The following is a 72,089-nucleotide window of genomic DNA, read 5'->3' as shown; positions in this document are numbered from 1 at the left end:
CATTTGAGTTTAAGACATATCATGTCCACATCATATCTCATTAAATCAACTCATTATGTCCTATTATGATTGAATTTACTCAACGTTTAATCACTTAAAACTTACCTCGGATGTGGTCGAACGATCTCGGCGGTTATTCAATCACTTTTTCCCTTTCCTTATCCAACTTTGGTCCTCTAAGCTCTTGAGCTAATTCAAACAAATTTAACTTATTAAAGTCTCATTATGCTAGCTTATGGCCGAATATGACAGGAGTTTGATATGTCATATGGTCACCTTTAGCTCAAACACAAAATGGTCATACGCATTTTTAATCACATTGAGCAATTTAATACAATTAATCGAACATTTCCTCATGTGCACCTTATTTAAGCATGTATATCCACAATCGAATTCATCATATAAATATCTATGATTTCACTCAAAAAAATCTCATTACAACACATGGTGCTCCAACCATTATTTAAATTCAAAGCTCGGCTAGTACACATATATACACTAGCAATCAAATACTAACATTTGCACTTCATCTTAATAGCTAGCTTAGCAAACCTTAATTTAACACATAATTCATACATATCACATTCCAAGCATTCACTCCATTCTATCACTTAAAACACACACATTACTCAATAACTTCATAGTTCAAATTCGGCAACTACACCACTAACATTCAAAATCATATTCGCCTTAGTACTCCCTTGTTAGCCGATTTTTCTTTATTTAGCAACTAGTGCACATATGTGTTCATTTGCTAGACTCTACTTCACCCAACTACCCTTTCTCATCCAATTAACATGAATAGTATTTTCTCATGACATCAAGCATTCTTTAATTCGGCTATTACTAGTATGAGCTTTAACCATTCATATTTTTAGAAAGACCAAGTTCTTTCCTCAATACATTCATCATCAAGATTCAAGTAAAGCAATCAAAATTTCTTCCCTTATAACCTTAGCCGAAGGCTCTATTCACCCATCATTAGTGGAAATTTTTGCATGGGCTAAGCAAGAACCATGATAATTTACCTAAAACAAGTAATTATTTCACAATTTCAACACAATGTACTAACCTCCCTAAGGATTCAAGTGACCGAAATTTCTTCCCCTCCTTTGCTTCTTCTATTCGGCTAAGTTGATCAACAAAGAAAGAACTTTGTTTTTCTCCTCTTTCACTAGTCACGGCAATGGGGAGTAAGGAGGAGACAACTTTGGTTTCTCCTCCCACTCACCTCATGTTTTTTCATTCTTAATTCATTCTTTCATTTTCTAAACTCATAGTGCTAATAAAAGAAATCATTTTATCATCAATGACCCATCCATGGCCACTACTCATTAATAATGGATATTTGACATGCAAACCCTTTATTCATATGACATGCATTAATTGATCCTTATAGATTAACTATCACATTTTAAAAGTGTTATACATAAGTCCTATTAACTAAATTCACATGCAATTAACTAAATCGAAGCTTAAAACTTTCACACATTCATATTCACATATTTTAGACAATAAATATCATATTCAAATAATTTGGTGACTCGGTTTAGCGGTCCCGAAACCGCTTTCCGACTAGGGTCAATTTAGGGGTGTCATATATATAAACACCCTTGAAGAGGATCAAAGGAGACACGCATAGAGCAAAAGGCAAAGAATACTCGAAGACAGCCATCAGAATTAGCTCGGAAGCAGGATCTACTTCAAGACTAAAGATCTCCATTCAATTTCCTTAGAAGTTCTTTGGGTTTCTTTATGTTTTGTTGTTTTCCCAATTTTGAGATGTTTTCCCCCATCGTTATGAACTAAACTCCCTAAATACCTAAGGGAGATGAAACCTAAGACAGATCTTATTACTATTTGAATTATATGATAAATACTTGTTCTTATTCTTAATCATGTGTTCTTAATTCTTACTTTAATATTTTAGGATATTAACTCAAGTCTGATATGCTTACTCAGTGGAGTAAAAGTCCTTGTTTAAGAGTAGATCTAGCATAATTAAGCGGAGTTGAATGCAATCCTAGACATAGGATGACGTAAATCTGTCGGATTAGAGTTAAATCTAATAAGAGAATCCATAGATCGAGTTAATGCGACAACAGGGGTTTTAATTAGAAAGAGATTTCAATTAATCAACCTAGAGTTAGTTGTTTTTAGTCTTGATAGAGATATTAACATAAATCAAGGATTTTTACGAATTAAGTCAAGTGAATAAATCGTCTAATTCAGAAGTAATAAGTAAAGTCTAGGTGGATTCTTCCTTGGGTATTGTCTTCTCCATTGGTTTTCCAAAAGTATTTTCTAACTTTTATCTCTGTCATGTTCTTAGTTAATTAAATAGTTAATCTTAATTTAAAAACATCCCTTTAATGTTTAGGCTACATAATAAAAAGATAGTAATTACTAGTACTTTTAGTCCTTGTGGATACGATATTTCCGATCTCACCACAACTATACTGCTGTTTGATAGGTGCGCTTGCCTTAGTCGAAAGTTTTAGTTAGTTTAGCGACCATCAAAAACAGTTAAAAACACACACAAAGTAAGCTTTCAAAAGCTTAGTAAGTCATATACAAATAAACTCATCACATAACACATTTTTAAACCATTTCTGTAACACCCTTTCCCCGTGCCCGATGCTGGAATAGGGTACGAGGCATTATCGAACTTAATTGTTCACAAACATGCAAAACCCGGGCTACAAAATTTCTTTTAATTCAAAACTTTTCATACACATGCATAATGACCCATACACGGGCCTATGAAGCCCTAAATATGCATTGAAAGTAGCTAGGGGCTAAACCAAGAAGCTTAGAAAGTTTTGGGAAAACTTAGAAAATTTCTTTCCATGAAATAGGATCACATGCCCGTGTGGACATAGGGACATGCCCGTGTGCCTTTGGCACGCCCGTGTCCTCAGGCCGTGTAACTCTCTGTTTATGATGTCAGTATGCAAATCAAACTACACGGCCAGGCCACACTCCCTTGTCTCCAGGCAGTGCCCCTCACACAGTTGAGACACACGACCGTGTCCCAGCCCGTGTAGTTAACACTTAGGCTATTTTCCAAGCCTTCATGTTACCCATAAACCCGTAAAACCTTATACATATTAAAACCACAAATCATGGCAAACATTCTTTATTAAGACATATCCGTAACATTAACATGTCCTCTTACATGTAATGCATCTGCTCATGCAATACCAAGTCTAGATTCCTTAATTCACATTCATAAGACTTGTCATTTTGATGATCACTTTTATCATTATACTATCATTACCATCTTATCCATCAAGCACTCATGTTCAACCATTATCACGTTGTTTTTATAATATGCAATTACTACATGGCTATGGCCACCTCAATTGGTCATAGAGCATACATCCAAAACACATGTCATATTACCAACCATGCATGGAAAACAAACATAATCACATCATAAACATTAGACATGACAAGAATAGCTAGGTTTACAAGCCATAATCAATATGAGCCATATTTAATGGTCATATACATACAACTTAATATAAGCCAATACATTTGGCCAAAGCATAATATCACATGTCAATAAACTAGATCCCTATACATGCCACTCACTTGAAATTTTTATTATATGCTTTATTATTCCAAAGGTAGTGACTTGATAGTGTGATGCTGCCTTTGACGATCTTCATCCCCGAGCTAACCTGACAAGCTAAAAGAAACAGAAATGAGGGAGTAAGCTTCACGCTTAGTAAGTCCATATAAAAATAATAAGCAATTTATCAATATGCTTCCACCAATTCTTACAACATGATCTCAAGGTAATACTATCATAATTGCCTTTTTTTTCCCTATGTTTAGGTCAAGTTATTTTCTCGAGTCACAGTCTCTAAATTATTTATATCTAGAGTTACAGAACTCCAAATTAAGATCCACTAATTTTCCCAGAAACTAGACTCACATATTTCTTACCATAAAATTTTCAGAATTTTTGGTTTAGCCAATTAGTACAGTTTATTCTTTAAAGTCACCCTTGTTCCGCTATTTGACAGCTTTAACCTTTCTTTACTAAAAATTAATTATCTCCTCACACGGGATTCGAATGATGTTTTCGTTTGTTTCTTCTAAAAATAGACTCATTAAGGATTATAATAATATAAATTGTAACCTATAATTATTTTTTTACAAGTTTTAATGATGTTCCCAAATCAGGACAGGGGATTTCAAAATCATTTTGACTCTGTCTCACAACAATTTAAATATTTCATAACATGAAACTCTTTTTCTTACACCGTTTCCTCTATGTGAAACATACTTGTTAAGATTTAATTTCATGTTTTATTCAGGCTCTAACTCAATTTCCATAATTTTTTGCGGATTTTCAAAGTCGGACTACAGCTGCTGTCTAAAACTGTTTTAGTGTAAATTAATGATACTAAGTTTATCACAACTTATTAATTTGTTTTCACCACATTGGTAAAGATACATATTTATACATCATAAGTATAGACCTATAATCACAAGGTCATCACAAATCATTCTCATAGGCATGAATTACCTATTTACATCTTCACCAAATGTGCATCATAAACCGAAATCAATTCTCATGAGCTTGGCATACATACCTGTGTTACTCAACATGTTCATATTCATTCCTTACTAATCATACAACATGAATTGAATTCACACCTCATCAATTTCATGTAAGTACCTGTACCACTCACAATATAGCCATAAGTTCATACAGCAAGAATTGAATTCACACATCATCAATTTCATGCAAGTACCTGTACCACTCACAACATAGCCATAAGTTCTATCATTTTGACTTAAACCTTAATTTTCTGTTGAACCACTTGGAATACCACAGGATAATCACTAAGCCTTAAACATAGGGTACGATTCCGATGCCATGTTCCAAACATGGTCTTACAATGGCTCACACATCTAAGTTGATGCCATGTCCCAAACAGGTCTTACACTGACTTCTATATATCGAGGCCAATGCAATATCCCAGATAAGTCTTACATTGGCTCTCATCTATCGGTGCCGATGCCATGTCCCAGACAGGTCTTACACTGGCTTGCATATCTCAGGGCCGATGCATATCCCAGACATGTCTTACACTGGCTCTCATAATATGGCCAATGCATGTCCCAGACATGTCTTACACTAGCACACATATCACCCAAATGTTATGGCATGATTATCCAATCTATTCCTAAGGTTCAACCGGGAGTTTATCATGATAAGTCTCATCATACTGACTCATAGATGCATTCAAGCCTTATATGCAAAATCAAACATTCAATGCATAATAACAATAAAGTTATAATATTTATGAACAACTTACTTTTTTCCATGGAATGTCATATTCCATCAAATTTCTAATGTATTTAATCATCACAAAAATGTTATTAACATTTGGCATCACTTTCTCAAACATAACTGATGGGCTTCGAAACCACCAAAAATAATTCCTACTAAAATAAATCTAAATAGTTATAAAGAGTGGCAGTAGGGTCGAGTCCACAAGGATTGGATGTCGTAATCAACTTTCGTGTTCACTTATGAACAGAGTATTCGTCATGTCAAGGGTCGTGGCAAGAGTCGTGCCCACAACTCCAAATGTACCTATAACAATAATAACCAAGTAAATTGGGGGAGTTTGAGAATGCTTAAGAAAGTAAAATAATCTAATCAGCTTAAATAAATGATTGAATACTATTGAAAATAAATGTAAAGTGGAAATAAATTCGGATTTGTGTAAACAGATAAAATAAGCCTTAGCCTTAGACTCGTTAAATTTCGTATCAAGAATCGATCCTCAAAACTTAATCTTCTCCTCCAATCGATAAGCTGGTTATAGCAATTAAGAATGTCCTAACCACAAATTCTTCCTCTATTAGCTAGTTCCGATACGACCTGCAAACCAACCCTTACCGATTATCTAACCAAGATACACGTGTTCCCGATTCAAGATTCCGGCAGAATTGCATTCTGAAGAACCCAACTCGAATTAACAGCCTCAACCGCATTGGTCATTTAAACCCAATCACTTCTTCCTCGATTTGTTCTTGGAAATCTGAATATAGCACGGTCGACTTGAATCTCCAACTGTAAGCAAACACAACTCCAACCCAATGTGCACTTTGACTTGAAATTGAATTTAACTTTAAGGGATGATTGGTCTATCCCGATACTTAGGAAAAAAATGAATACCGATGGGATGAATTTTTAACAAGAATTTGTATCTCACGATTCCCGACCGGAAAGAACACTGGCTTAAAGCTAACATGAAATTTAGTGGAGCGTGAATTTATTCAAGCTTGTGAGTTGTGGAAGGTGATTGAATTTTTATGATAATGGAAGAGATTAGGGAATAAAAGGGCTTGAAAAGCAATTGGACGAATCTAGAAAAAACAAAGAAATTGAAATGAAATGAACAAAATTCCCACGTCAAATTGAAAGAGAAAAGAAAATAATTCAATTCCAAATGTAAATAGGAAAAGAGAGAATAATGCAATTCTAAATTGAAGTAGGAATACAAAAGTAATGGATGATTTCCTAAGAACATAAATCCCCTATTTATATACATGAGGTTTACTAAATTTAGCCTAAACTAATTTAATGTAAAATAAAATAAAAATAAATAAAATAAGATTTTCCTATTTTTGGCTTTTACAAAGTCAAAATATTTGATGTGTCCTTAGCTTCCTCCACCTTTTTGATTTGGCCCCATTTCAATGATTGTCTTTCAAATTGGCCCTTTTAGCTTATTTTTTACTAATTGCATCCCTGACAAGATTAAATCATAAAAGCACTTAATTAGCAGGGTTTAGTTCAAAAATAACGTTTTATAAGACCTTTCTATCAGTGGTCCACTTTCATCCAGCTTGAAATAAACATCCCCGCCTCTCGTCTAACTCGAGTTGCTCCGCCCCTTTGGCAGTTAAAGTAGCTCGCTTCAAGAAGTAAGATCATATCATAAGGGAAGGTATGTTACGAGCAGAAGTTCTCTTTCTAGTGGAAGTAAGAGTAGCAAAGTTAGGACCGCATATAATAGGGGGTGCGAAAGAAATTAGATTCCCCAGAAGTTGTCCAGTTGGGAAAGCCAGAACTCTTGTAAACCCGCTTGATAAAAGGTAGTGGTAGGGACAGTCTCAGTACCACTAAAAGTGCGATAGTCCTTCAAGCAAGGGACTTGGGCAAACAAAGTCCTTACTCGTATTCCACCAACTACTCGTGTATCGTATAGAGCTTTTTCCTATCCTTTCTGCATAGACTTGCTTCGCACCTGTGTCCAAAGCCAATTTTGTGCAAATTAACATGCTAATCAAATCCCCCTACTTAGCACATGCTTGTCCTCAAGCATATTGTTCCTTCAAACACTAGAATTCATTCTATAATTTATTGAAAATCGAGCCTCTTTTTTGCATCCTCAATCAATGCAAACAACATAGGCAAAATATAAATGAATGTTCAGAATATATAGTTTGATCAACAAGTGCCACAAGACTGAAATATGTGGACTAAACAATTTCATCAAATTGAGTTTGAATCTAATAATTTGCAAGGCATTGTTAATTAACTACGCATTAGTAAAAAATTTTAGACATGGTCAAACCATTTTACACTAACTAGGATGACAACCCAAGCACCCTATCCCGGTTACTCAGTTCAAGCAGTCTTTATTATTATTTTTTTATCTATTTAACTTTTGAAGGCTCGGTTAGCAAAATGTTTGTAAGTTATTGACTTGTCACTCAAACCTTTTTACGCGAGATAAGATGACAACCCAAGCACCTTACCCCGGTTACTAAATTTAGTCACATTTTCGAAACTTCACTCATAACTTGAGCCTTAAATTTTTTATTTTATTAATTTATTTATGCACAAGCAAATATTTTTCCAAACAATCAATTTATACGAAAAATCGAGCTACATATTTCAAGCTCAAAACACAAATGTCGACTAATCTATACACTTGAACATTTAAAATAAAAAATTTTCCCAGTTGTCCAAATTGACTAAGTATGAGAGTAAAGGCTCAATGTCAAATAAACTATCGAATGAATTCAACATAAGATTGAACACATGCAAAAGAGAGACATGCAACAAAAACCATGCATATTTACTTACCAACTCAACCCCCTACTTAATCTATGCTTGTCCTCAAGCAAGTGCTATATGCAATAAAGTTTATTAACTCAAACAACAAGCAAAGAGAAAGGTTAAGAATTCTCCCCATGTGTTTCAATCGATGTTGTCGACATTAGGAAATAATTGTTAGCGTTTAGCACGACGTGCCCACGCCACAACCATTATCCACTTTTGCAAAAATTCATAACCTCTATTACATTCCTAAAAATAGCAAATTCACTAGATTAAATAAAAATTTGTTTATTTATAACCTAAATCCTATTAAAACTCAAAATTAAATAAATGAAAATAATTTTGGGTTGGCTCCCAAAAAGCACTTTTGTTTAACGTCGTTAGCTTGACGACCATAAATGTTATCCATTTGGCTCATTGAGAATTAATTTTTCCATCTCTTGCACTTGGATTTTCTTGCAAAAAAGTTTCGACCTTTGCCCACTATCCTTGAAGCCCTTCCCGGATTCCCCTATCATTAGTGGATTGAGGTGTCTTTGAGCTTCTCCGTTCAAGTTTGCATTATTCTCTATTGAAATCCTTGTACGTTCTGGAAATGGTCTCAGATCTAATTTTGAGGCTTTCATGACAGCTTCATGTATTGGTTTTTGGATAATTGATAATTTCTCTTACTTAACATCAAGATCTACATTCCTACAAGGCACGATTTGTAACTTATCATTGGGATATCTCATATCCTCATAAACATTAAACTTAACCATTTCACCGTTAAATTCCATGGTGAGTGTTCCACTCCAAACATCAATTTTCGTTCGCATGGTACTCAGGAATGGTCTCCCAAGAAGTATCTCAGACGAATTGGCCGAGTTTTCATCCTCCATGTCAATGATGTAGAAGTCTGCAGGAAATATTAGCTCGTTTACCTTAATAAGAACGTCCTCCAGCACTCCTTCCGGATGCATTACGGATCTATCTGCAAGCTGAATAGTTACACCTATTTCCTTCAAAGGACCCACATTAAGTAGTTTATAAATTGACAAAGGCATAACATTAATTGATGCGCCTAAGTCACACATGGCTTTTTTAATACTGACACTACCTATTTTGCAAGATATGGAAAACATACCTTGGTCCTTACATTTAGGTGGTATTTTCTTTGTAAAATAGCGGAGACATTTTCTCCGACACACACCTTTTCATTGCCCAGAAGCTTCCCCTTACTTGTGCATATTTTTTTAAGAATTTTGCATAACGTGGAATTTGTTTAATCTCATCAAGAAGAGGTATGTTGATTTCTACCTTTCAAAAGGTGTCGAGGATCTCCTTCTCTTCTTGCTTCTTCTTGCATTGGACTAGTCTTCCAGGAAATGGAGGTGGTATTGCAAATGATTTCTGTAGTACTGACTCCACTAGAGCCTTTGTGTCAAGTTTCTTCTTATCTCGACCAGCATCGTGGGCATGACTCGTGCGAGTTACAAGCTCCAAAACCTTCCCACTCCTTAATGTCATAGCACTTACATTGTCTTGGATTAGGCTCAGTTTGGGGCGACAGCTTACTTTAGGACTCCAAATGGCTAATCGTGAATGCTAGTTTGCTCACTTGCTTATCTAACTCCCGCAAATGCATTTCAGTTTTTAGCTGAAACTTCTCAATACTATTGACTAGCCTTTCCACTATGGCTTCCAAAGATGACTTTGGGGGAGGTAATTGTTTATTCAGAGGCAGCCTTTGTTGGTAAAGTTGGTTGAACTGAGGATTTGACCCATAACTTAAATTTGGGCGATCTTTCCACCCCACATTATATGAGTTTGAGTAGAGGTCATACCGCCTTTGGGACGGTCCTGGAAAGTTCCTAACAACATTCGCTTCTTATGTCTAATCCTCATGTAAAATTGGACAAGAGTCTATCAGGTGGTCTGGCTTAGCGCAAATTTCGCACAACCGTGCTGGGCTCGTTTTATCTGTAAGCAAAGTTTGAACAACGTTAGTCAGCTTATCAATTTTATCTTCTAGAGATAGAGAACTTAACCCATGAACTCGTCTAGTGGGTTCTGTAGTCAGTTGGAATTGTTGAGAGTTAGCCGCCATGGTTGAAATCAACTCTCTCTCTTAGAGGCGTCATATTAACGAGTTCCCCTTCACTTGCAGCATCTATCATTTTCATTTCCATCGAGAGCAATCCCTCATAAAAATACTGCAAGAGTGACTGTTCAGTCAGTCTATGTTGTAGGCAACTTGGACACAACTTTTTGTATCGCTCCCAGTAATCATAGAGCAATTTAGCATTTTTTTGACGGATTTCCACAATGTCCCTCCTTAGTTCAGCTGCTCAGGCTGCAGGGAAGAACCTATTAAGAAACAAACGAGACATGTCATACCATGTGTTGACAAATCCCGGAGGTAAATAAAATAGCCACTCTCTAGTAGAGTCAGCTAGTGAGAAAGGAAAACCACGAAGTTTGTTTTGGTCTTCGGTTACTTCTTGAGGCTTTATGCTTGTGCACACCATATGGAATTCCTTAAGGTGGGTGTGCGGGTTTTCGTTTCGTAGTCCACGGAAAGTGGGTAGAAAATGGATCAAACCAGATTTTAACTCGAACGACGTTCCTCCTATCGGATAGGTTATACATAAGAGCTTTTGTCCATCCGATGCTGCAATGAGTTGGCATATTGTTCCTTTCACCATCTCGTTTGGTTCATCAAACGAGAAAATCTCTTCGTGTATGATATGGTTTTGAATTCGGGATTTGGCCATTTACCCTGTCGAATGGCTTCTTTCCGCAGTTGTCGGACCAATTTTTCAATTTTTAGTTCAAACTCTAAAGTTCCTGGTTCTGATCTGGTCAATAAGGAAAAATAAATAGAAATTAGAAAAATTTCTCCAATCCCTGGCAACGGCGCCAAAATTTGATGGGCGTCAAAACCGCTAAAAATAATTTCTACTAAAATAACTCTAAATAATAGTAAAGAGTGGTAGTAGGGTCGAGTCCACAGGGATTGGATGTCATAATCAACTTCCGTGTTCACTTATGAACAGAGTATTTGTTGTGTCAAGGGTCGTGGCAAGAGTCGTGCCTACGAATCCAAATGTACTTGTAACAAAAATAAACAAGTAAATTGGGGGAGTTTGAGAATGTTTAAGAAAGTAAATAATCTAATCAGCTTAAATAAATGATTGAATACTACTGAAAATAAATGTAAACTGGAAATAAATTCAGATTTGTGTAAATAGATAAAATAAGCCTTAGCCTTAAACTCGATAAATTTCATATCAAGAATCGATCCTCAAAAATTAATCTTCTCCTCCAATCGATAAACTGGTTATAGCAATTAAGAATGTCCTAACCACCAATTCTTCCTCTAGTAGCTGGTTCCGATACGACTTACAAACCAACCCTTACCGATTATCTAACCAAGATACACGTGTTCCCGATTCAAGAATCCGACAACCTTGCATTCTAAAGAACCCAACTCGAATTAATAGCCTCAACTGCGTGGGTCATTTAAACCCAATCACTTCTTCCTTGATTTGTTCTTGGAAATCTGAATACAGCACGGTCAACTCGAATCTCCAACTGTAAGCAAACACAACTCCAACCAATGTGCATTTTGACTTGAAATTGAATTTAACTTTAAGGGATGATTGGTCTATCCCGATACTTAAGAAAAAATGAAACTGATGGGACTGATTTTTAACACGAATTCATATCTCATGATTCCTAACGGAAAGAACACCGGCCTAAAGCTAAGATGAAATTTAGTGAAGCGTGAATTTATTCAAGCTTGTAAGTTGTGGAAGGTGATTGAATTTGTATGATAATGGAAGAGATTGGGGAATAAAAGGGATTGGAAAGCAATTGGACAAATTTAGGAAGAACAAAGAAATTGAAATGAAATGAACAAAATTCCCTCGTCAAATTGAAAGAGAAAAGAAAATAATTCAATTCCAAATGGAAATAGGAAAGAGAGAATAATCCAATTTCAAATTGAAGTAGGAATACAAAAGTAATGGATGATTTCCTAAGAACATAAAGCCCTATTTTATATACATGGGGTTTACTAAATTTAGCCTAAACTAATTTAATATAAAATTAAAATTAAAATTAAATTAAAAAAATAAAATAAAATAATATTTTCCTATTTTTGGCTTTTACAAAGTCAAAATATTTGATGTGTCCTTGGCTTCCTCCACCTTTTTTATTTGGCCCCATTTCAATGATTGTCATTCAAATTGGCCCTTTTTACCTTGCTTTTGACTAATTGCATCCCTAACAAGATTAAATCATAAAAGTACTTAATTTGTAGGGTTTAGTTCAAAAATAAACCAAATTAAACACAAAAAATATGCAAATTTACATGTTTATCAATAACCCCATCAACATATAATTAAATACAAGCATAGCAAAATAGATTTCAAGTATATTAACAATAACATGGATAACATGTTTATTTAGTCACACGGACTTACCTCGAATGCAATTTCGGCTAATTACTCCATTTTAGTTCATAACATCATACTTTTTGATTTAACCTCAAATCTTGATTTTCTTGATGTAACATGATGAAATTCACTCATTTAATCATTATATTAATTAAAACATTTTATAATTCACAATTTGGCAAAATGATCATTTTGCCCTTAGACTTTACAAAAATTACGATTTTGCCCTTAAGCTCATAAATCGTTTTTTATCAAATTTCCTCCTTTACCAAGCCTAGCTGAATTCTTTTTATAACTATAGCAACTCACAATTTCAATTATTTCACACATTTACAACTTATTTTACAACTTTACAAAATAGCCATTTTTAGGTGTTTTCATGCAAACTTCTTTCACAAAAGTTGTTTATTACACAACCATAACTCATTTTCTTCCATAAAAATTCAGTAAACAATATGAGTATTCACATGGAAAAAACCTAGACATTCAACCATTTTGCAAAATAGTCCCCTAATTAGCTAGTTTAAGCTATAAGGGTTCCAAAAACACAAAAATTAACAAAAATGACTATCAAAGTCACTTACTTGCAAGGGTGAAGAGTGGCTGAAATTTTCAACTTCTAAAACCCCAAGTTTGCTAATATTTTCGATGGTGAAGAAGATGACCACTTAGTCTTCTTTTTCCTTATTTTATTTTTAGTCAAATTAAGTCACCAACTCACCTAACTTTGTCAATTTGTCAATTCTTGTCCCTATGGTGGCCAAGAACCTATTAAAGGTCTATTTGCACTTTAAACACCCCAATTATAGTTCTCTAGGAATTTGGTATATCTATCAAGTAAAATAAAATATTTTCCTTTATGCGATTTAGTCCTGTTTCGAAATTAAGCTCCCAAACGCTAAAATCAATTCATCAAATTTTTTATGCTCTTATAAAAACATGCTATAACACCAAAATAATAATAAAAAAAATTCTCCAGCCCGGGAAGAGTGGTTCTGAAACTACTGCTCGACTAGTCCCAAAATCAGTCATATAAATCTCCTTTAGGATTTTCATCCCTGAAAATCTTACCGAAAAAGTGGTTTTGGTATTCACATAAACTTCTCTTTCCCATAATCATCGCTAAAGAACTTTCATTCGACTATGCCTCTAATACTTATCTCTTTACTTTCTCATATCAGTGTCATAAGCGGTTTATTTGCTGTACCCCACATTGGCTAAATTTCAACCTCCATCTAGGAGTTCATATACACAATGATCCGATCTATGTAATCATGTCACATATATACACATACTTGAATCTTTTTGAATTCGAATAATAAAACTAGTCAGTTCATCTTGGCCTTACACTCTCTATAATTTCACACAGTCCAATTGATTACCAAATAAACTCTCAGTTACCTTTAAATTTCAAAGCCTCCTTTAGCTTTCCCAAGAAATCACAATATATAACTTGGATCTCAATCCGATTAGTGGAGACTAGTATTCTAAGAAATACAACAATCATATAGACACGAAACTTCATTAATCTAATGAGCGGTGATTCAGTACATCCCGGCATGATTCGCAGCTCTCGTTGAACATCTAGTAATAAACTACATCACATTATATTATTGTCTTAAAACACATCACAATTCATACAACAGTTCATCATGAAAATTAAGAAGTCTCGCCCAAGTGCAAACTAGACCAATTCAAATGCTTGGTTAATAATATTCTCATCGCCTAAGTTTTGCTAATCATAGAATAAGCCATTCGACTTTCATAAGATGGAAATTTTATCATACAATCATTCGAAATTCACTCATCATGCTAATCAAAGACCATTTCACTTGCATTAGCTCAAATAGCCAATATATCTCAATTGAAGACATTAGTTTTGATTAACTTACTTGAGAAAAGAGATCTTTCATACCAATTGAAATTCGAAATTTCACCACTTATGACTTTTCTGATGTCAAATCCTTACATGGAAATTAAAGAAATCCAAATACTAAAATCACCACATTACTATGATCAAATCAGGAGCATAGTCACACTTAACATGATTATCGCAAGCTAAAGAACACACTTTGAACATGAGTCATGATTGATAGATTATGGAATAAAGTTAACAAGAAAACCAAGTAAAGAAATCCATGATAGAGAAATCCCAAGATACGAGACTATATCGGAAGACCAAAAACAAACTCTTAAGAAAATATGAAAGACCTCGATAATTCCTCAGAGGGAAAAAGTCTAAAAGAAAGTATCATTTAATCCCACTGGAATCAAATACGACAATTAAGAGAAACAGAATCATAGCATCATATGCATTTTCTCATAAGTTCCCATCGGACGGAATATAACTGAATACCAGAGGGAAGTAGAGCAAAAAGGTTATAAACCGGTCAGGCTGACAACGTCTTCATCTGACATTTAGATCAGATAGCATTCTCATATAACAATAATTTCATCAAAAGATAGATAGCTATTATTACACTTTTGAGAACAATGATCTTTTAAAATATATCAAAAGAGGCAGTCATCATTTGTTCAATGTAATTTCCATACTCAGACATCTTATATTTCAAATATTATTTCTCCAACTATTTTTGTCACCACAAATCCCATATTATTATTGTCACTAAAGAAGATCAGTTCTAAGAATATCTTAATCCTTACATTTTTTCGATCTCGTACCTGAGTAATTTGATTTACCAAAATAAATTTCTTCTCTAACTATGACAGTGCGATACACAAATAATCTTTATGTCAAACTAATACTCTCTAGCTTTGGCGTACTTATCAACTCATTCTCAATCTTTAATCATGTTTATAGTTATTCCTCCACTGAACTCTTTGGTTTCATACTTGTGAGTTTATTCAGTGCAAGTCTCATGAAATTCCATTATAAAACACCACTCTGGTAAGGGGGTGAGGTCGAAGGGCTTCTGACTCGACTCTCATATACATATACATGTGACTCAACTTTCATCATCATAGCAATATCATCAAAACATATCATTCATTTCGCACAAACCGAAATTCATATTTGTTTTACGCCAACTTCTCATTTATCTCATTTAGACAAGTACACTTATACATGCACTTTATGAATTCTAAATAATTTTCTCGTCACATTCACTTAATTAAACATATCAAGCACATCATATCATATGAGGACCAACAAACATGGATGAATATACATTACAATTGAAACATTGATTTCGCACATCATCATATGCATGTCATTACAATCAAATAAATCTATCCGAACAATTTAACACATTTACTTAAGTTATACGAGCTTGCTAATCGTAATCATTCAAATAATTATACATGAACATTCTTTCTACTTGTATTTTTAGTAAGTTATCTAAACACATGCATTCACTTGAAAAAATATATCATATACACCATGGGATTGTCAATCAATCATAGATAGGCTCATTATGCCATGTACACATTCTATTTCATGTTTCTCATATCACAAATATGTACATATACATTTCATTTAATTCTTATTTGTAACTTTCCAAGTTTCAACTCCTCATAATCGCACTTTATTTGAATACTTTAATATTATTATCTACGTGATCGGGTGTAGCTCGATTGGAGAGTACCTTTATCTAAACAAGATAGTTCTCATTCGCGTCGGGAGACATCACATTATCACAAATTTGTGGCATGTATAGCTAAACTCTCATACGTGCTAGGTTAGTCAGAGAATCGACTAAACCATAGCTCGATACTACTAAATGTAACAACCTTTACCCGTGCTCGACATCGAATAGGGTACGAGGCATTACCGGACTTAATTATTCACAAACATGCAAAAACCGGGCTACAAAATTTCTTTTAATTCAAACTTTTCATGCACATGCATAATGTCTCATACACAGGCCTACGAAGCCCTAAACATGCATTGAAAGTAGTTAGAGACTAAACCGAGAAACTTAGAAAGTTTTGGGAAAACTTAGAAAATTTCTTTCCATAAAACAGGATCACACGCCCGTGTGGACATAAGGACATGCCCGTGTCCGCAGGCCGTGTAACTCTCTATTTATGACGTCAGCATGCAAATCGAACCACACGGCAGGGCCACACGCCCGTGTCTCTAGGCCATGCCCCTCACACGATTGAGACACACGACCGTGTCTCAGCCTATGTAATCAACACTTAGGCTATTTTCCAAGCCTTCATGTTACCCATAAACCCTTACAACCTGATACATATTAAAACCACAAATCATGGCATCATTTTAGTGATTAAACACTCTTTATTTAGAGATATCCATAACATTAACATGTCCTCTTACATAAGTCTAGATTCCTTAATTCACATTCATAAGACTTGTCATTTTGATGATCACTTGTATCATTATACTATCGTTACCAACTTATCCATCAAGGACTCATGTTCAACCATTATCACATTGTTTTTATAACATGCAATTATTACATGGCTATATAGCCACCTCAATTGGTCATAGATCATACATCCAACACGCATGTCATATTACCAACCATGCATGACAAACAAACATAATCACATCATAAACATTAGACATGATAAGAATAGCTAGGTTTACAAGCCATAATCAATATGAGCCACATTTCATGGCTATATACATATAACTCAATACAAGCCAATACATTTGGCCAAAGCATAATAACACATGTCAATAAACTAGATCCCTATACATGTCATTCACTTTAAATTTTTATTATATGCTTTATTATTCCAAAGGTAGTGACTTGATAGTGTGATGCTCCTCTAACGATCTCCAACCCTAAGCTAACTCGGCAAGGTAAAAGAAATGGAAAGAAGGGAGTAAGCTTCACGCTTAGTATGTCCATATGAAAATAACAAGCAATTTATCAATATGCTTCCACCGATTCTTTCAACATGATCTCAAGGTAATACTATCATAATTGCCTCTCTTTTTTATTATGTTTAGGTCAAGTTGTTTTCTCGAGTCACAGTCACTAAATTATTTATGTCTGGAGTTATAGAACTCCAAATTAAGATCCGTTAATTTTCCCAAAAACTAAACTCACATATATTCTTACCATAAAATTTTCAGAATTTTTGGTTTATCCAATTAGTAGATTTTAATCTTCAAAGTCACCCTTGTTCTGCTGTTTGAAAACTTCAACATTTCTTTACTAAAAATTAATTATCTCCTTACACAGGATTCGAATGATGTTCCTGTTTGTTTATTTTGAAAATGACTCATTAAGGATTCTAATAATATAAATTTTAACCTATAATTATTTTTTTAAAATTTTTAATGATTTTCCCAAATCAGGACAGGGGATTTCAAAATCATTCTGACTCTAACTCACAACAATTTAAGTATTTCATAATATGAAACTCTTTTGCTTACATTGTTTCTTCTATGTGAAACTAGACTCATTAAGCTTTAATTTCATATTTTATTCAGCCTTTAACTCAATTTCTAGAATTTTTGGTGAATTTTTAAAGTTGGACTACGGCTATTATCCAAAACTATTTTAGTGTAAATTAATGATACTAAGTTTATCACACCTTATTAATTCATTTTCACCACATTGGTAAAGATACATATATATACATCATAAGTATAGACCTATAATCACAAGGTCATCACAAATCATTCTCATAGGCATGAATTACCTGTAACACCCTGCACTGAGTCCGTTATCGAGTCGAATACAAGGTGCACAGACTTAACTTAATTGTTTTCACAATCCATAAAAAATTTTTCCAGACAAGCTGGTTACTGCATCACTGTCGCGTTAAAAATCATATCTGGAGTTTCAAAGCTCAAAATCAGTTTTGTAATTTTTCCCTGAAACTAGACTCATATGTCCATCTACAGATTTTTTTTCTAGAATTTTTGGTTGAGCCAATTAGTACAGTTTATTAGTTAAAGTCTCCCATGTTACAGGGGTTGACTACACTGACCTTCGTGCGTTACGACTTGAATATCTCCCTGTGCAGGGCTTCAATACTGATGCAGTTTATTTCTATAGAGACTAGACTCAAAGAGGAATCTATACATATATGGTATGACTCCTAATTATCTCTGGTTAATTTATAATGAATTTCCAAAGTTGGAACAGGGAATCCAGAAACCGTTCTGGCTCTGTTTCACGAATACTTAAATATCTCTCAATATACAACTCATATGACCGTTTTGTTTCTTCCATATGAAAGTAGATTCATCAAGGCTCATTTACATAATTTATTCACTATTTAATTCCACTCCTGCTATTTTTAGTAATTTTTCACATCCACACCACTGCTGCTGTCAACATCTATTACTAAAACAAACCAGGCCTATTTCATGACTTTCCCTTAATTTAACTAATAATTCATCATGCATGTCCCAAATTATAACCATGATTTGTGCCCAAACATCACAAAACAAATTCCAACCGAACATTTACGCCATTTTCGCATGGCTAAAAGTTTACATACCAAATTTCAACAAAGCATAACAGCCTATACATGCCGAAATGTACTCCTAGACCAACTACGAAGAAAATACCAAAAGTTGTTAGCCGGTGTGATGACTTCGATGACGGTTCCGAATGCACAAAAAGTCGAGTCCAAGGAACCTAAAATAAGTGACAAGCAAACACCGAATGAGTATATAACTCAGTAAGTCATAAGCAATGCACTATCATCCATTAATAACATTATTACAAGAGGAAACAAAATGGAACGAGGTTAATTACTCCATCCAAACTGAACTATACCATAGTTCCTTAGACCTTTCGGTTCAATCTCATACCAAGTTACACATTCACATTCCATATACTAATCAATAGGATATTAGAGGCATTTTTATACATCATTTTGTTCTCGTTACAATCATACAACTAAATGACCTCTCACTTATTCCACGATAAGTCTTATGTACGTGGCTTCAATTAAAATTGTCACATAGGTTCAAAACTTACCGAACTCAACTCCAAATATAAACACAGTGCCTATTAGCCATGAGCGCAAGGTACTTACCCAATCCGCTGTCCGTGATCAACTCAATAATGTCACACACTCAGTGTCAATAGTGATTTCAAAACATATAGTGAGTCCGCACACTTAGTGCTATATAATCAACTCGCACACTTAGTGCTATACAATCAAACTCGCACACTTAGTGCTGTACAAATTTTAAACCCGCACACTTAGTGCCAATTTCATGATCATAAATGTTTATACCTGTAACACCCCGAACCCGAGACCATCGCCGGTGTCGGACGCGAGGGGTTAACGAGCCAAGTCCTCTTAAAGCACCGACCAATTTGGCATTTCCAGACAGGCTGGAAAACTGCGTAACTGTCGCCTTAAAAATCATATCTTGAGTTTCAAAACTCGGAAACTGATTCCGTAAATTTTCCTGAATTTAGACTCATATATCCTTCCATGGATTTATTTCTAGAATTTTGGTTGGGCCAATCGGTACAGTTTATTAGTTAAATTCACCCATGTTACAGGGATCGACTGCTCTGACCTTCGCGCGTTACAACTTGAATATCTCTCTGTAAAGGGCTTTAATACTGGTGCCGTTTATTTCTAATAAAACTAGACTCAAAATGGAATCTGCACATATAAGGCATGACTTCTAATTCTTTCTGGATAATTTATAGTAAATTTTTAAAGTCGTGACAGGGGACCCAGAAACCGTTCTGGCCCTGTCTCACGATAACTTTAATATCTCTTAACAAGTAACTCCTATGACCTTTTCGTTTCTTCCATATGAAAGTAGACTCATCAAGGTTCATTTACATAACTTATTCACTATTTAATACCATTCCTACAAATTTTGGTGATTTTTTTCAAAACCACACCACTGCTGCTGCAGCATCTGTTTTCAAGGTAACCTTTACCTATTTCATGATTTCCACGATTCAATTGGCCCTCTTTGCATACATAGCACAAAGTGTGATCATGATTAACCATTCCAATGGCTAATCTTCTCAAAACAATTCCATACCCCATAATGATCAACATACAACGATTATAGTATCATACCAAAAACGTATATAAGCCATTTTCGCATGGCTATCCAAGTTTACACAAAACCGAAAGGTACATGACCTTCAACAATAGGGTAGTCCTATACATGCCATTTCAAAGTTCAACCAAAATTATACCAAAATGGAGGCTTTATGCTTGTGCACACCATATGGAATTCCTTAAGGTGGGTGTGCGGGTTTTCGTTTCGTAGTCCACGGAAAGTGGGTAGAAAATGGATCAAACCAGATTTTAACTCGAACGACGTTCCTCCTATCGGATAGGTTATACATAAGAGCTTTTGTCCATCCGATGCTGCAGCGAGTTGGCATATTGTCTGCTCAGCCATCTCGTTTGGTTCGTCAAACGAGAAAATCTCTTCTGTGTATGATATGGTTTTGAATTCGGGATTTGGCCATTTACCCTGTCGAATGGCTTCTTTCCGCAGTTGTCGGACCAATTTTTCAATTTTTAGTTCAAACTCTAAAGTTCCTGGTTCTGATCTGGTCAATAAGGAAAAATAAATAGAAATTAGAAAAATTTCTCCAATCCCTGGCAACGGCGCCAAAATTTGATGGGCGTCAAAACCGCTAAAAATAATTTCTACTAAAATAACTCTAAATAATAGTAAAGAGTGGTAGTAGGGTCGAGTCCACAGGGATTGGATGTCATAATCAACTTCCGTGTTCACTTATGAACAGTATTTGTTGTGTCAAGGGTCGTGGCAAGAGTCGTGTTTCACGAATCCAAATGTACTTGTAACAAAAATAAACAAGTAAATTGGGGGAGTTTGAGAATGTTTAAGAAAGTAAATAATCTAATCAGCTTAAATAAATGATTGAATACTACTGAAAATAAATGTAAACTGGAAATAAATTCAGATTTGTGTAAATAGATAAAATAAGCCTTAGCCTTAAACTCGATAAATTTCATATCAAGAATCGATCCTCAAAAATTAATCTTCTCCTCCAATCGATAAACTGGTTATAGCAATTAAGAATGTCCTAACCACCAATTCTTCCTCTAGTAGCTGGTTCCGATACGACTTACAAACCAACCCTTACCGATTATCTAACCAAGATACACGTGTTCCCGATTCAAGAATCCGACAACCTTGCATTCTAAAGAACCCAACTCGAATTAATAGCCTCAACTGCGTGGGTCATTTAAACCCAATCACTTCTTCCTTGATTTGTTCTTGGAAATCTGAATACAGCACGGTCAACTCGAATCTCCAACTGTAAGCAAACACAACTCCAACCAATGTGCATTTTGACTTGAAATTGAATTTAACTTTAAGGGATGATTGGTCTATCCCGATACTTAAGAAAAAATGAAACTGATGGGACAGATTTTTAACACGAATTCATATCTCATGATTCCCGACCGGAAAGAACACCGGCCTAAAGCTAAGATGAAATTTAGTGAAGCGTGAATTTATTCAAGCTTGTAAGTTGTGGAAGGTGATTGAATTTGTATGATAATGGAAGAGATTGGGGAATAAAAGGGATTGGAAAGCAATTGGACAAATTTAGGAAGAACAAAGAAATTGAAATGAAATGAACAAAATTCCCTCGTCAAATTGAAAGAGAAAACAAAATAATTCAATTCCAAATGGAAATAGGAAAAGAGAGAATAATCCAATTTCAAATTGAAGTAGGAATACAAAAGTAATGGATGATTTCCTAAGAACATAAAGCCCCTATTTTATATACATGGGGTTTACTAAATTTAGCCTAAACTAATTTAATATAAAATTAAAATTAAAATTAAATTAAAAAAATAAAATAAAATAATATTTTCCTATTTTTGGCTTTTACAAAGTCAAAATATTTGATGTGTCCTTGGCTTCCTCCACCTTTTTTATTTGGCCCCATTTCAATGATTGTCATTCAAATTGGCCCTTTTTACCTTGCTTTTGACTAATTGCATCCCTAACAAGATTAAATCATAAAAGTACTTAATTTGTAGGGTTTAGTTCAAAAATAAACCAAATTAAACACAAAAAATATGCAAATTTACATGTTTATCAATAACCCCATCAACATATAATTAAATACAAGCATAGCAAAATAGATTTCAAGTATATTAACAATAACATGGATAACATGTTTATTTAGTCACACGGACTTACCTCGAATGCAATTTCGCTAATTACTCCATTTTAGTTCATAACATCATACTTTTGATTTAACCTCAAATCTTGATTTTCTTGATGTAACATGATGAAATTCACTCATTTAATCATTATATTAATTAAAACATTTTATAATTCACAATTTGGCAAAATGATCATTTTGCCCTTAGACTTTACAAAAATTACGATTTTGCCCTTAAGCTCATAAATCGTTTTTTATCAAATTTCCTCCTTTACCAAGCCTAGCTGAATTCTTTTTATAACTATAGCAACTCACAATTTCAATTATTTCACACATTTACAACTTATTTTACAACTTTACAAAATAGCCATTTTTAGGTGTTTTCATGCAAACTTCTTTCACAAAAGTTGTTTATTACACAACCATAACTCATTTTCTTCCATAAAAATTCAGTAAACAATATGAGTATTCACATGGAAAAAACCTAGACATTCAACCATTTTGCAAAATAGTCCCCTAATTAGCTAGTTTAAGCTATAAGGGTTCCAAAAACACAAAAATTAACAAAAATGACTATCAAAGTCACTTACTTGCAAGGGTGAAGAGTGGCTGAAATTTTCAACTTCTAAAACCCCAAGTTTGCTAATATTTTCGATGGTGAAGAAGATGACCACTTAGTCTTCTTTTTCCTTATTTTATTTTTAGTCAAATTAAGTCACCAACTCACCTAACTTTGTCAAATTTGTCAATTCTTGTCCCCTATGGCTGGCCAAGAACCTATTAAAGGTCTATTTGCACTTTAAACACCCCCAATTATAGTTCTCTAGGAATTTGGTATATCTATCAAGTAAAATAAAATATTTTCCCTTTATGCGATTTAGTCCTGTTTCGAAATTAAGCTCCCAAACGCTAAAATCAATTCATCAAATTTTTTATGCTCTTATAAAAACATGCTATAACACCAAAATAATAATAAAAAAAATTCTCCAGCCCGGGAAGAGTGGTTCTGAAACTACTGTTCTGACTAGTCCCAAAATCAGGCTGTTACAAATCTCCCCTTTAGGGATTTTCATCCCTGAAAATCTTACCGAAAAAGTGGTTTTGGTATTCACATAAACTTCTCTTTCCCATAATCATCGCTAAAGAACTTTCATTCGACTATGCCTCTAATACTTATCTCTTTACTTTCTCATATCAGTGTCATAAGCGGTTTATTTGCTGTACCCCACATTGGCTAAATTTCAACCTCCATCTAGGAGTTCATATACACAATGATCCGATCTATGTAATCATGTCACATATATACACATACTTGAATCTTTTTGAATTCGAATAATAAAACTAGTCAGTTCATCTTGGCCTTACACTCTCTATAATTTCACACAGTCCAATTGATTACCAAATAAACTCTCAGTTACCTTTAAATTTCAAAGCCTCCTTTAGCTTTCCCAAGAAATCACAATATATAACTTGGATCTCAATCCGATTAGTGGAGACTAGTATTCTAAGAAATACAACAATCATATAGACACGAAACTTCATTAATCTAATGAGCGGTGATTCAGTACATCCCGGCATGATTCGCAGCTCTCGTTGAACATCTAGTAATAAACTACATCACATTATATTATTGTCTTAAAACACATCACAATTCATACAACAGTTCATCACTGAAAATTAAGAAGTCTCTGCCCAAGTGCAAACTAGACCAATTCAAATGCTTCGGTTAATAATATTCTCATCTGCCTAAGTTTTGCTAATCATAGAATAAGCCATTCGACTTTCATAAGATGGAAATTTTATCATACAATCATTCGAAATTCACTCATCATGCTAATCAAAGACCATTTCACTTGCATTAGCTCAAATAGCCAATATATCTCAATTGAAGACATTAGTTTTGATTAACTTACTTGAGAAAAGAGATCTTTCATACCAATTGAAATTCGAAATTTCACCACTTATGACTTTTCTGATGTCAAATCCTTACATGGAAATTAAAGAAATCCAAATACTAAAATCACCACATTACTATGATCAAATCAGGAGCATAGTCACACTTAACATGATTATCGCAAGCTAAAGAACACACTTTGAACATGAGTCATGATTGATAGATTATGGAATAAAGTTAACAAGAAAACCAAGTAAAGAAATCCATGATAGAGAAATCCCAAGATACGAGACTATATCGGAAGACCAAAAACAAACTCTTAAGAAAATATGAAAGACCTCGATAATTCCTCAGAGGGAAAAAGTCTAAAAGAAAGTATCATTTAATCCCACTGGAATCAAATACGACAATTAAGAGAAACAGAATCATAGCATCATATGCATTTTCTCATAAGTTCCCATCGGACAGAATATAACAGAATACCAGAGGGAAGTAGAGCAAAAAGGTTATAAACCGGTCAGGCTGACAACGTCTTCATCTGACATTTAGATCAGATAGCATTCTCATATAACAATAATTTCATCAAAAGATAGATAGCTATTATTACACTTTTGAGAACAATGATCTTTTAAAATATATCAAAAGAGGCAGTCATCATTTGTTCAATGTAATTTCCATACTCAGACATCTTATATTTCAAATATTATTTCTCCAACTATTTTTGTCACCACAAATCCCATATTATTATTGTCACTAAAGAAGATCAGTTCTAAGAATATCTTAATCCTTACATTTTTTCGATCTCGTACCTGAGTAATTTGATTTACCAAAATAAATTTCTTCTCTAACTATGACAGTGCGATACACAAATAATCTTTATGTCAAACTAATACTCTCTAGCTTTGGCGTACTTATCAACTCATTCTCAATCTTTAATCATGTTTATAGTTATTCCTCCACTGAACTCTTTGGTTTCATACTTGTGAGTTTATTCAGTGCAAGTCTCATGAAATTCCATTATAAAACACCACTCTGGTAAGGGGGTGAGGTCGAAGGGCTTCTGACTCGACTCTCATATACATATACATGTGACTCAACTTTCATCATCATAGCAATATCATCAAAAACATATCATTCATTTCAGACAAACCGAAATTCATATTTGTTTTACGCCAACTTCTCATTTATCTCATTTAGACAAGTACACTTATACATGCACTTTATGAATTCTAAATAATTTTTCTCGTCACATTCACTTAATTAAACATATCAAGCACATCATATCATATGAGGACCAACAAACATGGATGAATATACATTACAATCGAAACTTTGATTTCGCACATCATCATATGCATGTCATTATAATCATATAAATCTATCCGAACAATTTAACACATTTACTTAAGTTATACGAGCTCGCCAATCGTAATCATTCAAATAATTATACTTGAACATTCTTTCTACCTGTATTTTTAGTAAGTTATCTAAACACATGCATTCACTCGAACAAATCAATCATGTACACCATGGGATTATCAATCAATCATAGATAAGCTCATTATGCCATGTACACATTCTATTTCATGTTTCTCATATCACAAATATGTACATATACATTTCACGAATTCTTATTTGTAACTTTCCAAGTTTCAACTCCTCATAACTGCACTTTATTTGAATACTTTAATATTATTATCTACGTGATCGGGTGTAGCTCGATTGGAGAGTACCTTTATCTAAACAAGATAGTTCTCATTCGCGTCGGGAGACATCACATTATCACAAATTTGTGGCATGTATAGCTAAACTCTCATACGTGCTAGGTTAGTCAGAGAATCGACTAAACCATAGCTCTGATACTACTAAATGTAACAACCTTTACCCGTGCCTGACATCGGAATAGGGTACGAGGCATTACCGGACTTAATTATTCACAAACATGCAAAAACCGGGCTACAAAATTTCTTTTAATTCAAACTTTTCATGCACATGCATAATGTCTCATACACAGGCCTACGAAGCCCTAAACATGCATTGAAAGTAGTTAGAGACTAAACCGAGAAACTTAGAAAGTTTTGGGAAAACTTAGAAAATTTCTTTCCATAAAACAGGATCACACGCCCGTGTGGACATAAGGACATGCCCGTGTCCGCAGCCGTGTAACTCTCTATTTATGACGTCAAGCATGCAAATCGAACCACACGGCAGGCCACACGCCGTGTCTCTAGGCCATGCCCTCACACGATTGAGACACACGACCGTGTCTCAGCCTATGTAATCAACACTTAGGCTATTTTCCAAGCCTTCATGTTACCCATAAACCCTTACAACCTGATACATATTAAAACCACAAATCATGGCATCATTTTAGTGATTAAACACTCTTTATTTAGAGATATCCATAACATTAACATGTCCTCTTACATAAGTCTAGATTCCTTAATTCACATTCATAAGACTTGTCATTTTGATGATCACTTGTATCATTATACTATCGTTACCAACTTATCCATCAAGGACTCATGTTCAACCATTATCACATTGTTTTTATAACATGCAATTATTACATGGCTATATAGCCACCTCAATTGGTCATAGATCATACATCCAACACGCATGTCATATTACCAACCATGCATGACAAACAAACATAATCACATCATAAACATTAGACATGATAAGAATAGCTAGGTTTACAAGCCATAATCAATATGAGCCACATTTCATGGCTATATACATATAACTCAATACAAGCCAATACATTTGGCCAAAGCATAATAACACATGTCAATAAACTAGATCCCTATACATGTCATTCACTTTAAATTTTTATTATATGCTTTATTATTCCAAAGGTAGTGACTTGATAGTGTGATGCTCCTCTAACGATCTCCAACCCTAAGCTAACCTGGCAAGGTAAAAGAAATGGAAAGAAGGGAGTAAGCTTCACGCTTAGTATGTCCATATGAAAATAACAAGCAATTTATCAATATGCTTCCACCGATTCTTTCAACATGATCTCAAGGTAATACTATCATAATTGCCTCTCTTTTTTATTATGTTTAGGTCAAGTTGTTTTCTCGAGTCACAGTCACTAAATTATTTATGTCTGGAGTTATAGAACTCCAAATTAAGATCCGTTAATTTTCCCAAAAACTAAACTCACATATATTCTTACCATAAAATTTTCAGAATTTTTGGTTTATCCAATTAGTAGATTTTAATCTTCAAAGTCACCCTTGTTCTGCTGTTTGAAAACTTCAACATTTCTTTACTAAAAATTAATTATCTCCTTACACAGGATTGAATGATGTTCCTGTTTGTTTATTTTGAAAATGACTCATTAAGGATTCTAATAATATAAATTTTAACCTATAATTATTTTTTAAAATTTTTAATGATTTTCCCAAATCAGATGGGGATTTCAAAATCATTCTGACTCTAACTCACAACAATTTAAGTATTTCATAATATGAAACTCTTTTGCTTACATTGTTTCTTCTATGTGAAACTAGACTCATTAAGCTTTAATTTCATATTTTATTCAGCCTTTAACTCAATTTCTAGAATTTTTGGTGAATTTTTAAAGTTGGACTACGGCTATTATCCAAAACTATTTTAGTGTAAATTAATGATACTAAGTTTATCACACCTTATTAATTCATTTTCACCACATTGGTAAAGATACATATATATACATCATAAGTATAGACCTATAATCACAAGGTCATCACAAATCATTCTCATAGGCATGAATTACCTGTAACACCCCGTACCCGAGTCCGTTATCGGAGTCGAATACAAGGTGCACACAGACTTAACTTAATTGTTTTCACAGTCCATAAAAAAAATTTTTCCAGACAAGCTGGTTACTGCATCACTGTCGCGTTAAAAATCATATCTGGAGTTTCAAAGCTCAAAAATCAGTTTTGTAATTTTTCCCTGAAACTAGACTCATATGTCCATCTACAGATTTTTTTTCTAGAATTTTTGGTTGAGCCAATTAGTACAGTTTATTAGTTAAAGTCTCCCATGTTACAGGGGTTGACTACACTGACCTTCGTGCGTTACGACTTGAATATCTCCCTGTGCAGGGCTTCAATACTGATGCAGTTTATTTCTATAGAGACTAGACTCAAAGAGGAATCTATACATATATGGTATGACTCCTAATTATCTCTGGTTAATTTATAATGAATTTCCAAAGTTGGAACAGGAATCCAGAAACCGTTCTGGCTCTGTTTCACGAATACTTAAATATCTCTCAATATACAACTCATATGACCGTTTTGTTTCTTCCATATGAAAGTAGATTCATCAAGGCTCATTTACATAATTTATTCACTATTTAATTCCACTCCTGCTATTTTTAGTAATTTTCACATCCACACCACTGCTGCTGTCAACATCTATTACTAAAACAAACCAGCCTATTTCATGACTTTCCTTAATTTAACTAATAATTCATCATGCATGTCCCAAATTATAACCATGATTTGTGCCCAAACATCACAAAACAAATTCCAACCGAACATTTACGCCATTTTCGCATGGCTAAAAGTTTACATACCAAATTTCAACAAAGCATAACAGCCTATACATGCCGAAATGTACTCCTAGACCAACTACGAAGAAAATACCAAAAGTTGTTAGCGGTGTGATGACTTCGATGACGGTTCGAATGCACAAAAGTCGAGTCCAAGGAACCTAAAATAAGTGACAAGCAAACACCGAATGAGTATATAACTCAGAAGTCATAAGCAATGCACTATCATCCATTAATAACATTATTACAAGAGGAAACAAAATGGAACGAGGTTAATTACTCCATCCAAACCGAACTATACCATAGTTCCTTAGACCTTCGGTTCAATCTCATACCAAGTTACACATTCACATTCCATATACTAATCAATAGGATATTAGAGGCATTTTATACATCATTTTGTTCTCGTTATAATCATACAACTAAATGACCTCTCACTTATTCCACGATAAGTCTTATGTACGTGGCTTCAATTAAAATTGTCACATAGGTTCAAAACTTACCGAACTCAACTCCAAATATAAACACAGTGCCTATTAGCCATGAGCGCAAGGTACTTACCCAATCCGCTGTCCGTGATCAACTCAATAATGTCACACACTCAGTGTCAATAGTGATTTCAAAACATATAGTGAGTCCGCACACTTAGTGCTATATAATCAACTCGCACACTTAGTGCTATACAATCAAACTCGCACACTTAGTGCTGTACAAATTTTAAACCCGCACACTTAGTGCCAATTTCATGATCATAAATGTTTATACCTGTAACACCCCGAACCCGAGACCATCGCCGGTGTCGGACGCGAGGGGTTAACGAGCCAAGTCCTCTTAAAGCACCGACCAATTTGGCATTTCCAGACAGGCTGGAAAACTGCGTAACTGTCGCCTTAAAAATCATATCTTGAGTTTCAAAACTCGGAAACTGATTCCGTAAATTTTCCCTGAATTTAGACTCATATATCCTTCCATGGATTTATTTCTAGAATTTTTGGTTGGGCCAATCGGTACAGTTTATTAGTTAAATTCACCCATGTTACAGGGATCGACTGCTCTGACCTTCGCGCGTTACAACTTGAATATCTCTCTGTAAAGGGCTTTAATACTGGTGCCGTTTATTTCTAATAAAACTAGACTCAAAATGGAATCTGCACATATAAGGCATGACTTCTAATTCTTTCTGGATAATTTATAGTAAATTTTTAAAGTCGTGACAGGGGACCCAGAAACCGTTCTGGCCCTGTCTCACGATAACTTTAATATCTCTTAACAAGTAACTCCTATGACCTTTTCGTTTCTTCCATATGAAAGTAGACTCATCAAGGTTCATTTACATAACTTATTCACTATTTAATACCATTCCTACAAATTTTGGTGATTTTTTTCAAAACCACACCACTGCTGCTGCAGCATCTGTTTTCAAGGTAACCTTTACCTATTTCATGATTTCCACGATTCAATTGGCCCTCTTTGCATACATAGCACAAAGTGTGATCATGATTAACCATTCCAATGGCTAATCTTCTCAAAACAATTCCATACCCCATAATGATCAACATACAACGATTATAGTATCATACCAAAAACGTATATAAGCCATTTTCGCATGGCTATCCAAGTTTACACAAAACCGAAAGGTACATGACCTTCAACAATAGGGTAGTCCTATACATGCCATTTCAAAGTTCAACCAAAATTATACCAAAATGGAGGCTTTGATAGTGTAGATGACTTCGACTTTAATGATCCCGAATCCGATCGCTAACGAGCAAAATCTATAAGACAGAGAGCCAAAGCAACGGGAAAGCATTTTATGCTTAGTAAGTCTCAAGCAATACAATCAGCTTTAACTAAAGCATTACATTCACATAGCCAAATGAATCATTTCATTAATACACATTCACATAATCATACTTACTTCACACTTCATCATTATATACTTTCACAAGATATCAACCAATTCAATAGCTGAAAACTCGTTAGTCGATTGAGCGAATGTTACTCAAACATATCGACTTTTCCAATGCACATATAAACATACCTTATCCTTTGGGCTTTTCAAGCGTACTAATTAAATTTATTACAGCAACCAACGCTCACCTCCAACCCAAGCTTCTTCGGAATACAACCGGATATAACCACATGCACGAATGCCTTCGGGTCTTAGCCCGAATAGAACGACTTGCACAAATGCCTTCGGGTCTTAGCCCGGATAGAACGACTTGCACAAATGCCTTCGGGTATTAGCCCGGATTTAACAACTTGCACGAATGCCTTCGGGTCTTAGCCCGAATGTAGTCGCTAGCACAATTGCCTTCGGGTCTTAACCGGATATAATTACTAGCATAAATGTCTTGGGACTTAGCCGGATATCATTCAATTGCTCATGCACACACATACATCAATAATCATTACACATCCATGTTTCATTTTCGTTACTAAGGCTCAAACACAAACATATCACTAGCATAATCGCCGGGACTTAGCCCGGTATCATTCAAATACTCATACACACATAAATCAATAATCATTACACATCCATATTTCATTTCACATAATTCGAGTAGGGTCATTTCTTGAGGACTTACCTCGGATGTTGTCGAACGGCTTCAACGGCTATTCGATCACTTTTTCCTTCCCTTTATCGGATTTTGCTCCCTTTTGCTCTTGAGCTTAACGAATACAAGTAGAAGTATTCAATATTTCTATCAATAATGTTTACTAGTCAATCACATTCGGCATCTCATATCATCTCACTTTATTATAATTTATCATTCAACCTTTGAACCAAAACGCCATTATATGGCCACATATACATACATTCATATATTTAAGCTCAAGAATTTTAACATAACATCAAGTGCTCAAATTACTCATGTGGCCGATTATACATGGTCATAAATACACAAAATCAAAAATAATTTCAAGGTTTTTTTTTCACACTATACATGTACTAGGCCGAATGTACATGTAAATTTCACAACATTCTTCAACAAATTTCTTCTTTAAACAAACATATTTTTCACTTTCTTCATAATCAAAATATCATGTGCAAACATATATACACATATAGGTGCAAGGCCGAATTTCAAGGTGTCCATAACCATCCAAAACACAAATTTTAACTAACATGCAAGAAGCATAAACCATGCTCATGAATGCATCATGGCCGAATACATCACAATCATGCTCCTTTCAACTTCGGTCATGGTTAAACAAAAAAAAACTCAATGTCTTACTTAAGATTGCTACAAAGAAATTTCAAGAGTAGTCAATCCATCATTGCATGCATCATTAGCAAGCTTCACATTTAGCATGCAATGGCTTTAACCCAATAACAACCTTGGCCAAATACCATTTCCATGGCATAACAAGGATTTGAACCATGGCTAACATGAACATCAAGTTAGCAACTAAAACATGCATGAATCTCATGACACAACCTCATACATACCTTAATCTTGATGCAAGTTTAGCCAAATCTCCTTCTAGATCTCTTCTAAACAAAGAAAATGAAGCAAAATCTCTTCTTCCTCTTAGGAATTTCGCCAAAGGAAGGAGGGAAAAGATGAACAATTTTTTTGTTTTTCTTTCTTAGTTACACGGCAATGGGGAATGCTACACTCTCACACACATTTTTTTTTCTCTTCCCACATCTAATTATTTTATCACTTAATACATCATGCATTAACAAAACATGTCATAACATGTTTTCTTTGCCCATAATTCCTTGCCATGGCCGGCCACCACCTATAAAAAGGGGAATTTGACATGCAAGTCCATTGTTTTGCATGCATGCTTTAATTAGTCATCACACAATTCCCTATCGTACTTTCAAAGTTCACTACTAAGTCCTTTCTAGTGAAATTCACCTTTATAACACTAAATCAATCACCAAAATGTCACACATGAGCACACATATTATAGGCATCAAAATAAATTTTAAATTATTTTTATGCCTCGGTTTTGTGGTACCGAAACCACATTCCGACTAGGGTCAATTTTGGGCTGTCACAATACCCGCACAGTTAGTGCCGAAATCAACAACTCAATACATCTCACCTCTTTTCTCTTCATTCGATACTTTCATCACCACATACATACATGTATATAGATTTATCATTCCTTTCGGCATAGTTACATAGACATCATGTCTATTTAAATCAATACAAAATATGCGCTTAGTGACTTACTTTGTGTTGGGTAAAATAGTTCCAAGTCGGCTACTCGATGACCTTCGTCTTTCCCTTGCTTGATTCTCCTCCTTTAACTTCTTGAGCTTAATCAATAAATCAGCTAGTTTAACCATCTTGCTAAACATTCATAATTCAATTACACATGCATATGTATGTTTGTATATTCGGCAACCATCCACACTAATTACCCATTTAGTTGATTATACACTTCCAAATGGGCATCACAATTAGATTTAACACTACCTTCATACTCAATTGGATGGCCGAATGTATGTATATATATATACAATGTCAACTATAACATCTTTTAACCACCTAATTTCATCTCATGAACACTTAATCAAATTTTCCTAATCTAGCATATATTTTCACATCTATTTGTAACATCATGTAAATTCACATATAACTACATTTCTTAAGTTCTACATCTTAATGCCCATTATAGCCACTCCCAAAACCTAAATCTAAAAATCGGCAACATCCCTTTCAACTATGTTAGCCGAACCTCATCCTCTTCTTAGTCTTACATTCGGCTCCTCCAACACCATGACTTAACAACTTCAACTTTCATGCTAACATAACAAGCAACTTAACACATCCATATAACTAACACGTTAATAGCATCAAGGTATCAACTAAAAATTTTTAAGCTTCTTTGTCAAATCCCAACTCTCCAACAACCCCAAATCCAACCATGGGATAGATAGAATTCAAACTAACAACTAAAAACATGCATGAATCTCATGGACAACATCAAACATACCTTGGTCTAGCAACTACCATGGCTGATTTTCTCAAGCTCTTCCCTTTTGACTACATGCACTATTAGGTCCTTATAGATTAGCCTATCACTTTTCGAAAGTGTCACACAAGTCCTATTAACTGAATTCACATGCAATCGACTAAATCGAAGCTTGAAATTTTCACACATTCATAAATACATATTCTAGACAATAAATATTACGTTTAAACATTTCGGTGACTCGGTTTAGCGGTCCCGAAACCACTTCCCGACTAGGGTCAATTTTGGGCTGTCACATTACCTATTTACATCTTCACCATATGTGCATCATAAACCGAAATCATTTCTCATGAGCTTGGCATACATTCCTATGTTACTCAACATGCTCATATTCATTCCTTACTAATCATACAACATGAATTGAATTCCCACCTCGTCAATTTCATGAAAGTACCTGTACCACTCACAACATAGCCATAAGCTCTATCATTTTGACTTAAACCTTAAATTTCCCATTGAACCATTTGGAATACCACAGGATAATCACTAAGCCTCAAACATAGGGTATGATGCTGATGTCGTGTTCCAAATACAGTCTTACTACGGCTCACACATCTAAGTCGATGCCATGTCCCAGACAGGTCTTACACTGACTTACATAAGTCGAGGCTGATGCCATGTCCCAGACAGGTCTTACACTGGCTCTCATCTATTGGTGTCAATGACATGTCCCAGACAGGTCTTACACTGGCTTGCATATCTCGAGGTCGATGCATGTCCCAGACATGTGTTACACTGGCTCTCATAATGTGGTCGATGCATGTCCTGGACATGTCTTACACTAGCGCAAATATCACCCAAATGTTATGGCATGATTATCCAATCTTTTCCTAAGGTTCAACTGGAAGTTTATCATGATAAGTTTCATCATAACATTACTCATATATGCATTCAAGCCTTATATGTGAAATCAAACATTCAATGCATAATAATGATAAAGTTGTAATATTTACGCACAACTTACTTGTTTCAATGGAATGTCATATTCCATCAAATTTCTAATGTATTCAATCATCACAAAAATGTTATTAACATTTGGCATCACTTCCTCATACGTAACCCCAGCAACATATAATTAAATACAATCATAGCAAAATAGATTTCAAGTATATTAACAATAACATGGATAACATGTTTATTTAGTTACATGGACGTACCTCGAATGCAATTCTGGCTAATTACTCCATTTTAGTCCATAGCCTCGTACTTTCTGATTTAAGCTCAAATCTCGATTTTCTTGATCTAACATGATGAAATTCACTCATTTAATCATTACATTAATTAAAACATTCTATAATTCACAATTTGGCAAAATGATCATTTTGCTCTTAGACTTTACAAAAATTACGATTTTGCCCTTATGCTCATAAATCGTTTTTTTATCAAATTTCCTCCTTTACCAAGGCTAGCCGAATTCTTTCTATAACTATAGCAACTCACAATTTCAATTATTTCACACATTTACAACTTATTTTACAACTTTACAAAATAGCCCTTTTTAGGTGTTTTCATGCAAACTTCTTTCACAAAAGTTGTTTATTACACAACCATGACTCATTTTCTTCCATAAAAATTCAGTAAACAATATGAGTATTCACATGGAAAAAACCTAAACATTCAACCATTTTACAAAACAGTCCCCTCATTAGCTAGATTAAGCTATAAGGGTTCTAAAAACACAAAAATTAACAAAAATGATCATCAAAGTCACTTACTTGCAAGGGTGAAGAGTGGCTGAAATTTTCAAGCTTCTAAAACCTTAAGTTTGCTGATATTTTCAATGGTGAAGAAGGTGACCACTTAGTCTTCTTTTTCTTATTTTATTTTTGGTCAAATTAAGTCACCAACTCACCTAACTTTGTCAAATTTGTCAATTCTTGTCCCCTATGGCTGGCCAAGCACCTATTAAAGGTCTATTTGCACTTTAAACACCCTCAATTATAGTTCTCTAGGAATTTGGTATATCTATCTAGTAAAATAAAACTTTTACCCTTTATGCAATTTAGTCCTTTTTTGAAATTAAGCTCCCAAACGCTAAAATCAATTCATCAAATTTTTCATGCTCCTATAATAACATGCTATAACACCAAAATAATAATAATAAAATAATTTCTCTAGCCCCGTACAGTGGTTTCGAAACCACTGTTCCGACTTGGTCCGAAATCGGGCTGTTACAATTTATTCATGTAGTTCATGGCAAAATATAACCACATATCTATAATTCTTATATAGCTCAATTGTTCATAATTCAACTACATATGCACATATTATTCTCAAATAACTCATACATATTTCATATGTCCACATATAAACAAATGATTACCTTTCATTCTCAATCTTAATATACATTTCAAACGTACCTGAACCGGATACAAGTTCACATAATCATTTATTTTCTCGGAATGCTCGTTGCACCTTTCAGAATCAAATAGGATACGCGGATAGCTCGAAAATCTTGAACAATGCCAATGTCCCAGACGTGGTCTTACATGTAATCAAATATCGATGCCACTGTCCCAAACAGGGCCTTACACGAAATCAAATACGATGCCGATATCCCAGACATGGTCTTACACGTAAATCTCAAATCGATGCCAAGGTCCCAGACGTGGTCTTACACGAAATTACATACCGAAAATCCTGTGTCATGACATATGTATCCTAACTATTCCTATGGTTCATACAGGACTTTTCGGACATCGTCGCATTCTCGGAACTTTCTTGGATTTCACATATTTCGCTCTCAAACCATTCATCACAATTCAAATATCATATAAGTAATTAATAATTCAATTCAATACATTTATTTGTATATCGACTTACCTCGTACGGAAATGAACGGCTAATCGACTACTCGACGACTTTCGACTTTCCCCGATCTAAATCAGTTTTTCTTTGGTTCTTGATCTAAATAAATTCAAATTTAACTTATTCAATCTTACATTCATTCAAATCAATCCATTTACACATATTTAGGACATTTTACAAATTAGCCCTCACATTTTCACATTTTAACACTTTAGTCCCTAATTCATAAAATTACAAAATACACAAAATTTCCATATATACATGCTTAGCCAAATTTTCATGTAGTTCATATAAGCCCCCATATTTCATTAATTTCACATTTTAGTCCCTCAATTTCTCATTTTCACAATTTAGTCCAAAATACTCAAATTCATCAAAAATTCAAAGACAAAACATATTAACCCAACATATATCTTTCATTTTCCATTAACTAATATCACAAAACTTACAATTTCATCAATGGCACAACCCAAATTCATCATCAGATTTAAAAATTGAGACATGGGCTTGATAGAATACAGAGCAACGATCACAAAAACATAGAAATTATCCAAAACCGATAAAAAACACATACCTTAATTCAATCTCAAAGAGTCGAAACCCTAGAACTCTTTTTATTTCTCTTTTCTTTGTATTTTCGGCAATATAATGAATAATGAACCAAATTTTATGCCTTTGTTTTATTTAATTCTTAATAATACATCATTTACCATGTTAACCTCACTTAAAACATTATAACATCACATATATTAAGTCCATAACCGTCCACTAACCTTAATAGTGGCCTAATTTCATTTTAAGGACTTTACTATTAATAAACCATAGCAAATAAGTACCTAATCAAATAGAAGGCCATTTTTGCATTTTACGCGATTGGGTCCTTTTTTGCAAATTAAGCACACAAATGATAAAATTTTCACACAAAACTTTCACACACATATTATAAGCATGGAAAATAATATTAAATTATTTTTTTGACTCAGATTTGTGGTCCGGGAACCACTATTCCAACTAGGGTCTAAACCAAGCTGTTACACAATGTACCCTCATAGGTAATTCACATATATTATCAAAACAATCTATTAAAACTTCATTCAAGCTAATTCTAAAATCATGCCAAATTCAACCTAAATTTTGCCTATAATATATCACTTATGCATCAAATTAAACATTTCATATTAAATCTCAACATAACACATATATTCTTATATATAAGCAACTAATATCATCTTATAATATCATGTACATTCATTTCTCAAAATGACAAATATAAAACATCCTAGGTACATGCCGACACAAAAAGAAACATATGTCACCATGTTTTAAGTTCGGGATTGTTGTGGATACCGAATCAACAATCAACTTTAACACCTAACCTGCACACGGAAAACGAACCGTATGCTGAGTATGAACTCAATGGTATTTCTATAATCTGAATGCTTAAAGGTAAATTAATATAACATATACATTAATTCATACAATAACCATAGTTATATAATTAATCAATTCATAAAGATGCTTTTATAACACAGTCAATTCTTATCATTCACTATCCCAGATAGCTTTTCAAAATGTAAACTCAATTCATTTGAACAAACAAGGTTGTTCATTTGTAACCAATTCATAAATTCACAATTCTTATGTTTCTATCCACATCTCAATTCATCATTCAATATCAATCATGTCACTGTTTAATTCAATTACCCCTATTAACATGACTCGGACTCGGACGGATACACGAATCCAACCAAAACACACCAGTTTGGCACCTAATGCCTCATCGGATAAATCGAAGTAACAAGTTGACACCCAGTGTCTCATCAGCCTTGCCAAAGTAAATTGGTACCCAGTACCTCATCGAATTTATCCGAAGTAATAATGTGACACCCAATGTCTCATCGACTCGAAGTCGAAGTATCCTTGAACTCTTCCAATCCTATGGCATGCCATCTATATCCGACTCAGCCCGATACAGTTAATAAGGTTTTCAATTTCTCAATTCAATTACAATCAATATCCATATCATTTCAAATAATCACATATATTTATAAAATCAATTCAATTCAAATCAATATCAAAATATCTTATACTCACCTCAATTACTTACCATGAACATTAAATTAAAATACAACAATTTAATAGTTAAATTTGGATTATAGAAATACAAACTGTAATTTCCGAGCTACACCTCATCGACTTTATCTTTTCCTTTTTTAGCCGAAGTTTTCGATACAATGTTAGCTATGGAATTAAAACAATTTCATCAATACAATACAATTTCACATTGAATATTTCAATTTTTATTCAACTTTTGCCTGAATTCTAATTTAATCCTTAAACCAATACTAACTTTATTTCTTCAAAATTAGTTCCATATTTTCATTCAATTTCCACTTTAGACTAAATTCAACTCTTTAATTTCACTTAAATCCCTAATGAAATTTTATCAATTTAGTCCCTATAATTCAAAACTTATATTTTATTTTACAATTCAATCCTTTTTCATTTCTAACTTAAAATTCTATCAATTTAGTCCCAAATACTTAAAATTATTTAACATGAACATCATCTAAAAATTCAACATTTTCTAAAATTTCAACATAGATTAAGTAGTATTTGATATTAGGATTCTAAAACATAAAAATTACAAGAAAAGGACTAAATTGACTTATAATTAAGCTTTGAACTTGAAACCTTAATTTTTCTTTTCTTTTCTTTCTCCCTTTCCTTCTCTATTTCATTTCTTGCTTTTGTTCTTTTTAATTCTTTTTCTTTTATTCTTTTTATTGATTTGTTTATTATTTAATTATCATTGTAATAATATATTATTATATTATATACTTAAATATTAAGTATTCATATCTTAATATTTTGTACATATGTATAGTATTTGTACACTTGTATTTACTTATTACCATACAAGTGTTACATATGGTTTATTTTCTCATTTAATCCGTTTACTTTTATTTAATTAATAATTAAACTTTCACCCTTTATTCAGTTGAGTCCTTACACCTTATTACCCTTAATTTAAGCTAATTCACCTAACCAAAACCTAATTAACCACACAACTATCTTCGTAAATATTTTTAATAAATATTTACAAATCTATTTTACAAAAATAGAGATCCAAAAGTACACTTTCCGATACCCGTGACTATCAGATCATTACACATGGCCATGCTGAAATAAGTGTGATATGAGATATCACACTTATTTGTTTATTGTAGTCTACTCAGAATATCAAGAAATATGAGATTGGACTATACAAGTGTGACTATACCATGAATTGTGTCCAATCTAGATTTAAAGGATAAAAGGATATGATACATAAAAAGTTTATCACAAAAAAGTTATGCTGAATCATGACTTCTTGTAACTTGGGTAGCAATGATGCATTGCTAGATGTCACTCATTGCTTGTAACATTAGAGATGTTCTAGTATTACTACTAACGTTACAAGAACCTACAGAGTCACACTCTATTGGTAAAGCGAACATACTTCACGTTAATAGAATGGGCGTATACCCTCCTATATAAAATTATGCTGGATTCTTATCCTTGGCGGATAAATATCGCCTGGTGGACAGAATCTCCTGGCGGACAATATTACTTGACGAATAGTATCACCTGATAGACAAAAAATAACCTGGTGGATAGAATTACCGAGCAAATAGGATTGTTAGGAGGATACGCCTCATAACATCTTTCTAGAGTTAATATTTATGGAAGTTAGTATTCTTATGAAAAGAATATAATTTTAATATCTTCCATGATTTTCTCTAAGAAGTAAAAGGGAAATTATTTCATTTTTAATATATATGATATTAATAAAAGGAATACAATCTCGGATTATGTAGGTGTGGGTAAGAAAATCAAACTAGGTCTAGTAGCCAAAAGTTTGTATTCTCTCTAAAAAAGTTCAAAGAGTCTTGTTGTTCGTGCTTAACTGAGTGGACTACGTAGAGGTCAAAACACTTTATTGCAACTTAGATTAACATTGCGCAAGGATTTTAACTAACAACATTTTTCATCGTTTTCAGTTTTAAAAGGTATATCTTAAACCTTATTTTAACCCGATTCGTTTCTCGTACCTAGATCCGTGGTTGACGATAGTCAAAATAATTTTTTCGTTGTGCCATAGGTAGAGGTGTGCATGGGCTGGACAGGGCTCAACTAAAAATTTAGGCCCGTTTGCTAGGCCCAGGCCCGGCCCGGCCCAAAAAATGGGCCTAAAATTTTGCCCAAGCCCAACTCAAATAAAAATGTTAAAACTTAAGCTAACCAGCCATTTATATTAATTTTTATATATTTTAAAATATATAATACATCAAAAATACTAAAAACATCAAAATAAATATTTCCCAACAAATTGAAAATAAATTTTAAAAATATGTATACTTAAATAACACTAAGATAGATGTAACTTAAAAATCAAATGTCTCTAAAATAATAACAAAATTAACAAATGTCTTTAAAATAATAACAAAATTAACAATAAAATAAGTTTTATAAAGTATCCAAACAATAACAACAAAATAGTAGCAACATAATAGTAAAATGGTAACAAAATAAGGAGAAAATAATAAGAAAATAATATTAAAAACAAAAAAATAGATTTTTTCTTTTAGTGAATTCGAGCAGCATGAGCAGCCAAAAATGCCATACCCGAGGCCCGGCTCATTTTTTAAACTAGCCTTATTTTTTGTCCAAGCCCATTTTTCTGGCCTATATTTTTACTCAAACCCTCCCACATTTTGGGCAGGCCTTCGAGCTGGGCAGGCTGGCCCGACCCATGAACAGGTCTAGCCACGGGGCATACTAGCGATCCAGCATTATCAAGTAGATCCCATATTTGCGGAGACATAAATGTGAACACATATACATAGATTCCCATACACAATTTTAACTTGCGGACCTCTACTGGAATATGCCACCTTGGCAAGCTAAGCGAGTTCATAATGCGAACTGCTTTGTGGACCTCTTTGGATCTTGCCATAGCCGTGGAATTGCATCCATCCATACAACTTAAAGCCTTTGACTTTGTAAATTCCTTTACGTCCCATAAATGGCTCTCATATACGTCCAATAAAGGGCTCTTATATACGTCCCATAAAGGGCACTCATATAATAGTGCGCACCTTTCTCCGTACAGCCCGCTTGAACCCCATTCACAATTTGCATTTACATGCCATATCGAAGGCAAATCACACATCATAATCCCTTCTCCATCTTCCATCTCAATCACATTTCGACAACCCTTCATAATTTCGTATAATTCATACACATGCATTTTATACACAAGTATTCTACATCCTTAACTTTCATCCCTTTTCTTAAATCCGGGAACATAAAAAAGTTAGGAAGCTTACTAGCTTGAGAAATCATCAGCCACTTATGCACAAACTTTAGCTACCTTCTTCCATGCAAACCATTACTTAATCTTTCTTTCTTTCAATCCAGACCAGTGAAGAAGCTGAAGAAAGAACAGAAAAATAAGAGAACCACATCGAAGAATAACGTCTCTCCCTTATATACTACTCACGCACTTCCTTCACTAAGGTCAATTTCAATAACCAAGTGTGCAAATCTATAATCATTATGTTTCCCACTAAAAAATTTCTAGTTTAAATGTAATCTGACTGCTCTTGAAATCAATTTTTTTATCAACCAATATACCAGTTGCTCTTATTTCCACTAAAGCCCGCTTAAATTTGTAAGCTTTTCAAATTAGTCTCCAAAATTATCATTTCAACCTTAACGTTTTGAGATGTGACATTCAATCCCAACCAACCCTATCCCCTATCCCCAATCCCGAATTATCAAAAGAAAAATTATATTTTCTTCAAAAAAATTAATTGTATTGAAAATTAATACATTTAGAGATGATAAATGTACCATAGAGGCCCCTACATTATGAGTCAGATTACATTTTGTCCCATTTACTCAAAAGTGAGGAAATTAGCCCTATAACTGGTCATTCCATTAAAAATTCCATCCATTTTTAAATGATGTGATTGAAAAAAATAAATAGACAATAGCACATGGCATGCAGGTATACCTCAAGCTGACATGTTATTTGACGCATCAACAAATATTTAAAAAAAAAGAAAGTCCTAAAAGATAAATAAAAGTTTATAATAATTGTTCAAAAAACCACATTTAGAATCGTCCCTTGTGAATTAAACGAATGTAACTATCTAGCACAAAAGCTATTAGATAAAAAAATCTTCTATGGCTTTGTTTCTCATTTTCTATCAGAAGTACTTTTGAAGTCAAAAGAACTTTTGACTCCTTTGAAACCATAAGGTCAGAAATACTTCAAAAGCACTATTTTTACTTTTACTTTTGGGAAGAGACTTCTGGAATTAAATAATATTTTAAACCCTTATTTATAACCCAATGTATCTTATGTAATATTTATATTGGATATACAATTATTTTCCTATTAAAATTTATTTCAAATAAATAACACTGTATATATAAATTTGTAATGATTATATTTTAATAATATTTAAAATAATGATTATATATTCAAATTAAAGTTTACAAATAATTAATATTAATTATTTAAAATATTTAAAATTTATATTTCACTATCAAAATATTAATAATGAGTTACAATAAATTATTTTTATATTCTTACTAAATTATCATAATATTAATGAATTTTAACATTATTTAAATGTATATTCATACTTCACAATATCATGCCTAAAATGAATATTTTATTTTTAAAAGTAATTTTTTTTCAAGTAACACTAAACTTTTAAATATTAAATCAAACTTTTCCAAAATATTTTTTACATACTTTTCAAAAACAATTTTAAAAGCAATGAGAAACTAACCCTATATCTATAACATACACATATGTATATAAGCACAAGTTTAAATTTTTTTGAATTGACGAGAATGTCCTTTATTTTCTATCATATTACTAAATTTACAATTAAAAATAATTATAATATTTAATTTAAAAATATTAATTAAAAATAAAATAAAATAGAAGTGGTGATAATTACACATAAAATAATTAGAATTTAAATTACAATTATTAGTTAAAAATTATTTTAATTTTAAAATAGAGTTATTAATTGAATAGAACTTTATGCAAAAGATATAGGATAAAATTTGTGATAATTATAGTTAGGGAAATTATTTGGTACACTAGTAATGAAATTTTTAAACTTCACAATTAGGGCCAAGGGATTGACAAATGTCCTATAAGAATATAATAAAATATTTTAAAAATAAATAATTAGAAAAAGAAACACATGCCAAAATTTTGAGGTTGTGGAATAAAAAGAAAGTATATTATCAGTGCACCAAATAATACGCTTTATAATTATAATTACAATTATTAGTTAATTTTTTATGTAAACAAAAATTGTGATAATTTTATTGATGTAAAATAGGCTTATTACTTAAATAGAGTTTTAAGCATATTAATTATCACTTAATTAATATTAGAGTTAATTATATTAATTAATTATCAGTTTAAATAATATTACTTTACACTAATTATATAAAGTAAAACTATATTATGTGTTCTAACATGTTAAAAATTTTAATTATTATTTGAAAATTTCTATTTTAATATTTAAATTGATGGATTAATATATTATAATTAATAATTCAATTAAAATAATTTATTTTACACCTCTGCAATTAAAAAATAATATTTAAAAAGTAATTAAATATCAAACGCATGAAATCACATTAGAACTAGTTTATACTGAAAATTGGTAGATTTAGTTCTAGAGAGGCGGAAATGGAATAGAGTACAGAGCACATGGTGTCGTCGGCATCTGTAAAGGCAAACCAAAAAGAAAAGAAGAGAATAATAAAATCACAGACAGAGGGCGGTACAATATTCAAAAACCAACACACCCAACACAACTGATAGAGGTGAGAGAAAGTCGACTCAACTCAAACTCGACTCGACTGCAGTCAATTTATAATTACTAGAATACCACTCTCACTCTCTCGCTAACTCCATTTCTACTTTCCATCAGATCCCCTTTTCTTTCATTTCATTCAAATCGAATTCTCTCTCTCTCTCTGTCGCTTTGTTTCTTCAATTAGAAGCGTTTCTTGTTATTCTTTGGGTGGTTTTGAGAGTGGAATCAGAGAAAACCCAAACGAAAATGGAGAGGAGTACTCCAGTGAGGAAACCACACACTTCCACTGCAGATCTTCTCACTTGGTCCGAGACTCCTCAACCTGATTCCTCCGCCTCCGCCGCTCGTCCCACCCGCCCTCATCAGGTCCTTTTAAAGAAAAAACTTTTCTGGTATGTTATTAGTGTTTTTTTACTGATATTTTAAATCAATGGCAGCCGTCGGATGGGATCAGAAAAGTGGTGTTTGGAGGTCAAGTGACCGATGAAGAATTTGAAAACTTAAACAAACGGTGAGATCTCCTTCCACCTTCTTCGTCCCCTTAAGAATCCTCTCTTCATTTTCATTTTCCTTCTTTATTTATCTTGTAACATTTTGTAGCTCGATGCCTGGTTTTATAAAATATACTTTCAGAAGCTTCGAGCTGTTACCATAATTTCGCTGTTTGTATTTTTTTTTTCAGTTCTTCCAATATCTCATAAAAAATACCGTTTTGAATATTTTGAAAAAAATATTGGATTTCGAATCTGCGCGTTCTTTGAATTTTTTTTTTGAGGTTTGATCTGTTCATTTATCCGTGATTAACAACAATGATTCGTTGGATCTCTCTTCTGATCCAACTTTGGCAACCGTTGATGGAGATCTAACTGTACTAACTGTAACTATTGAGCAAACCAATCATGTTTCACTGCTCGGAATTACTAATGCTTCGCCGAATTCCGAGGTTTGATGATTTTAATATACGATAGTTAAATCAGTTGAAGATGAAATGTTTGAAAATAATTTCTTTTACTAAGATTTCCTTGTTTGTTGGCATTCATTCTTAAGTAATGCTCAGCAAGGTGTTTAAATTTGTTCCATTATTCTTTTCTTCGTCTCTGTCGCAGTTGATAAGTGAGTTTGTTAGGATAAACCAATTAACCATTAAGCTTGTATTGGAATGAGAAAAGGAATTTGTGCTTGATAGATTTTGCATCTTCTTGGTTCCTCTACATTTGGTTTTATGCTGCTTAATCATCTGTTGTGGTTTCCAGGAAGCCTTGTTCTGGATATAAAATGAAGGAGATGACGGGTAGTGGCATTTTCGCAGCCAATGGAGAAAATGATGAATCAGAACTAGGCAGTGCTAATCCTATTCCAAACAGCAAAACCGGACTACGAATGTACCAGGTATGCATTCAGTTCTTTTGTTGTTCTCATCATGATCAATATAGTAATTCATACCAATCTTAAGACGTTTAAACATTATACTTCTATCATTCATTAAATATTTTGATGTTTGGCATTGTCAGCAAGCACTAGCTGGAATTAGTCACATCTCATTTGCCGAGGAAGAGAGTATTTCCCCAAAAAAGCCGACTACTCTTCCTGAAGTGGCTAAGCAGCGTGAGCTAAGTGGAACACTAGATAGTGAGGATGCAAAGTTGAAGAAGCAACTCTGTGATGCAAAGTGCAAGGACCTTAGTGGACATGACATCTTTGCACCTCCACCTGAAATTTTACCAAGGCTGATAACTGTACGTGCATTGGCATTGAAGAACAATTTTGACATGGGAGAACCTGATACACGCAATGTAAGTACATGTTAAAACTCATTGGATTTTGTCAAATTGGTATGCCACTTTTTCTATAGATTACTCGCACAACCAATTGTACTTAAGATAGTTAGGAGTCCCATAGAGCTGGGCATGGAATAAGTAGGAGATTTACATTTATGACTTTCTGTGCTTCAATTTCACGTGCTTCCTTTTTGAGGTTTGCCTTTAGCATCAATAATTAAAGTTGAATATCTATTAGGTTGTTGAATTTGGATTGTTATTTTGTAGCCTACTGGAAGTGGCTTGCCAAGTGAGGAGGCTTCGGTTAAGACAGCAAAGAAAATTCATGATCAGAAATTCGCTGAGCTCTCAGGAAATGACATATTTAAGGGTGATGTTCCTCCAGGTTCTGCTGAGAAACCACTCAGTGCTGCAAAACTGCGGGAGATGAGTGGCAGTAACATCTTCGCTGATGGGAAGGTAGAGTCTCGAGACTACTTTGGTGGTGTTCGCAAACCCCCTGGCGGCGAAAGCAGCATTGCTTTGGTTTAACTTAGCTTTCTCTAACCCTGTCAAATTGCTTCAGCCGTGTCTGGTGTTTGTCTTTAGTGGGGGTGTGATTGTGTTATGACTTTTTCCATTGTGGGTTTTGGGATTATGTCTTTAGGGGTTAACATTTCAACATGAGGTATGGACATATGCTAATTGCTCTGTTTGTCCATTATCTTGTGTTTTTCAGTCCCATCTTGGTGAAGGCCTTGGGCTGTTTCAGATTTTAATTTGTTGCTCAGTGCGTCATTTTTATTACATTGTTGTAAAAGATCATACTTGACCTACGTACTTATTTTGGTCAGCTTCTTGATTTAACCCCTTCGTTGAATTGATAGTATTTGACCTACAAAACATCTAGGCGAAAGGAAAATTTCGGTCTTTTTATTATGACATTAGGAAAAATAAATTTTGGCTAATATCTATGATATATAAAATGCCTAATTGAGATAATGTAAGAAGTCAAATTGATATTATCTCGAAATTATTAAAATACCCTAATTTTATGGGTATATTCTTATAAGGATTTATTTTTAATCTTTTCATACTTTTTCTATTTTCAAAAAAAATACAAAAGAAATTATTTGAGAATCAAACACTAAATTAACAAATTTGTATAAAACTTCTTACCACTCTAATGATCATTTCTTGAAATATTTTTATACTATATTTGCAATATAAAATATTTTACTTACTTTAAGGGTGGATATGATAAAATCTAGTATATAAAAAATTCTTAAATTATTATACTTTGTCTAAGTAAGTGTTTATTCAATTTTTATAATTAATTAGGCATTTATTTTATAACTATATTAATCTTAAATTATGGTTGGAGCAATAGACTTCTAGAGAGTACAATGAGAAGATTGATTTTAACTTGGTGTAATTTTGAATTAGTATGATCTTTAAACTTTATCCTATGAGGTGTTTGGTGTAAAATTGTGATGGCTGGGAATGTTATTATCAGACAAATTATTTTATAATGATTAATATATATTAAAAAGTATCGGTTTATATTCTTAATTTTAAAAATATTAATTTATTTTAATATTTTTATTATTAATAAATATTTGAATTAAATATTTAACAACAATATTTTCAACCATCTTTATTATTAGAAAACATTTAAACATTTCTTACACACTTTGTTGACAAGCACGTAATGACCCAAGGATTTGACACCGAATTACGAACTCAAGAGACTCAATAGGTAAAGTCTTCTTGGATGCTAAGGTTTCAGATATATAAGAATGAGTAGAACCGGGTCAATCAAAGCAATCACATTAGTATCAAAGAGAGTAAAAGTACCAATAATAACATCCGGCGAGGAAGCATCCTCGCGTGCAGACAGTGCATAAGCCCTAGCAGAGCACGAGCCTCGAGATCGGTCGTAGCATCTCTAGATCCTCTCGACCACCACTAGCATTGCCCGTATTTCTAGATGGTCTACCCCGAGCGGTGGTAGCACCCGGCTTCCCACTCGATTTGCATTCTGCTCGCACCACCTCGGGCAATCCTTGATAAAGTGGTCGGTGACCCGCACTTGTAACAGAGCGGTCATGGAACCTACAACTCCACGAATGCCATTTACCACACATCGGCATTCCGCTCTGTCTCGACGGTCATTTCCAACACTGGCAATCGAAATGACTCGTGTGCTCACAGGGGGTCGATCGCGATCTCGTCTAGAAAGGCCCGTAGTGTCTCTAGATCGGCCTAAGCCATCTCTAAATTTCTTCGATGACTGTGGGAAGGGCTTCCCCGAAGACCTCTTACGAAACTCTCTTACTCCCATATCAGCTTTTCTTTTCTCCATACTGAGCTCCTCGGCTTTGCAAGCTCGCTCAACAAGTACCACAAATTCTCGGATTTCCAAGATGCCAACATACAGCTTTATATCATCATTTAGTCCATCCTCAAACGTTTACACATTACGGCTTCGAGGAAATGCATTCTCGCATGCATCGGCTAAGCCTCACAAATTTCCGTTCATAGTCGGTAACCGACATGGAACCTTGTTTGAGTTCAAGAAATTCCTTTCGTTTTTGGTCAATGAATCTTTGACTGATATACTTCTTTCAAACTTCGGTTTGGAAGAACTCCCAAGTTACTTGCTCTCTGGCACGAGAAGTCAACGTGTTCCACCAATAGTAGGCGTAATCACGTAGCAAGGAGATAGTACACTTTAGGCACTCATCGGTGTGCAAGATAGTTCATCTAGTACCCGGATAGTGTTGTCCAACCAAAATTCAGCTTGCTCGGCATCATTGCTATCCGTAGCCTTAAATTCAGTAGCCCCGTGTTTTCGGATTCTATCAACTGGGGGCTTATTTGACCTTATTTGGTCGATTACGGAGGCATTGTAGGTCGGGGTGGTATTTTTGGGAATGGAGGTTGTGGAGCAGTCAGATTAGTTCGAATGTATTGGTTGAACCAATCATTCATCACGCTATAAAAAGCTTGCCTAGCCTCATCATTCGGATTGCTAGCAATAGGTTGAGAGTCCGCCGGCGCTGTCCCTTGTGCGGGAGCAGGCGCTACACTCTCAAGATCATCAGCTACCGCTCGGTCGGGATCGGGATCCATTACTATAAATAAACATATTTGCAAATGTCAGAAATCACCACACTATCAAATAATCACATAAAATGGCATGTATAGCTAAACCCAACGCATTACGGTAGTCCTAGAATCGACTAAACCGTAGCTCTGATACCAATAAAACTGTAACACCCCGTACCCGAGACCGTTGCCGGAGTCGGACACGAGGGGTTAACGGGCTTAATCCACTTACTTGCACAGTTCATTTTAAAAATTTCCAGACAGCTGGCTAACTGTGTCACTGTCACCTTAAAAATCATATCTTGAGTTCCACAACTCGAAAATCAGTTTTGTGATTTTTCCCTGAAACTAGACTCATATATGCATCTACAAATTTTTTTCTAGAATTTTTGGTCAGGCCAATTAGTACAGTTTATTAGTTAAAGTACCCCATGTTACAGGGATCGACTACACTGACCTTTGCGCATTACGACTTGGATATCTCCCTGTACAGGGCTTCAATACTGATGCCGTTTATTTCTATAGAAACTAGACTCGAAAAGGAATCTGTACATATATGGCATGACTTATAATTATCTCTGGTAAATTTATAATGAATTTCCAAAGTCGGAACAGGGACTCCAGAAACCGTTCTGGCCCTGTCTCACGAAAACTTAAATATCTCTTAACATACTGTTCATATGATCGTTTCGTTATTTTCCTATGAAAATAGACTCGTCAAGGTTCGTTTACATAATTTATTCACTATTTAATTCCATTTCTAATATTTTTAGTGATTTTTCACATCCACATCACTGCAGCTGTCAGCATCTGTCTTTAAGGTAGGCTTTACCTATTTCATAGTTTCCATGATTCAACTAGCCCTTTAACATAAATAGCACAAAATATGATCATGATTAACCATCCCAATGGCTAATCGTTTCCAAACATTTCCATGCCTCTTAATGAACAACATACAATGATTATAATACCATGCCCAAAGTATACTTAAGCCATTTTCGCATGGCTATCCAAATTTACACAAAACCGATAGGTACATGACCTACAACAAAAGGGTAGTCCTATACATGCCATTTCAAAGTTCAACCAAAATATACCAAAAGGAGCTTTGATAGTGTGGGCGACTTCGACTTCAAAAATCCCGAGTCCGATAGCTGAAGAACCAAAATCTATAAACAGAGAATCAAAGAAACGGAGTAAGCATTTAATGCTTAGTAAGTTTGAGTCATGAATTTAGACACAACCAAAGTATAACATTCATGTAGCTAAACAGATAATTTCATATGCACAAATTCTCAATATCATACTTACTTCACATTACCAACCCTTATATTCATACACAAAGATCAACTTAGCCAAAGGCGGTAGCTCATTTATCAACCGAGCGAATACTTATTTGTAAGGGCTCGACTAATTCAAAGCACATACTGAAACATACCTCATTGTTGGGATTTCACAAGCGTATTAACTGAAATTTTACAGCAAGTTCATTCATTCCCGAATCACGTACCTTCGGAGTTTAACGGATATAGCTACTCGTTCAAATGCCTTGGGACATAGCCCGGTTATAGTAACTCGCACAAATGCCTTCGGGACTTAACCGGATTTAGTAACTCGCACAAATGCCTTCGGACGTAACCGGATTTAGTAACTCGCACAAATGCCTTCGGATCTTAGTCCGGATATAATCACTTAGCACAAAGCCTTGGGACTTAGCCGGACATCATTCAATAACCATGCACATTTATCGATAAATCATGACACATTCAGTATTTCATTTTCATTAGCAAAACTCAAACACAAGGCACTTTTCACACTTGCAATTTCGGCTCAATAGCCACACACAAAGAGCATGATTTTGATTTGCTTAAAACATGATCTAATCAAATCATAATTTAAGCTCTATTACTCAAGAACTTACCTCGGATGTTGTCGAACGGCTTCAACGGCTATTCGATCACTTTTTCCTTTCCCTTATCCAACTGTGGTCCTCTAAGCTCTTGAGCTAATTCAAACAAATTTAACTTATTAAAGTCTCATTTTGCTAGCTTATGGCGAATATGACAAGGAGTTTGATAGGTCATATGGCCACCTTTTAGCTCAAATACACAATGATCATACGCATTTTTAATCACATCAAGCAATTTAATACAATTCATTCGAACATCAAAAGAGAAGCTCAAGGTACTTAGCCCATATATACATTAGACATTAGAGTTACATATGTACGAAATCACGAATCGAATTCAACATACTAGCTAATATTTCCCCTTAGCTGAATTTTCTAAGTCAAGCTAAAGCCATCAATAGGCTACCTATGGCCGAACATACACATCAACTCATGCACTCATTCATGTGGCCGAACATACACATCTATGCTAAGGCCGATTGCAACACTTAATACATTCTACAAATATGGTCACTTGTATTGACTAAACACCATTTGTTTCAAGTTCAAAACTTGGCTAATACACATATATACACTATTAAAGCATCCTCTCCCTTTCCATTAATTCAACACATGCATTACCCATAATATACAAAATTATATTCGGCCTTAGCACACAACTTGCTAGCCGATTCTTCTCCATCTAGCAACTAATGCACATACGAGCTCATTTGTTAGACTCTACTTCATCTAACAACAACCTTATTTCTCTTCTATTTCCTACCATGGCCGAATGCTCAAGATACCTCAATATCAAAACTTTTAACTTGGGTTGCTTAAAGAGCTTGGTGATGAGTTCAAATTTATCTAACACCTCAAGCAACATAACACATCCCTTAATCTAGTGAACCACCATAACATCAAACACCAACCAAGAAAACAACACCCAAGGCCGAGTATCATCTTCATCACATAGCAAGATTTAGACCATGGGCTAGGTAGAACTCAAGCTAACAACTAAAACATGCATGCATCTCATGGACAACATCAAACATACCTTAGTTTAGCAAATCACCATAGTCGATTTTCTCAAGCTCCTCCCCTTTCTTTCTTTCCTCTATTCGGCCAAGGATGAACCAAAGGATGAACACTTGTTTTTTTTTTTGTTTTTCTCTCCTTCAACTCACTGCAATGGGGGCATGGATGAGACCATTTTTTTTTTCATCACTCCTCCCTTTCATTATTCAATTACCATGCTCATTATTTTATTTTTCCTTACATAATGCATTAAGCCAACATGTCTATGACATGTTTCTTTTAGCTATAACACCTTGTCCACCCATGCTCATGGCGGCCACTACATATTAGGGGGAAAATTGACATGCAAGTCCTCCCTTTTGATTATATGCACTATTAGATCCTTGTAGATTAGCCTATTACATTTCAAAAGTGTCACACAAGTCCTTTTGACTAAATTCACATGCAATTTACTAAATCGAAGCTTAAAATTTTCGCACATTCATAGTCACATATTTTAGACCATAAATATCACATTCAAATAATTTGGTGACTCGGTTTAGCGGTCCCGAAACCGCTTTCCGACTGGGGTCACTTTAGGGCTGTCACAACTCTCCCCCACTTAAGAAATTTTCGTCCCCGAAAATCTTACCAGTAAATAGGTTTGGGTATCGCTCTTTCATAGAGTTCTCGGGTTCCCAAGTAGCTTCTTCGATTCCATGTTTGAGCCATAACACTTTTACTAACGGAACCCTTTTGTTTCGCAACTCCTTCACTTCACGAGCTAGGATGCGAATCGGTTCTTCTTCATAACTCATATCGGGTTGAATTTCAACCTCGATGGATTAATCACGTGTGACGGATCGGATCTATAACGTCAAGCATCGAAACATGAAATACGTCGTGAATCCTTTCAAGTTCGGGGCAAAATCAATCTATACGCGAATCGGACCGACTCGTTCGGATATCTCATATGGCCCGATGAACCTCGGACTCGCTTTGCCCTCACGGCCAAATCAATATCTTTTTCCAAGGTGAGACCTTAAGAAACACTTTGTCTCCCACCTGATACTCAATATCTCTTCGTTTTAAATCCGCGATACGACTTCGACGATCGATGTCGCCTTCAGACTTTCACGAATTATTCTTACTTTCATTCAAAGATCTTTAATCAAATCCACTCCGAAAATTTTACTCTCACCGAGCTCGGTCCAAAACAATGGCGTACGGCATTTACGCCCGTACAAAGCCTCGTAAGGTGCCATCTTAATACTTGATTGAAAACTATTGTTGTAAGCGAATTCAATCAAAGGTAAATACCGTTCCCATGAACCACTGAACTCGAGGATGCAACATCTCAACATATCCTCAAGTATCCGAATTATCCGCCGGATTGACCATCGGTTTGGGGTGAAAGGCGGTCTTTGAAATGCAACTTGGTACCCAAAGCTTCTTGCAATTTCTTCCAAAATCGTGAGGTGAATCTCGGATCTCTATCCACACGATAGAAATAGGTACCCGTGTAATCTCACAACCGAGAAACATACAATTCAACTAGTTTATCCATTGAAAATCCGTGCGTACGGGGATAAAGTGAGCCGACTTAGTCAATCTATCAACAACGACCCATATCGCATCTTTCTTACTTGCCGACACTGGCAACCCAGATACAAAATCCATCGTTACTCGATCCCATTTCCATTCAGGTATCATGATCGGTTAGAGTAAACCCGTAGGCACTTGATGTTCCGCCTTCACTTGCTGACATATTAAACACTTCGAAACAAAATCAGAAATGTCTCGTTTCATACCATACCACCAAAACTGACGTCTTAGGTCGTTGTACATTTTCGTACTCCCCGGGTGGACTGACATTCGGCTACAATGAGCTTCATTCAGAATTATCGAAATAAGTTCTGAATTTCTTGGAATACACAAACGATTTCTGAACCTCAAACAATCGTCATCATCAACTTGAAACTCTGATTCCACATTCGGAACACATTCAGCCCGTTTTGCAACCAATTCATCATTGACTTTCTGAGCCTCACGAATTTGATGAATCAATAATGGTTTGGCTTTTAATTCAGCTACTAACACATTGTCGGGTAGAACAGACAAGTGTACATTCATCGCTCGTAAAGCGAATAGTGATTTACGACTTAAGGCATCCGCAACCACATTAGCCTTTCCCGGGTGATAGTCAATGACAAGCTCATAATCCTTTAACAGTTTGAGCCAACGTCTTTGTCGTAGATTTAAGTCTCTTTGAGTCATCAAATATTTGAGACTTTTGTGATCCGAATACACATGGCACTTCTCGCCAAATAAATAATGTCACCATATTTTCAAAGCAAATACGATGGCAGCTAATTCGAGATCATGAGTCGGATAATTTTTCTCATGTGGCTTTAATTGTCTCGACACATAGGCTACAACTCGACCTTCTTGCATCAATACGCAACCTAACCCAAGTAGGGAGGCGTCACTATAGATGACAAACTCTTTGCCCGATTCGGCTGCACTAAAATTGAGCTTCATCAAATAAGTTTTCATTGATCAAAACTTTTCGACATTTTTCCGTCCATTCAACTTAACATCTTTTGAAGTAGCTTCGTCATGGGTGTGGCTATCATCGAGAAACCTTTACAAACCGTCAAGAGTAACCGGCAAGTCCCAAAAACTCCGAACCTCGGTAATATTCTCTGAGGCTTCCAGTTAAGTATGGTTGAAATTTTGCTCGGCTCAACTCGAATACCGATGCGGATACCACATGACCCAAAAGCTAACCTCTCTTAACCGAACTCACACTTATCGAACTTAGCATATAATTGCTTATCCCGTAAAATTTGCAATACTAATCTCGGTGCTCAAAGATGTTCGGTCTCATCTCTTGAATAGACCAAGATGTCGTCAATGAACACAACTACGAACCGGTCCAAATCGTCTCAAGATCCGATTCATCAAATCCATAAATACCGCAGGGCATTAGTGAGCCCAAACGGCATCGCTAAGAACTCGTAGTGGCCGATCTCGTTCGAAAGCAGGTTTTGGGTATATCCGAATCTCGAATTCAGAATCGGTAATACCCGATCTCAAATCTATCTTTGAAAACACCGAGGCTCCCTTTAGTTGATCAAACAAATCATCAATGCGCGGTAACGGATATTTATTCTTTATCGTCACTTTATTCAGCTGACGATAGTCAATACACATCCTCATGGTTTCGTCCTTCTTTTTCACAAACAATACTGGTGCACCCCAAGGTGAGAAACTTGGTCGAGCGAAACCTCTATCCGTCAACTCTTGCAACTGAGCTTTCTATTCTTTTAACTCGGTTGGTGCCAAACGATACGGAGCTATCGAAATTGGCGTAGTCCCAGGTACAAGCTCAATACCAAACTCTACTTCCCGAACAGGTGGTAAACCCGGTAATTCTTCAGGAAAAACATCCAGGTATTCACAAACCACCGGCACAGATTCGGGCTTCTTTTCCAATTCTTTTTCATCAAGTACATACGCAAGGTATGCTTCGCACCCCTTTCTTACATATCTCTGGGCCAACATTGCTGATATTACAGCTGGCAACCCCTTTAAGTCCGTAGACTCAACCCGGATTATCTCGTTATTTGCGCATCTCAAATCAATAGTCTTGCTTTTGCAATTCACAACCGCATCATGCACGGTCAACCAATCTAAACCGAGGATAACATCAAATTCATCAAACAAAGAATAAAGATCAAGTCCGCGGAAACAGAACCTCAAGTACTAGGGGACATTTCTTACACACTTTGTTGACAAGCACGTAATGACCCAAGGGATTTGACACCCGAATTACGAACTCAGTAGACTCAATAGGTAAAGTCTTACTGGATGCTAAGGTTTCGCATATATAAGAATGAGTAGAACCAGTGGTCAATCAAAGCAATCACATTAGTATCAAAGAGAGTAAAAAGTACGGTAATAACATCGGCGAGGAAGCACCTCGCGTGCGCAGATTGCATAAGCCCTAGCAGAGCACAAGCCTCGGATCCGGTCGTAGCAACTCTAGATCCTCTCGACCACCACTAGCATTGCCCGTATTTCTAGATGGTCTACCCCGAGCAGTGGTAGCACCCGGTTTCCCACTCTGATTTGCATTCTGTTCAGACCACCTCGGGCAATCCTTGATAAAGTGGTCGGCTGACCCGCACTTGTAACAGGAGCGGTCATGGAACCTACAACTCCCTGAATGCCATTTACCACAATACTGGCATTCCGCTCTGTCTCGACGGTCATTTCCAACACTGGCAATCGAAGTGACTCGTGTGCTCACAGGGGGTCGATCGCGATCTCGTCTAGAAAGGCCCGTAGTGTCTCTAGATCGGCCTAAGCCATCTCTAAATTTCTTCGATGACTGTGGGAAGGGCTTCCCCGAAGACCTCTTACGAAACTCTCTTGCTCCCATATCAGCTTTTCTTTTCTCCATACTGAGCTCCTCGGCTTTGCAAGCTCGCTCAACAAGTACCACAAATTCTCGGATTTCCAAGATGCCAACATACGACTTTATATCATCATTTAGTCCATCCTAAACGTTTACACATTACGGCTTCGACGAAATGCATTCTTGTCTTGTCTGGCTAAGCCTCACAAATTTCGCTCATAGTCAGAACCGACATGGAACCTTGTTTGAGTTCAAGAAATTCCTTCCGCTTTTGGTCAATGAATCTTTGATGATATACTTCTTTCAAACTCGGTTTGGAAGAACTCCCAAGTTACTTGCTCTCTGGCACGACAGAAGTCAACGTGTTCCACCAATAGTAGGCGTAATCACGTAGCAAGGAGATAGTACACTTTAGGCACTCATCGGTGTGCAAGATAGTTCATCTAGTACCGGATAGTGTTGTCCAACCAAAATTCAGCTTGCTCGGCATCATTGCTATCCGTAGCCTTAAATTCAGTAGCCCCGTGTTTTGATTCTATCAACTGGGGCTTTTTGACCTTATTTGGTCATTCTCGGAGGCATTGTAGGTGCGGGGGTGGTATTTTTTGGGAATGGAGGTTGTGGAACAGTCAGATTAGTTCGAATGTATTGGTTGAACCAATCATTCATCACGCTATAAAAAGCTTGCCTAGCCTCATCATTCGGATTGCTAGCAATAGGTTGAGAGTCCATGGCCATTGTCCCTTGTCTTGAGCAAGCGCTACACTCTCAAGATCATCACTACCGCTTCGGTCGGGATCGGGATCCATTACTATAAATAAACATATTTGCAAATGTCGAAATCACCACACTATCAAATAATCACATAAAATGGCATGTATAGCTAAACCCAACGCATTACGGTAGTCCTAGAATCGACTAAACCGTAGCTCGATACCAATAAAACTGTAACACCTCGTACCGAGATCGCTGTTTGAGTCGGACACGAGGGGTTAACGGCTTAATCCACTTACTTGCACAGTTCATTTTAAAATTTCCAGCCACCGGCTAACTGTGTCACTGTCACCTTAAAAATCATATCTTGAGTTCCACAACTCGAAAATCAGTTTTGTGATTTTTCCCTGAAACTAGACTCATATATGCATCTACAAATTTTTTTCTAGAATTTTTGGTCAGGCCAATTAGTACAGTTTATTAGTTAAAGTAACCCATGTTACAGGGATCGACTACACTGACCTTTGCGCATTACGACTTGGATATCTCCCTGTACAGGGCTTCAATACTGATGCCGTTTATTTCTATAGAAACTAGACTCGAAAAGGAATCTTTACATATATGGAATGACTATAATTATCTCTGGTAAATTTATAATGAATTTCCAAAGTCGGAACAGGGACTCCAGAAACCGTTCTGGCCCTATCTCACGAAAACTTAAATATATCTTAACATACTGTTCATATGATCGTTTTGTTATTTTCCTATGAAGATAGACTCGTCAAGGTTCGTTTACATAATTTATTCACTATTTAATTCCATTCCTACTATTTTTAGTGATTTTTCACATCCACGTCACTGCAGCTGTCAAGATTCGTCTTTAAGGTAGGCTTTACCTATTTCATAGTTTCCATGATTCAACTAGCCCTTTAACATAAATAGCACAAAATATGATCATGATTAACCATCCCAATGGCTAATCGTTTCCAAACATTTCCATGCCTCTTAATGAACAACATACAATGATTATAATACCATGCCCAAAGTATACTTAAGCCATTTTCGCATGGCTATCCAAATTTACACAAAACCGATAGGTACATGACCTACAACAAAAGGGTAGTCCTATACATGCCATTTCAAAGTTCAACCAAAATATACCAAAAGGAGCTTTGATAGTGTGGGCGACTTCGACTTCAAAAATCCCGAGTCCGATAGTGAAGAACCAAAATCTATAAAACAGAGAATCAAAGAAACGGAGTAAGCATTTAATGCTTAGTAAGTTTGAGTCATGAATTTAGACACAACCAAAGTATAGCATTCATGTAGCTAAACAGATAATTTCATATGCACAAATTCTCAATATCATACTTACTTCACATTACCAACCCTTATATTCATACACAAAGATCAGCTTAGCTAAAGGCGGTAGCTCATTTATCAACTGAGCGAATACTTATTTGTAAGGGCTCGACTAATTCAAAGCACATACTGAAACATACCTCATTGTTGGGATTTCACAAGCGTATTAATTGAAATTTTACAGCAAGTTCATTCATTCCCGAATCACGTACCTTCGAGTTTAACCGGATATAGCTACTCGTTCAAATGCCTTGGGACATAGCCCGGTTATAGTAACTCGCACAAATGCCTTCGGGACTTAACCCGGATTTAGTAACTCGCACAAATGCCTTCGGGACGTAACCCGGATTTAGTAACTCGCACAAATGCCTTCGGATCTTAGTCCGGATATAATCACTTAGCACAAAGCCTTCGGGACTTAGCCCGGACATCATTCGAATAACCATGCACATTTATCGATAAATCATGACACATTCGTATTTCATTTTCATTAGCAAAACTCAAACACAAGGCACTTTTCACACTTGCAATTTCGGCTCAATAGCCACACACAAAGAGCATGATTTTGATTTGCTTAAAACATGATCTAATCAAATCATAATTTAAGCTCTATTACTCAAGAACTTACCTCGGATGTTGTCGAACGGCTTCAACGGCTATTCGATCACTTTTTCCTTTCCCTTATCCAACTGTGGTCCTCTAAGCTCTTGAGCTAATTCAAACAAATTTAACTTATTAAAGTCTCATTTTGCTAGCTTATAGCCGAATATGACAAGGAGTTTGATAGGTCATATGGCCACCTTTTAGCTCAAATACACAATGATCATACGCATTTTTAATCACATCAAGCAATTTAATACAATTCATTCGAACATCAAAAGAGAAACTCAAGGTACTTAGCCCATATATACATTAGACATTAGAGTCACATATGTACGAAATCACGAATTGAATTCAACATACTAGCTAATATTTCCCCATAGCCGAATTTTCTAAGTCAAGCTAAAGCCATCAATAGGCTACCTATGGCCGAACATACACATCAACTCATGCACTCATTCATGTGGCCGAACATACACATCTATGCTAAGGCCGATTGCAACACTTAATACATTCTACAAATATGGTCACTTGTATTGACTAAAGACCATTTGTTTCAAGTTCAAAACTTGGCTAATACACATATATACACTATTAAAGCATCCTCTCCCTTTCCATTAATTCAACACATGCATTACCCATAATATACAAAATTATATTCGGCCTTAGCACACAACTTGCTAGCCGATTCTTCTCCATCTAACAACTAATGCACATACGAGCTCATTTGTTAGACTCTATTTCATCTAACAACAACCTTATTTCTCTTCTATTTCCTACCATGGCCGAATGCTCAAGATACCTCAATATCAAAAATTTTAACTTGGGTTGCTTAAAGAGCTTGGTGATGAGTTCAAATTTATCTAACATCTCAAGCAACATAACACATCCCTTAATCTAGTGAACCACCATAACATCAAACACCAACCAAGAAAACAACACCCAAGGCCGAGTATCATCTTCATCACATAGCAAGATTTAGACCATGGGCTAGGTAGAACTCAAGCTAACAACTAAAACATGCATGCATCTCATGGACAACATCAAACATACCTTAGTTTAGCAAATCACCATAGTCGATTTTCTCAAGCTCCTCCCCTTCCTTTCTTTCCTCTATTCGGCCAAGGATGAACCAAAGGATGAACACTTGTTTTTTTTTTTGTTTTTCTCTCCTTCAACTCACGGCAATGGGGGCATGGATGAGACCAATTTTTTTTCATCAGTCCTCCCTTTCATTATTCAATTACCATGCTCATTATTTTATTTTTCCTTACATAATGCATTAAGCCAACATGTCTATGACATGTTTCTTTTTAGCCATAACACCTTGTCCACCCATGCTCATGGCGGCCACTACATATTAGGGGAAAATTGACATGCAAGTCCTCCCTTTTGATTACATGCACTATTAGATCCTTGTAGATTAGCCTATCACATTTCAAAAGTGTCACACAAGTCCTTTTGACTAAATTCACATGCAATTTACTAAATCGAAGCTTAAAATTTGTGCACATTCATATTCACATATTTTAGACCATAAATATCACATTCAAATAATTTGGTGACTCGGTTTAGCGGTCCCGAAACCGCTTTCCGACTGGGGTCACTTTAGGGCTGCCACAAAAATGATAAAACTAGCTATACCAATTGCTTCATTGATAGTGTGACTGGCTTCTCCGATGTAAGGTGATGATCCACGAGCTACTGTAGCGGCACTATAAAAAAATGGAAAGGAAAAGAGGTAAGCATAAAGCTTAGTAAGTCGCAGGCAAATAATGAGTAACTATAAGCTACCATAAGGGATTATACACACAACATATCTCATTTTGCACATGAAAGTAAGGATTCATAAACACTACTTGCTCATATTTGTTTCTCACCAATCATACATCGTTGGTTTGAATTCACATTTCATAATTTGTGTAAAATACACAAATAGTCATATGCATAACTTACTCACTTTCCTCCTTTACTAAATATACAACATAAATGAAGCTCGTATGTCGTAATTCTCATTTAGGTAACTGTACCACTCACCACATGGTCATAAGTTCTCTCATTTTGATATAAACCATAAATCTCCCGTTGAACTATTTGGAATACTACAGGATATTCAATAGCCCCAAACATGGGATAAGATGTCGACGCCATGTCCCAGACATGGTCTTACACTGGCTAGCACATCAAAGTCGATGCCATGTCCTGCATGTGTCTTACATCGACTTTCATATATCATGGTGATGTCATGTCCTGCATGTGTCTTACATCGGCTCTCATCTATCAGTATCGATGCCATGTCCCCGACAGGTCTTACATTGACACACAACAAGTTGACGCCATGTCCCAGACAGGTCTTACACTACCTTGTATATCTCAAGGCCGATGCATGTCCCAGACATGTCTTACACTAGCTCTCGTAATGTGGCTGATGCAGGTCCCAGACATGTCTTACACTAGCACACATATCACCCAATGGTCATGGCATGAATATCCAATTCTATTCCTAATGTTCAACCAGGAATCTTTATTTCATTAATTTCTCAATATGTATACTCATATTCAAAAACAAAACAATTTATGCAATATCAATTCAATCATACATCATAACAATATAGTTGCATTATTAACATACAACTTACCTCGAATTACAAAATGTAGACGACTAGTCGTTTTAATCTACTTGCTTGGCCTTCCCCTGGTCTAGGTTCAGATTTTGTATTTCTTGATCTAAAATAATAAAAATTCATCCATTTAATCACTAGATAAATTTATACAATAAAAAATTCACATTCTTGGAAAAATAACCGTTTTGCCCCTAGGCTCAAAAATTGATTTTTATCGAATTTTTTCATGCCTTAAGCCTAGCCGAAACCTTTTTACTCTTGTAGAAACCCCATATTTTCATTATTTCACCACATTACTATCTATTTTATAATTTTTACAAAATGGTCCTATTAGGGTTTTCATGAGAAGTTCTTTCACAAAAGTTGTTTATTTCACAACCATAAATCATTTTATTCCATAAAATTTCAGTTAAAAACATATATGATTTCATGGAAAAACCCTAGACTCTCAACCATTTTGCAAAATAGTCCCCTCATTAGTTAGCTCATGCTACAAGGGTTCCAAAAGTACCAAAATCATCAAAAATAACTATCTAAATCACTTACTTGAGAGAGGAATAAGTGGCTAAAAGTTTCAAGCTTCCAAAACCCTTAATTTTTTGGTATTTTTGGTGGAGAATAAGGTGATAAAAAAATATGATAGCTTTTCTCTTTATTTTATTTATTTATCAATTAAGTCACCAACACCCACCTAACCTTTATAATTTGGTCAAATCTTGTCCCTATGGCTGGCCAAACTTCTTTTAAGGGTCTAATTGCACTTTAAAGACCTCCATTTATGGCTCTCTAGCTATTTAACACCTTTGGCTAGCAAATCACAACTTTTTCCCTTTATGCGATTTAGTCCTTTTTTGCAATTAGGCTCAGAACGCTAAAATTAATTCACAAAAATTTTCATACACTTATATAATCATATTATGACACCACAATAATAATAATAATAATAATTTCTTGACTTCAGATTTGTGGTCTTGAAACCACTGTTCCGACTAAGCCTAAAATCGGGCTATTACAAATGTTATCTTATTCAATCTTGCTTTTATTGTTTAATCTTGGGGTTGAATTTTTTTAACACGGAAGTGTTATTGCAATCATTGACATTGGAAAGTGCAGTGACAGTTTGAGCCAACAAGCATTACAATAGAAGTTGAGTGAGAATTAGAGGAATTTAGTCCACTTGTTCTTAACAGTGTTGTATTGCCATAATCGGAAGGTGAGGTTAGTATGCATGTTTAAGTCTTGGATTAAATAGAGGAGTGACGCTGAGTAAGATATACATTGAACTTTATTGGTTTGACAATCAACTATCTTTTTATACATTGTGAGCACTTAGTATTCTGCTGAAGATTCATGTTAAGGATCCCAGTTTATCATTATCATATTTTATTTTATTATTTTCAAGTTATTGCATTGACAACTATTCTCACAATTTATCTCATTTCCATCTAGTTGTTGCATCGAAATTAATAGACAAAAGACTACCATCTCTGTGGGATTGATATCTGACAGACTCATATCTATCTACTATACTTGCATCGATAGTGTATGCTTGTACATTATTGCTGTGACGTTAAATAGCCAATCAATATGATAGGCTAGCATTAGTTAGTTTGAACAAGATTTAGCACTTATTACTTGTCCAGTAAGGAACCTATTCAAAGTGCATTTTGTGTAAGTAAAACTCAAGAAGTTATTTGGTTTTATAATTACATTTTCAAGGGGAAAGCCTTAGTGGAGAGTGATCCAGATTTGTGTACAAGTGTGAAGTTGCTACATGGTGAGTTGTAGGACTTAAATCATTACTTTTATGTGTTGAAGAATAGTGAATTGAGCTATTTGGGCAAGACCCTGAAGACATAGAAGGAATCCAAACTATGTAACCAAGTTTCTAGTAGAAGGAATCCAAACTATGTAACCAAGTTTCTAGTATTCATATTTAATTTTCTACACTTGTCACTTTGTGTAGATGCAACTTACCCAATATCCACACCAATATTTGCCAAAAAATCAAAATGTTTTCTCAAATTAGTATAAAAAACACTTGGTGAACTAAGTGTTGATCATGTGTTTAATTTATTATCAATATAGAAGGATCTTCAATGTCTTGACCCCCCAAAGTTAGATAGATCCAACTATGAATATTGGAAAGCTAGGATGAGAGTTTTTATCAAGTTCAAGGATAAGAAAGCATGGTGATCTATTCTGACTAGTTTAGAAGTGTAAATGCTTAATTCAGTCTGAGTCTGAGATTTGGATTTGAGTTTTTAATTAATTAATTGGGATATGATTTTACATACATGAGTTTAATAGTCTTAATGTAATACCCCTCACTCATCCCGATGATCGATACAAATAGGAGATGTCATCTGTGCATGTACAAGTAAGAATTCTTGAAATTATTTAAAAGTTTAATTTTTTTTATGAAATCATTAAATCACTTTTTAGACAAACTTAAGGTTTTAAAAAAAATTAAAATCATTTATAATTTATACAAGGTTAATCAAAGGTGATCGAAATCTAAAATAGGTCTCGAAAGTTCAAAAGGACTTAAAATAATGTAGTGTGAACAAAGTGGTGTATAGGGCTAAACAAAGTGTAGGTCAAGATGTTGGGGCATGTGATGTCATGATGTCACTTGCTAGTGGGAGATGTCACGACATGAGAAATGCGAGGTCACAACGTGACGGCACTAAAGTCGCGACATCACCTACTAGACATCCCAAAATCACTTCAAAATCATGCCTAAACATGTCCATATAATTTTTATGTGTCCCAAAGCTTTATAAACTAATTTCAAACCTCATTTAAATACATGATACAAGCCATAAGAACAATCAAAGTAAACCATGAAATAGAGCTTGATTAAAAATATATAAATTGCTTGAAATACAAATAAAAATTAACAAAATTTAAATCCAAATTAAGTCTTTGTGTACATGCTAATTTATAATATTAAGACATTATAAATAAATGATGTACAACCCCAAGATGATTGATGATGCCAAGCTCCCAAAACTTATACTTCTTGTTGGGTCCAATACTTACACTTTCAAACCACTAACGTGTTAATCTCGAAGAGCTTAATAAGTATACAAGGAATGTAACGACTCGAAAGTCAATGAGTCAAAAATGGTGGTTTTGGAATGCTATTTTCTAATGATAGAATCAATGAATATTATTTTTTAATATTTACGAGATTATTACAGTATTATATTGAAGTTTGATTTAATAGTTTTGGTTATTTGGAAAGTTAGATAAGGTACAAGTGTATCGGCTCTAAAGTCAGTGGTTTTAGAAACAGAGGTATCAGGACCTCGTTTCCATAAACCGTATTTGTAAATATTTTATTAAATATTTACAGAGTTATTTTAGAAGTGAATTGAAATTCGGCTTGGTATTTATGATGATTTAGTGCTTAAAATTAAGTACAAGGACTAAATCATGTAAGTGCAAAAAGTTGAATTATAGTGGAATCACAAAGGGACTTATTAAATAAATAACCCATAAATATATATATATATATATATGTATATATGTAATTGTCATGTGTAAAATGGTGTGCGATTTTTGTGCAAGTATACACATTGATTCAAGTAATAAAAAGGTAAGTGAGTATCACTCCCATGAAGATCGGATTGAGGCACAAAATTGGTCAAGTTATTATAATAAGGTTGAGTTAATGCTATAGTGAAATGATTGAAGGAAATGTTATGGTAGAAAATAAAGTAAATATGCGGATGATAGGTAAATAGAGGTGTGCATGGGCCGGGAGCCCGGCCAGGCCCGAAGGCCCGCCCGAAAAATGGGAGGGTTTGGGTAAAAATATAGGCCCAAAAAATGGGCTTGGACAAAAAACAAGGCTGTTTAGAAAATGGGCAGACCTCGTAAGATTTTTTTTGGCAAGGCTCAACCTCTACCCAACCCGATTTTAATATTAAATTATTTTTAAAAAATTTATTTTTAATTTTAAGTAACTTTAGTATTTTACTTTACTCTTTTGTTGTTTTTAATGTTATTTTAATATTGTAAAACTTTTGTTATTAATATAATTTAGTTCTTAATTTAATTTTAATTTGTTTCAATTTTTCAATTTTAATATAATTACTTTTTATTTTATTTTTAATTTATGTATTATTTTAAGAATTATTTTAGTCTTATTTTTATTTGTTTTTGTTTTAATATTTGTTTTATGTTTTAAATGTATTTGATTTATTATATTTTAAAGTTTTTATTTATTAAAAAAGCAAATTTTTTTTAATATGGCCGCGCCGGGCCGGGTTGAGCTCGGGCCGACCGAGCTTGGACAAATTTCTAGGCCCATATTTCGGGCCGGGCCGGGCCCAGGCCTTGAAAAAGGGCCAAAATAATTTTATGGGCCCGGCCCGAACTCGACCCGGCCCGGCCCATGCACACCTCTATAGGTAAATAACTGGAATTGCTATGACAAAGGTGATAACAGAAATATAAATATGGGAACTATTGCGTGAATAACGTAAAAATGAACAAATAATCAATTAAGAATGCTAAGGCAAAGATATTTCGGTAGAGAATCAAATATAACGTCTATGATATTTATGTGGAAGGTTGGGATTACTCAGAATCAACCTTACTGTTAGTAATGCCGGGGAAAAATCTTGATTAACTTACTGTGCAGAGAGTCCTAAAGTGGCCTGCCTCTTTCAGGGGCAAAACCTCAAGTCACTGTCCCTGCTCATACAGGGTCTTATTATAGTAACCTGTGTAATTCCTTCTTTATGATGCAAGCATCGTTTGAATGTTGCTCATGCCATCCAATACTAGTTAAGTAATCTAAACTTTCCCGTATTAAATCAACTTAACAGGAATATTATGCCATCGACTATTCCTAGGGATTGCACTTAAATAATTGAATGGGCAGTAAAATAATCAGATTTATACCATGGAAACTTAAAACAGGTAAGTATCATCAAAATAGCCCTAACCCGATGAAATTTAACTCATCGTTTGGAAATATAATTCCAAACCATCACCATCATTTACAACCAAATAAGTTCACAAGAGAGCACTAAAGAAATAATGGAAGAACGTCGGGAAAACAACTTTTGCTAATCCACACTTCAGTAGCACAGTCCTGTGTTAATCAAAAGGATGACTTCCTCTTCCACTCGAGATCTTTTACTCTTCTACTTCTCTTTGGGATGCCTTTTGAGGTTCCCTTCATTGTCTTTTTATAGATAGAGTTCAGCCAATTAGTTTGTGTTAATCTTTTCCTCTTTTCTAGGGTGATTTATTTGGTACGAGTTTAAATTTCAAACTAAAATAGCTACGCGTGAAACATTTGACTTAGTCTTCCTGGTATTGTTGTGGCACTCATGCTGGCATATCATCTACAATTTGCCCCAACAAAACTTCACTCCTTTATTTCCTTTCTTCAAAAACTTGTTCCTTTCCTACCACCACACAAAACTTCCACAAAAACCAATTAAAAGCACTAAATAACTCAACTAGTCCAAGCCCGAATGCAATATAACAAATGCTAATCAAAATTCCCTAAAATGAAACAAAATATACCTGAGTACAAACAATTAACTAGGTCGAAAGGCAGAAAATTTATGTAACAGCCCGTTTTAGGGTCAAATCAAAATAGTGGTTTCGGGACTACAAATTCAAAATATAAATGTTAATTTTATTATTACTTTAAGGTCTATAGTATGATTGAATGATTGTGTGAAAATTTCGTTAAGAAATTTTATCGATAGAGTGTCCAATTTGACTAATAGGATTAAATTGCAAAAGGTGCAAAATATGTGTTCTAGAAGCTAGAGGTGTCCAATTGCTAAGAAATTTTAAATTGGAGGTCCTTAAATGGTAATTAGACCATTATACTTTAAGTTGGACAAGAATGGGCATGGTTAGGTGAAATTTCAAAGTTTGGCATTAAGGGCATTTTGGCTATTTGGTTAATAAAGACAAAATTAACCAAATAAAAGATATCATCTTTTCTAATTTCATCCCCATGGCCGAAATTCATAAGAGGAAGACATAGCTAGGGTTTGACCCACTTTCAAGCTTGATTGTAAGTCCGTTCTTGTAACACCCCAAACCCGTGACCGTCACCGGATTTGAACACGTGGTGTTACCGGGCTTACTTCCCTTATTTCTCTCTTTGAAATATTTGATTTCTGTTCCAGGCAGGCTAGCTAACTGCGTCACTGTCACCTTAAAAATCATATCTCGAGTTAAAAAATTCAAAAATAAGTTCCGTAAATTTTCCCTGAAACTAGACTTATAATACCATCTACACATTTTTTTCTAGAATTTTTGGTCGAGCAAATTAGTACAGTTTATTAGTTAAATTCACCCATGATACAGGGGTCAACTACATTGACCTTCGCGCATTACAACCTGGATATCTTCTCGTACAGAGCTTCAATGCTCATGACGTGTGTTTCTAATGAAACTAGACTCAAAAGGGAATCTGAAAATATAAGGCACGACTTCTAATTCCTTCTGGATAATTTATGGTAAATTTTCAAAGTCGAGATAGGGGATCCAGAAACCGTTCTGGCCCTGTCTCACGAGAACTTTAATATCTCTCAGTATACTGCTTATATGGTCATTTCGTTTCGTCCATATGAAAATAGATTCATCAAGGTTCAATTTCATAATTTATTCACTATTTAATTCTACTTCTACTATTTTTAGTGATTTTTCCATCTCACCTCACTGCTGCTGGCAGTATCTGTTACCAAAGCAAACAATGACTATTTCATAAATCTTCTATGGCCAACTATTACATCATACATAATACAAACTATGGCCACCTTATCAAAATTTAGGTTTCTAAGGCTCGTAACTATAGGTTTTAGAATCACACTCAACCGACCACATAGGCCATTTTCGCATGGCTTAAAGTTTACAACCCACAATTCAACAAAACAAAATAGCCTATACATGCCAAATGTTCTCCTAGCTCAACTACGAAGACAATACCAAAAGATTTCCAGCCGGTGTGATGACTTCAACGACGGTTCCGAACACGCAACAATACGAGTCCAAGAGACCTAAAATGGGTGACAAGAAAACACCGAGTGAGTTTATAACTCAGTAAGTCATAAGCATTCAACAACCATCCATTGATAAAGTTATCACAACATGAAACAATAAACGAGGCTAGGTACTCATCCATATCGAAACTATACCATAATTCCTCGGACCTTTAAGTTCAATCTCATACCCAGTCATACATCCACATTTCATATTCTATACAATAAGATATTTGAGGCACTTTACACACCAACTCATTCACACCACAATCATACAATTGCAATCATCACATAGATCTAAAGCTTACCAAGCTCAACCCCGAGCATGAACGTATTTCCTATTCGTCATGAGCTCAAGGTACTTACCCGATCCGCTGTCCATACTCAACTCGATGGAGACACACCCTCCATATAATTTTTCGATCGGAGATATATATATATATATATATATATATATATATATATATAGTACGCACACACAGTGCTTAATACTCGATTTCGCACACTTAGTGCCATGCGATTTAAGCCCGCACACATAGTGCCATACCCTTCGAGCTCGCACACCCAGAGGTCGTATATTTCCAGCATGCACACTTAGTGCCATATATTTCCAGCATGCACACTTAGTGCCATATATTTCCAGCATGCACACTTAGTGCCATATATTTCCAGCATGCACACTTAGTGCCAATCTCGTCACCGTACACACGTGTTCAAGACACTTAGTGCCGAAAGCAAACTTTCTACACATTTCACTATTTCTTTTACATTCAACAAATGTCATCACTCCATACACATACATTTTCATTTATATATATATATCATCCCATTAAACACAATTGCATAGATTTTACAATCATTTAAGCAATATCAAACATATGTGCTTAATGACTTACTTTGTTTTGGGTAGAACGGTTCCAATTCGCTACTCGTTTGCTTTCTCCTTTCCTTAGTCCGATTTAGTTCCCTTTGCTCTTGATCTAAATCAAACAATTTACCTCTCCATCAAACACAAACATACGGCATTCACATACATTATTATGATTATTGCGAATACTTAACACAACTAAGCTGAAAATTTACTCAATCTCATCTTAATTTATTGCTACTTATTTATCAAAATTTCCAATACAAGGTATTTAACACCTATGCCCATTTATACCCCATATGGCGAATGTATGTATATATATATATATATACAATGTCAACTATAACATCTTTTAAACACCTAATTTCACCTCATGAACACTTAATCAATTTTTTTCCTAATCTAGCATATATTTTCACATCCATTGTATCATCATGTAAAATCACATATAACTACCTTTCTTAAGTTCTACATCTCAAGCAACTTAACCCATCCATATAATTAGCATGATAATAGCATCAAGGTATCAACCAAAATGTTTTTGTTAGGCTCCTTAGCCAATTCTATCTCTCCATCAATAGTAAAAATTCAAACCATGGGCTAGGTAGAACTTAAACTAACAACTAAAACATGCATGCATCTCATGGAATATCATCAAACATACCTTAATCTTGACACAAGTATGACCAATTCTCCTTCTAGTTCCCTTCTAAACCAAGCATGAAGCAAAAATCCTTCCTTTTTCCCTTGGTATTTTCGGCCAAAGAATTGAGAATAGATGAACAAATTTTTCTCCTTTCTTTTTCCTCTACTCACGGCAACAAGGGGGCATCCATCCACTTTTTTCTTTTTTTTGTCAACATTTTCTTTATTGCTAACACATTATTTAATTGCTCCCAACATGCCTCACTAACCCAACATGTTGGAAACATGTTTTCCTTTGCCCATCACATCCATCTTGGCCGGCCACTATAGAATAATTTGGGCAATTTTGACATGCAAGTCCACCTTTGTGTCAACATGCACAAATAAGCCATTACAATTTAGCCTATCATTTTTCACCCTGTTTCACCTTGATCCCTATTTAATAATTTCTCATACAATTGGTAAAATTAGAGAATGAAACTTCCACATATGCATGCACACACATAGTAAGCATAAAATATAACAATTAATTATTTTTATAACTCGGGTTTGTGGTCCCGAAACCACTTTCCGACTAGGGTCACATTAGGGATGTCACGGTTCTTATCCTGTTTTTAATGATTTTTATATATTTAAGATCAGTGTAACCTAATCTAACTATTTCAAGAACTAATTTGAAAGAAAATCAAAGTCTAAAATTTTCCCATGCAGAATATTTTTGTATATTGATGTCTAATGGTAGAAAATGTATGCTTGATGTTAGGTAAACAACATTTACCAAGTGATTTTTGATGAAAATGTAGGGACCTATTTGTAAAAGTTGTAAAATGTGTGTTAAAATGTGAATAAATGAAAAATGTGGGCTGTTGTGAGCATGAAAAAGATTCAGCTAGGCTTGGGCAATGAAGAAATTGGATGAAAATCATTTTACGAGCCTAAGGACTAAAATGTAAAAAGTTGAAAATTTAGGGGCAAAAATGTAATTTTTTCCATAAGGTGTTTTTGGGATTAAATTGAATAATGTGATAATTGAATAAGTTAAATCTGATATTATAGATCAAGAAAGATGAGGTTCTGACCTAGACCGGGAAAGAACAAAGTTGTGGACTAAATCGAACAATTAGCCATTTTGTACCGAGGTAAGTTCGTATGTTAAAAATAAAATTTAATATGATTGTATTTTATTTCTTTAATATTGCATGAATTGTATGTTTGATAAATGTGGATGAGCTTGATTCTATGCACAAGTCCGAAGACGAATCGACAAGCAAGAAATC

At 34.8% G+C, this 72,089-nt stretch overlaps 1 protein-coding gene and 1 long non-coding RNA gene across 4 annotated transcripts; one reads left to right on the top strand and one right to left on the bottom strand.

Moving 5' to 3' along the window:
- Nucleotides 1-30,562: 30,562 nt before the first annotated feature.
- On the bottom strand, nucleotides 30,563-31,728 carry LOC128282548 (uncharacterized). The gene is made up of 2 exons (XR_008272863.1): nucleotides 31,660-31,728; nucleotides 30,563-30,846 (listed from the first exon to the last, which is right to left on the bottom strand). It is a non-coding gene; the product is annotated as an uncharacterized LOC128282548 (long non-coding RNA).
- A 12,863-nt stretch (nucleotides 31,729-44,591) lies between these two features.
- LOC108457755 (uncharacterized) lies at nucleotides 44,592-47,438 on the top strand. 3 transcript variants are annotated; one of them, XM_017756884.2, is made up of 6 exons: nucleotides 44,592-44,785; nucleotides 44,893-45,144; nucleotides 45,216-45,289; nucleotides 46,032-46,167; nucleotides 46,290-46,571; nucleotides 46,824-47,438. In XM_017756884.2, the coding sequence occupies exons 2-6, from the start codon at nucleotides 45,025-45,027 to the stop codon at nucleotides 47,085-47,087; spliced, it is 876 nt and encodes a 291-aa protein (XP_017612373.1). In that variant the 5' UTR covers nucleotides 44,592-44,785; nucleotides 44,893-45,024; the 3' UTR covers nucleotides 47,088-47,438. The 3 variants fall into 3 exon arrangements, with proteins under 3 accessions (XP_017612373.1, XP_017612372.1, XP_052885235.1); XM_017756883.2 differs by having other exon boundaries at nucleotides 44,592-45,144; XM_053029275.1 differs by lacking the exons at nucleotides 44,893-45,144; nucleotides 45,216-45,289.
- The last annotated feature ends 24,651 nt before the right edge of the window (nucleotides 47,439-72,089 follow it).

The sequence above is a fragment of the Gossypium arboreum genome, chromosome 1, assembly GCF_025698485.1.
Source record: "Gossypium arboreum isolate Shixiya-1 chromosome 1, ASM2569848v2, whole genome shotgun sequence".
NCBI classification, from domain to species: Eukaryota; Viridiplantae; Streptophyta; class Magnoliopsida; order Malvales; family Malvaceae; genus Gossypium; species Gossypium arboreum.
Note: the sequence above shows the minus strand (reverse complement) of the source record. Positions and strands in the feature narration are given on the sequence as shown.

Excerpts from the sequence above, each read along its gene's own strand:
- LOC108457755 (XM_017756884.2), top strand. The coding sequence starts at position 45,025 with ATGGAGAGGAGTACTCCAGTGAGGAAACCACACACTTCCACTGCAGAT. Across the intron at positions 45,290-46,031 it reads TTTGAAAACTTAAACAAACG|GAAGCCTTGTTCTGGATATA; the intron begins GTGAGATCTCCT and ends TGTGGTTTCCAG. Across the intron at positions 46,168-46,289 it reads CCGGACTACGAATGTACCAG|CAAGCACTAGCTGGAATTAG; the intron begins GTATGCATTCAG and ends TGGCATTGTCAG.